At 40.9% G+C, this 72,089-nt stretch overlaps 3 protein-coding genes and 2 pseudogenes across 3 annotated transcripts; 4 read left to right on the forward strand and 1 right to left on the reverse strand.

Moving 5' to 3' along the window:
- The first annotated feature begins 1,401 nt into the window (after window positions 1-1,401).
- LOC110285989 (olfactory receptor 5AN1-like) lies at window positions 1,402-2,318 on the forward strand (annotated as a pseudogene).
- Window positions 2,319-12,596: 10,278 nt separating this feature from the next.
- On the forward strand, window positions 12,597-13,565 carry LOC110285212 (olfactory receptor 5A1-like). Its single transcript, XM_021151187.1, has one exon. It carries the CDS (start codon window positions 12,597-12,599, stop codon window positions 13,563-13,565), a length of 969 nt encoding a protein of 322 aa, XP_021006846.1.
- A 2,867-nt stretch (window positions 13,566-16,432) lies between these two features.
- On the forward strand, window positions 16,433-17,124 carry LOC110285988 (oxysterol-binding protein-related protein 2 pseudogene; annotated as a pseudogene).
- An 8,015-nt stretch (window positions 17,125-25,139) lies between these two features.
- Window positions 25,140-26,078, reverse strand: LOC110285919 (olfactory receptor 5AN1-like). The gene has a single exon (XM_021152397.1). The coding sequence runs from the start codon at window positions 26,076-26,078 to the stop codon at window positions 25,140-25,142; it is 939 nt and encodes a 312-aa protein (XP_021008056.1).
- A 36,487-nt stretch (window positions 26,079-62,565) lies between these two features.
- Window positions 62,566-63,534, forward strand: LOC110289077 (olfactory receptor 5A1-like). Its single transcript, XM_021155281.2, has one exon. It carries the CDS (start codon window positions 62,566-62,568, stop codon window positions 63,532-63,534), a length of 969 nt encoding a protein of 322 aa, XP_021010940.2.
- The last annotated feature ends 8,555 nt before the right edge of the window (window positions 63,535-72,089 follow it).

Here is a 72,089-nt window from a genome sequence, read left to right on the forward strand (position 1 = left end):
TTAGTAAGTTCTTACATAAGATTTGTGGAAGAGTTTTTCCTTTCCCTATTAATTTAAAATACTAATATTCGTATGTAGACAAATCTTACCAATATTTATATTTATTTCCAAGGTATTCCTTGGTAATTCCAAGGTATTCTTTTCCAAGGTTCCTTGGTATCTTGTCCACTATGCTGAGAATGATGAATTATCCATGACTATAGTAGCAGCATCTGAAAGTACAAGTATTTTATTCAACTTTTTTAAACATTTCGTCTATTACGATTGACCATCCTTTTCATATCAAAGTAGGGCAACTTGATCATGAGTATAGGCAGCCAGCTTTACCAATAATGCTACTGTTAATGAATACTAACTCAAGGATTATATGAAAAATTATACTTCTATGGGTTCTGGAAATGAAATATTTCCATTGAGCATTTTTCTCCACCAAAGTCAATCACATTATGATGTTGGTTTCCCTGTGATTTTTGCATGCAAAGACAAGAAAACTAATACAGAGATAATTAAGAGGGCATATGTCTTCATGACCCAAAGATACTTCACCTTCATGGATAAGACTCTTAATGGGCTGCAACATAGAAAAAGGTATGCCTCACTGTCCATGGGGCTGATAAGAGAAATCTCAATTTTTCAAAAAGAAAAATTATTAACACCAGCATTTCATTTATAGACACAGCAGTCATACAAAACAGCTCTCAAAAATGATAATCACCGTCTAGTGAAAATACCTATGAACCTGGTTGTGTGCTGCATACTGGCCTCCATTTTCAGTCAAAGTTGTCTCTATAAAATGAAGTATATTCAACTCCTTTGAAGTGCTTCCTGTGAAGGCTACTTGAACATGGTTCCACTCCAACAAAACATAGCAGAATTACACATTATAGTATTTTCCAGTTTAGAGACTTAAATATACTTGTAAAGGACTTCAGAAATTATTATAAATATGCTGAATTATTTCACTACTTTTGTCAGCAGGATAGATTTTTCTGTTCTTTTCTGTTTTTATTTGAGACAAGACTGTATTATCTAGTGTTGTTTGGCCTAGAACTCACTATGTGGACCAAGCAAGCCTCAGAGACTTGTCTGGCTTTGTCTGCTGAGTGCTGGAATTGAAGGCATGAGTATCTATGTCTGGCTCCATTTCTTATTGATTTTAGTTCTTTAAATTTTTAAAAAAATGTGCTTTGATCAGATTCTCCCTTTTTCTCCAACTCTGCTCAGTGTCTTCTTGACAATTGGAGAAGAGAACTAGGTCTTTACATTGGAAAATGAAGCATTTCGCCTTTTTCTGCAACCATAGGAAAAAGACACATAGTGTGAAAATTGTAATGCTATGATTTCACCCTGGTCAACTATGGACTTTCTTGTCTCCCTTTTGATCTTAGGACCACCAGGGCAATGATTGCCAGGAGAAACAGTACTGAGATCATCCAGTTCATCCTCCTGGGATTCACAGATTTACCCAGAATAATAATACTGCTCTTTGTCACATTTCTGCTCATCTACATTACAACTCTAACCTGGAATCTGTCCCTCATTGTGTTAATAAGAATGCATTCACACCTCCACACTCCCATGTATTTCTTTCTCTATAACCTGTCCATCATAGGTCTTTGCTATGTCACCTGCACCATCCCAAAAAAAAAAATGTTCTCAAACTTTTTCCAGGAAAACCAAACTATCAGCTTTGTGGGCTGCAATGTTCAGAATTCATCTTATTCACCATGGGGCTGAGTGAGTCTTGTCTCATGGCAGCCATGGCCTATGACAGGAATGCTGCCATTTGTAACCCTCTTCTGTATGCATCAATCATGTCACCCACTCTTTGTGTAATGATGGTGCTGGAATCCTATCTCTCTGGGATCGCTGCTTCTTTACTATAGTTGTTTGCTTTGCTTCTGTGGAACTAATGTCATCAAGCACTTCTTTTCTGGCATGCCACAGTTGTTAGTTCTGTCCTGCATAGACAATTCCTGACTGCCATATTAACAATGATCTTTGGATTTGTAAATGTGCTAGTTATCATGATATCTTATGGCTATATTGTCTTGTCCATCCTGAAGATAACTTCAGCTAAGGGCAGATCCAAGGCATTCAACACCTGTGCTCCTCACTTGACAGCTGTTTCCCTATTCCTCACCTCCAGTATCTTTGTCTGAGTTCAAGTTCTGGTGGTTCCTCTAGTTTTGACAGATTTGTGTCTGTTTTCTACACTGTGGTGATTCCCATGTTGAACACTTTGATATACAGTCTGAGGAACAGAGAAATCAAAGGTGCTATGAAGAGGTTGCCAAAAAAAGACAATCTGCAGCTAGGGGCACAGAATCTGAAATTTTTAATGTATGTGTTCTTCCACAGCTGCTGTTGCCCACAATAATATGCACATGGCTGGAATGTAACAAAAACTCATGGGCTTTTGGAGAAAAATGTTTCACTTTGAAGCAGAAAATATTCCTGCCTGAACTAACTGATTTGATGCATGGAAAGTCCTTTAATAGCCATAGAGCTATGGTTTCCATGTTACACTATGAGTGTCTCATTGTTCATTTTCCTATACACAGGCATTTAAGAAACATCAATTGTAGAAACATCATGGGAAAGACTGGAGACTGGTATCTTAATGAACAGTGCCCATAGAGAAGATTCTCCACAGAGGGTCCAAAATCCTTGCGACAACAAGTATCATAACATAGTGTCCTACAAACCGCATCATGACCATCCACTGTTCTGTGTTTCTAAACAGATGAGAAGGATGTACTAGCACTTCCTATTTATAAGAAATAAAGTTATACAATGCCTTGATTGTGTCTTCAAAAAAATAGAAATGAAATGGCTGGCTTCTTTCTAAGGAAATTGATGCTAAGAATTAGTAAGTTTGGGTATGGTCATATACCATATTCTTGCATCCATCAACCATATCCAAAGAGAAAAGGAAGTGGTTTGTTTCACGAAGAATGATGGCAAGAAATTGCTATTTACTTAGTATTTTGCCAGCTTGTTTCGGGCATCTATAAAAGGCATGGCCAATAACCATATCTGAAAAACATGAGAAACCCTGCAATTTCTTACTGTCCTACACTAAACCCAGACAGTTTGCCCTGGTTTGACATAGCCAATTGGATCAAACCATCAAATTTATTTTGATATTTCTGGCATCTGGTCAAGTTTGCTTTATGAGGATTCATTGAACTAAAAGTCACAACATAATCAATATCACAGTAATTTGCTGCACCTAAGACTCTGGACATACCTGTATATGTCTGACATTCTCCATCCTACTGATCTATATTTCTGAGCAATGGCTGAGTGATGCAATGGTTGTAGTGGACTAAAAAAAAATTTTTTTTAGACAGATGAAGTAGTTCAGTGATAAAGGCACTTGTCACCAAATGTGACAGCTTGCATTCTATCCTAGGGCTCTGCAAAGTGAAAGAAGATAACAAGCACATACCATATCACTCTGAAGGCATGAATGAACACACAGTTTTAATTACAAAAACAATGGACAAATGTAAGGCTAAACTAATTTTTAGTCAACCACACAAAGGAGTAATCATTTACTAACCGGTGTACACAGAATTGGTTTTTCGCCATGCCCCTGATGAAAAAAACTAGCAGGAGAGGCTTCCCACTTGCATATATGATGCTCTCTACACCCACATTATATGTTATAAGCAAAATCTTCCTGAGATTCACTGCTTTCATTCCAACCTCACTTTCTCATGTTTCCTGCTCCTTTTGATGCTGGAAAAGCCCATGCACAGTATTGCTGTAGTTAGAATTTTGGTTTCTTTAAAATACTGATATGTTATCTGCATATATTTTTGTTTTAATCCCAGATGTGGGCTATTAGGCTGCATCAGATTCTGCACAGCAGCTAAATAATTTGTCTCGTGCTCTGGCAAGGGTGTGATTTTGCCAGCTGAAGATAGTTTATGTTTGAAATTCTGGAGACTCCTGAAAAGATTTGAAAATACCAAAGCCTGAGAGGGGTTGGCAGCTGTGGTTCCCCTGCTGCTGCAGTTGATGGTTGCCATTGGCTGTTTGCTGTTTACAGGAGTCCCTGATTGCTGGTGGCAATATCCTGCAGATGAAGATTGAACGTGCCCCAAGAACCTCAACACCCCTAATCAGCAGGAAGCAGTTTAGCAATATTGACACCCCTTTTCCCCTCTAACGTTCTTTCTCTCCTACCTAGAGTTGGGGTTTTGGAGAAATGGAGGAGAGTGGTAGGGGAAAGAACCCAATAAAATGTATGGTTCCATACTGCTTACTGGCCCCTCTTCCCACAAGCACAGGAATAGCCACAGCAGTCACTCACAATCAGGCCTTGGAACCTTTGCAAACTGGCTGTGGAATCATCTCTCTTCAGAGCTGCCAGGCCAGATGGATAGCTGGCATTGTCTAACTGGAAGACAGGCAGACCACAGATTTTAGGACCACATTATAGAAATAAAAAAGCAACCAAGTCCTGAAATAAAACTATAATGTTAGACTCTGCATACTAAGAGTTTATAGAATAAAGTTGTCTTGTCTTGGAACACCTCCCTCCAAGTTACTGGTTAAAGGGGCCATAACATACACCAAACAGTACAAGATACTGCCTCTGCCTTTTACAGAAAACCACAGCAAAATGCCAAGGTTATTGTTATATATACCACATATTTTAGTTACCACTTCAACATCATACCTTCTCCATAAAGGACAAAATTCTCTGAAACTGCAAGACAAATAAATCCTTCCCCCAGCTTATTGTTTCGGTTAAGTGTTCTGTCATAGCAACAACACAGGTGGTTAGGAACAGTCAGAAAGAAGTGAGTGGATTATCATTGAACAACCATAGAAATTAAGGCAGCAGGAACCTGCACAGGGTGAACAAGGGCTGAAAACTGACCCTTCATTTGAAAATGTATGCAAAATAACCAGGTTGCTAGGCCTTCCACTCCTTTTGTGTTCAAACAACCTTCCCTACTACTTATCATCACTCCAGCAAAAACCACAGAGAAGCCTATAATCAAGGAAATTGTACCAGGATCATGGGCTCATGACTATGATTCACACACACACACTCACACAAAATCTAAAACAAAGTGGTAAGATCATATTTATACAATGAGTACTGAAGCCCATCCTTGCCCATACATTTATTTTACTCTATACCATTAGCTCTTGGAACACTACTTGCTGAGCTAGTGTCTCCTAGGAGACAGGAGGCTCCTATGCAGAGCCAAGCCTTCCCAACACATGCATGATTCCACAGATCAACCATAAGTCCCTGTAGGTGTAGTAGCAGAAGATGAGTCAACCACAGGCCATGACTATGAATGTCAAGTTTCAAGATTCTGTGTTTAAAAGATTGACTTTACTTTTCAAAAACAAGTCTAGTTCCATACCAAAATTGAGCTACAACACTGAGTCCAGCAAATCTTCCTGTTCTCCTCATCTATGCTTTGCCCCAACACCCTTGTCTAGTCCAGTTCCTTCACCCTGACCCAACCTACTGTGGTCTTCTTTGTCTGCTCTGCAGTCAATTTCTAGGCTTCTTTCAGGACCCTCCTTGCCTACACCCACCCAACAGGCCCCTAAAATGCTACATTCAATATTTTCTGCGTTTTGATAATTTTTTTCCATATTCCTTTCTTATCTGGTCTAGATTCTCTATTTTATTTTTACGAACAGATATTTTGACTTTTGCCTGATTCATTCTACTTATAAGGCTTTACTTTGAGTTTCTAATTGGATTAATTGTGTTTTTCAATTGCATATTCATTACAGCATAAGTCTTCTTCAACATTGCTATCTCCTGAATGAATTCAGTTCTCAAGTCTTGCACTGTATTCATGATTTCCATCTGTCTTATGTTTGTGTTTTCTCAGGCATTTATACTATTTAAGCTTTCTCCTTTATTTCACTGGACAGTTTTTTTATGACTTCTTAATACTCCTTGGATTCTTTGATGAAGTCTATGATTGTTCCTTTAAATACTGTGTCCTGAAGTTCATATAGATAATTCTCATTAACAAGGATTTCTAGAGGATTGGTAGGTTTGGGAGAGAAGATATTTAATCTTTCATGTTGTTATCTGTGGGATAATATCTGAGCATGTGGATTTTCTTTGCTAGCTCCTTGGCTAGTTAGTCTATGGATAAAGCAGTTTGGAGAAGAGGATAAGATGATGGTCTAGAGCTTAGAATGGTTTAGATGAAATGAAGTGAGGTGAACAGAGGGAACTGGGCTGATGTACAGGTTGGGCTTCCTGTTCCAAGGCAAGAATATGGAAATAGGCCTACCTAGTTGGAAAGATTGGATATGACATGAGAGAGTCCTGACATGGGAGGATGCTGACTGGCCCAAGCCTCTCTCTTTTCCAGTAAACACAAGGAAAGCTAGACCATGCTAGTGAACTGGTTGTGAAGTCCAAACCTAGTCTGCTCGGTTGCAGAAAATCTGTGAATAGGATGTCAGGGATATTTATAAGGCTGGACACTGGAAAAGAATTGGGAAGTCTGGATATTTAGTGGGAGTGATGCAGGCAACCTAGAATGAGTCTGTAGGTGGTTTTACATATGGCAGGTTCTGGCAGAAGCCTAAACATTGGCTTTGGCACTGGCAGGGGTGGTCAGACTCTAAACAATAGTTTGAATATTATTTTGTTACACATGGATAAGTAAAATATTTTAATGGATGAATTAAAATGAAATAGGCAGATTACAGCCACATAAAGAAACAATCATATCATGTATCTGAATAGACTTGATCATTCTAGAGCCTGGGTGACCACTCTTACTTCCCCTAAGAGGTTCCTCCCATGTAGTGTCCAGTGTTTTTCTGCGAGAAAAGTCAAAACCTGAGGACCAATGGACATGAACTGATATCTTGTTGGTATCTTGTTACAAAGCAAAAAGCATTTTTCTTTCTGTGCATTTGGATAGAAAAGATCACAAGATCAGGTAGAGGGAACAGGAAGAGCTCTGTCTTGGTGTGGCCTTTGGGAACTTCATATATTATTTGTCTTTTCTAATTTTTTTAAACCCATTACTACGTTAGAAACTCATTCTTACTCTTTTCCTCTTCTTCTTTGTCCTTATGCTCCTTCAGTCTTTTCCTTACTCTTTAAACCATTGAGCTACACAAGCATGAGGGGAAGGAGAGATCTATTTGTCACTTCTCAGTTCCAAATGTCTGTGACAACTTTTTTAACATGTTTCATTCATGCAGTCTCATTTAAAAGTTAAGAGAATTGGCCTAGAATATGAAAATAGAGAACTTGAGAGTCCATTAAAGGGAGTCTGACTCAGAGTTGCAGAGAGAAGTAGCAATGGTTTCTATGGAAAACTGGCATAGTGGATAGCAAGGTTAAGCATGACCTCTATATGAACTCTAAGATTCTTTAGGATGAAAGAAAGGTGTATGGACTCCAAAATGTCTCAAAAGATGAATGTTCTCCCAAGAGAGTGAAGAGTCTGAGCAGGGAAACCCCTTTCTAAAGTTGATCTCTCCTCTATAACCCAGGAGACCTGTTATTTACAGTTTGTATGGCTTTAATTGCTTACCATTTGTGTGATTTGTGCATTCAACTCTTTTTATTGCAACAAAGAAAATCCACATACACTTAAAAGGTTCTTGATCCACATCTGGCTCACTGCTGAAGGAGATGGAATACAACCTTGCAAACAATAAAACAATTGCTAAACTCAAAGTAGTAAGAAAATGAGATAGGAAAAAAAAGAAAGAAAGAAAATGAGATAGATGCTCCAGAACCTAGAAGTAGAACCATTTATTGGTCACTTCAGAATACCTGGGTGCATCACAAAGAAGGGGGAGTTAGATCACTAGAAAAGAAACCTTTGCAAAACTCTGGGGGAATCCCTTAGAGATTCTGTAACAAGGTAAGTCAAGTGGCTCAAATCCAGAGACATTTTTATAGATTTACAAATAACTTTATCTAATCATCCTTCAGCGCTAGGTTTCACTGTATTTGGTTTTGTGCAGTTTTTAACACAGCAATCAAAACTGTAGAGGGTTGATCTGAATATGTAGGCTGTGTGAATATATATTAGCATATGGGGAATGGGGACCAGATGGGTAGTCTGTAAAAAAAACCTTTCCTCCTTCAGTTGATGTTGAGGTCTGAGAACACGGACTCAGAATAAAAGCTGTGGATTGATTTTTGAGGCAATTAACCTATCTGATTTCTTTCATTGAAAAAAATTAAATTTATATAAACTGTTGTCTCCTACAGAGCAAATTTAATATATATTGATAAACATACTAGATTTGAAGTCAGAAAGCATCTCCTGCTTTGCTCTTCTTGTATAACATTGCTTTCACATGGTAGGTAGCAGTAATTTAGTGAGAATTTCAAAAGGGTGAAAGAAATTTCATTGAATATTTTCACAGTACAGAAATGATAAATACTTGAAAAATGAATATGTTTAGCCTGCTTTCAGCATTGTAAAATGCAAGATGTACAAATGAATTACATGGTCATGTAATTATTTTTTTTATGTTTCAATTACAATTTTTTAAATTCTATGCTCAAATTAGGAAGATGAAGAAGTTATAGGGTGGTTGTCATATAAGCATAAGGACCTGAGTTTGGATCATCAGCATCAATGTGATAAATCAAGTATTGTAACATGCACCTGTAATCCCAGTATTGGAAAGGCAGAGATAGGTGGATCCCTACAGTTCTCTGGCCAGTCAGTCTAGCCAAAGTGAAGAAGTCCAGACTCAGGAAAGAGACTGTCTCTCAAAAATTAAAATAGAGTAAATAAGCTAGACACCCAACATTAATCTGTGGTTTCTACATGCTTATGCACACAGATGTATATGTACACACATATTTGCATGGCCAACACTGAGTGACTTTTTCTGAGACAAGATCTCACTATGTTGTATAGATTGGTCGTAAGTATGTGAACTCAAGCAATTCGTTACCTTATCCTCGGGAGTGGTGTGGCTACTGGGATATACCACCAGATTGGGCTATGACCAACTTCTGAATATGTGACTAGGATTAGCAAAGTGAATAAAAAGAGTGGGCTAATCCATTTATCAGTGAGTGCATACTATGTGTGCTCTTTGGTGATTGAGTTACCTCACTCACAAATATATGATATTTTCTACTTCTATCCATTTGCCTAAGAACTTCATGAATTCATCATTTGTAATAGCTGAGTATTACTCCATTGTTAAATGTACCACATTATCTATATCCATTCCTCTGTTGAAGGACATCTGGATTCTTTCCAGCTTCTGGCTTTAGAAAATAAGGCTGCTATGAACATAGTGGAGCATGTGTCCTTATTACATGTTGGAGCATCTTCTGGGTATATGCCCAGGAGTGGTATAGATGGGTCCTCAGGTCCTATGTCCAATATTCTTGGGACTGCCAAACTGATTTCCAGAGTGGTTGTACCAGCTTGCAATCCCACCAGCAATGGAGGAGTGTTCCTCTTTCTACACATCCTCACCAGCATCAGCTGTCACCTGAGTTTTAGATCTTACCCATTCTGACTGGTGTGAGGTAGAATCTCAGGGTTGTTTTAATTTGCATTTCTCTGATGAGTAGAGATGTTGTACACTTCTTTAGGTGCTTCTCAGTCATTTGGTATTCCTCAGTTGAGAATTCTTTGTTTAGCTGTACTCCATTTTTTAATAGAGTTATTTCGTTCTCTGGAGTCTAACTTCTTGAGTTCTTTGTATATATCGGATTTTAGTCCTCTATCAGATGTAGGGTTGGTAAAGATCTTATCCCAATCTGTTGGTTGCCATTTTGTCCTATTTACAGTGCACTTTGACTTACAGAAGCTTTGCAATTTTATGAGGTTGAATTTGTCAATTATTGATCTTAGAGCATAAGCTATTAGTATTCTGTTAAGGAAATTTCCTCTGTGCCCATGTGCTTGAGGCTCTTCCCTTACTTACTTTTCTATTAGTTTCAATGTATCTGGTTTTATGTGGAGGTCCCCATCCATTTGGACTTGAGTTTTGTACAAGGAGATAAGAATGTATCGATTTGCATTCTTCTACATGCTAAATGACAGTTGAACTAGCACCATTTGTTGAAAATGTCTTTTTCCCACTAGATGGTTTTAGCTCCCTTGTCAAAGATCAAGTGACCATAGGTGTGTGGGTTCATTTCTGGGTCTTCAATTCTATTCCATTGATCTACCTGCCTACCTCTGTACCAATAACATGCAGTTTTTACCACAATGGCACTGTAGTACAGCTTGTTAGCCCAGAAGTTTGATATACCCAAGATACAATTCACAGACTACATGAAGCTCAAGAAGAAGAAAGACAACATTGTGGATACTTTGGTCTCATAGAAGGGGAATCAAAATATCCATGGGAGGAGAAACAGAGACAAAGTTTGGAGCAGAAACTGAAGAAAAGGCCATCCAGTGACTGTCCTACCTTTGGATCCATCCCATATACAGTTGCCAAACCCAGATACTATTGTGGGTGCCAAGAAGTGCTTGCTGACAAGAAACTGATCCTATCTCCCGAGAGGCTCTGCCTGTGCCTGACAAATGCAGAAGTAGATGCTCACCGCCATCCATTGGATTGAGCACAGGGTCCCCATTGGAGGAACTAGAGAAAGGACCCAAGGAGATGACAGGAAAGGAATAACAATATGAACTAACCAGTACCCCCAGAGCTCCCAGGGTCTAAACCACCATCCAAGGAATACACATCGAGGGACCCATGGCTTCAGCCTCATATGTAGCCTTGTGGGTCATTAATGAGAGGCAAGGCCTTTGTTCTTGTGAAGGCTGGATGTCCCCGTGTAGGGGAATGCCAGGACAGGGAAGTGGGAGTGGGAGGGTTAGTAAGTAGTCAGCAGAGGGAGGGGAAATGGGATGGAGGGAGTTAAAAGGGGAAAAGAGGAAAGGGGATAAAATTTGAAATATAAATAAAGAAAATGTCTAATGAAAAAAGAAAACTGATATAGAAACATAAAAGAAAAAGAAGACGGGAAAGTGGAAGAAAGAAGTGAAAAGACGAATCAATGCAGTACTTGGTCCTTTGAGATTAGTTCCATCTTCATCGTTCCTAATAGACAAAGTCCTTCATATTTTGTCTCTGACAATGGTTGGCTTTATCATGATTGCTTTTTCAATATCATCTAAGTAAATATTATGAAGGGCTGTCAGTCTGAAGTCTTTAAGGAAAGGAGAATATCAAGGATTTTTTTTTATGTTATCTTTCAATGTCCTTATCATTTTATTTGCTAACGACACTCAAAGGAAGGTAGAGTGAGGAAAGTATATGATACCAAAAAAAAAAAAAAAATGGTGAGAAAACCTAGGGCAAAGGAGCCAAGAAAAACTATCTGAGGACAAACAAAAGAAGAAAGATTAGGTCATTTTCATTAACAAGACAACTGGAAACAAGGCTTAGAAATAGCAATACCTAGTAGGGGGAGGAGAACAACACAAAAATATAAAAATACATCTGAGATCAGCAATATCATGTCCGGCTTAAGCCAGGCCTCTGTGTGGTTTGCCATGGCTATTTTCTTTCTTAGAGCTCAGTAGGTGCTGCTATGGAAAGCTGACTTCCAGGTTATCAATTACTACAGCCACTTTGAAAGATAATGTGTTGCCTTATAGTTTCTTCTTCTCCAAGGCGGACAATTTGCCCTCTCATTCATGGAGGGCAGGCAACAGCCCTGTTTTTATGCCCCATCCTGAGAGTTTATGTAATATGCAGAGGTTAGTATGAATGATTGTATGTGTGTGTGTGTGTGCCTGTGTGTGTATGTGAGACGTATGCATATGTTTTTGTGTATATGTGCGTGTTCATTTGAAGATATGTATAGAAGACAAATGTTAGGTATCTTTTTTGATAGCCATCCACTTTGGTGTTCATTTGTTTGATCTTTTGTTTCATAATTTTTTGACACAAATTCTCTCATTAAATATTGTCATGAATAGCTAGACTGGATAGCCAGTCAGCTGCAATATCTCCCTGCCTGCACTGCCCCCATATGCTCAGCTCTGAGGTTACAGAAGTACTCTGTGAGACCCTGACTTCTGTGTGGGTGCTGTTACCTGCATGAAGTCTCAGGTCCTCATGCTTAGTAACATGTACCAATAGAAGTGTCTTCTCAGCCCTCATTCACCTGTGGCTGACAGCATTTTCAATGACCTTCTCAATGCCCAGTTCATTTGTACAACAGTGTCTCTGAGATAAGTTCTCTAGATAAGGAGTTGTTTGAAGAGATATACTTAATTGCCACAAGTCTTTCAAGAGTCTACCTTTCTTCCTTCACATAACTGGTAAAAGCCCACAGGACTGTATCTCGTCACACTACACAGGGTTTCTTGAATATAATTATGTCTCCACAGGGATGTTTTACATCTTCCCTGGATAAAGGATATTTCATAGAATGCTTTGACTTATCAACTCACCAAAAACATTGTTTTCCATGCAACAAGTCTTCAATAAGAAAAAGCAAAGATTGATATTTTTTCTGAGAAACAATGAGACATGACACCCAACATTCTGGGGTGGAATAGGCTGAGGTGGGTGTTATGAGATAAAAAATAACATAACCTTCTTCTCTCACCTTTCCTCAGCAGATGATGCCAAGCACATCTGTGTTGGGAGATGGAAACCACACCTCTGTGGCCATGTTTGTCCTCCTGGGGCTCTTTGACCAAGCTGAGCTGCAGCTCATCCTTTTTCCTGTCTTCCTGGGGACCTACCTCATTACTCTGGTTTGGAACCTGGGCCTTATCATCCTCATCAGAATGGACTCTCACCTACAAACACCCATGTACTTTTTTCTCAGTTTCCTGTCATTTATAGATATATGGTATTCTTCTTCTATCAGCCCAAAGATGCTTTCAGACTTCCTAAAAGCAGAGAAAACAATTTCCTTCATTGCTTGTGCCACTCAGTATTTTGTTATGGCCTGGATGAGTGCATCTGAGTGCTGCTTGCTCGCTGCCATGGCCTATGACAGGTATGTGGCCATTGGTAGCCCTCTGCAGTACTCAGCCATCATGGCTCCCAGTCTTTGCTGGAGGATGGTTGCTGGTGTCTACGGGAGTGGATTCTTGAGTAGCTTTGTTCAAACAGTTGCTTGTTTTAATCTCGACTATTGTGGGCCAAATGTCATTCATCATTTCTTCTGTGACATTCCTCAGATCATTCCCTTGTCTTGCTCTGATCCCTTCATCAGCCAGCTGGTTCTTTTCCTGGCAGCTGTTTTTGTTGGGTTTGGTTCTTTCCTTGTCATTCTCTTATCCTATGTATTCATTGCAGTTTCCATCCTGAAAGTGACCTCATTCAAAGGCTGTGTCAAGGCATTCAAGACATGTGGCTCCCACCTGGCAGCAGTGACTCTCTTCTATGGGACAGGCCTCTCTGTGTACATGCACCACAGCTCTCAGCACTCCACAAAGCAAGACAAGGTGCTGTCTGTGGTCTACACCATCCTCATCCCCATGGTAAACCCTCTGATTTACAGTCTGAGGAACACAGAGATCAAGGAGGCCCTCAAGAGAGTGCTGAAGAAGGCAGCACATTTACCTCTGAAAGCATAGCATCTGAGCACGTGCCATCCTTAAGAGGAAGGCAGGAGTGAAAACATTGAGGAGACCTTCTGTAGACCTTTCAAATTAACAGATATAGTAATAACATGGTTAAGCAGACAGATAGAGTAATCACCTGGCTTACTTGGCACCTGGTATTACCTGGTATTAAAACCTAATTAGCTGTTTTTATGTGCTCTGTCTAAGACAATGATGTTGAAACTAAACAGTTTTCAAAGTTTGCTTCTCAGTGTCTTCTGGATATGACAAGATGTTTGCACTCATGAGCTTAGCATGTGTGGTTGCCTAGACAAGACCTACATAATATCAAACCAATCAACATTTTAGCATGGATACGGGAGGGGCACATGAGCCCCTAAGATGAGAAACTATTTGACAGTTGATGACTGTTATGGGATGGAACATTATTTTTAAGGGGATGGTCCCTCACAGGTGGATGACCACATACCTATGCATATATGGGCAGCTCTAATTAGACTCACTGGCTTATTTTTTAGTGGGTCTATTTACTAAGCGACTCAGGAAACTGCTAGCTTTGTGTGGAGCCTGGAACAGGAGGAGGCTCTTCAGCAGGTCTAAGCTGCTGTGCAGGCTGCTCTACCACTTGGACCACATGATCCAGCAGACCTGATGGTACTTGAGGTATCACTGACAGATAGAGATGCTGTTTGGAGCCTCTGGCAGGCCCCTGTAGGTGAATCACAGAAGAGACCTTTGACATTTTGGAGCAAAGCTCTACCATCATCTGCAGACAACTATTCTCCCTTTGAAAAACATCCCTTGGCCTGCTATTGGGCCTTAGTGGAAACTTAACTTTGGCAATAGGACACCAAGTTACTATGGGACCTGACCTACTCATCATGAGCTGGGTGCTATCAGACCCTCCAAGTCATGAAGTAAGACTAAATTCTGTGACTCTAAAGAACCCTGACTAGTACACTGAGCCAGGGGCTATTCATGAGATGTGTGTGCTGATCAGGCTGTGGCTGAAGAATCTGTTGTGATTAATAAGAAATCTGTACTATCAAAGTGAAATTTGTGCTTCTTGGGGACAAAAGGAGAATATATCACCATGATCTGCATGTAAAAACTCATACAATTGTGGTCCAAATGGGCCAAGCTACTCATAGAGCTTAAAGCAAAACTTGGAAGTAAAGAGTTGTCTACATGGTGCTGGTACTACAAGAATAAAGCAACTGTGGTTAAAAAAAAAAAAAAACAGCAAGCAAACAAACAAATATAGGCCAGGTATAGGGCCAGGGTCAGGGTGTGGTGGGACCAGGAAAGCCAGGCCTGAAGGAAGAGTTTAAATAGCCTTTATCTCACCCAACCTCCCCAGTAAATAAATAATCTGAAGCTGCTCCAAGGTGTGTATTCTTTGGCAGCAAATTCACCAAAGACCAAGATCCTCACAGCACCCACCCATGTACATCTAAACTTATCTCCCTCAGTCCAGCCTAGTTTGCAGGAAAGAGAAATATCAAAGTAACTCTCTTTGTGCAGGACCATATCCTATACACGCAGACCTGAAAACACCACCAAATACCTGATAAACACTTTCAGCAAAATAACAGGATACAAAATTAATCCCCATATATCAGTAACCATCCTATATACCAATAACACCTTGGTTTCTATCATATAACCACAGATTAAGGCTGGACTTTAACAACAACCACCAACAGAAACAACAGAAAGCCCACATACTCATGGAAACCAAAAAACTCTCTGCTCAGTGATCATTTAGTCAGGGAAGAAATTAAAGATTTTTTTCAGAATTCAATGAAAATGAAGGCACAGCATACTGAAACATATGGGACACAATGAAAGCATCACAAAGCTCATAACACTAAGTGACTCAATAAAGAAATTAGAAAATTCACATGCCAGCAATTTAAAGGTATATCTGAAAACTCTAGGGAAAAAAAAAAAAGCAAACAGAAAAGGAATGGAAGGCAAGAAATAATCAAATATAGGGCTGAAAGCAATCAATTAGAAACAAAGAAACAATACAAAGAATCAATGAAACCAAGAGCTGGTTCTTTCAGAAAATCAACAAGACAGACAAACCCTTAGCCAAACTAACCAAAAGACAGAGAGACAGTATCCAAGTAAACAAAATCAGAAATGAAATGAAAAGGGATACATAACAATAGAAACTGAGGAAATTCAAAAAATCATTAGGTCTTACTTTAAAAGCCTATACTCAACAAAACATGAAAATCCAAATGAAATGGATAACTTTCTAGACAGATACCACTTACCAAAGTTAAATCAAGACCAGGTAAACTATTTAAACAGCCCTATAACCCCTAAAGAAATAAAAGCAGTTATCAAAAATCTTACAACCAAAAAAAAAAAAAAAAAAAAAAAAAAGCCAAAAGATACATGGTTTTAGTGAAGAGTTCTACCAGACTTTCAAAGAAGAGCTAATACCAATATTCCTCAAACTATTCCACGAAATCCCAACACAGAAGGAACACTACATAATGCATTCTACGAAACCATAGTTACCCTAATACCTAAATCACACAAAGACCAAAAAAAAAAAGAAAGAGAACCAATTTTCTGCTTATAAACATTAACACAAAAAATAATGAATTTTGAGGCATGGGCCACACTTCCGCTTGGGTGTCAGAGGGTTGTTGGCCGCGGTCCTGGGCGGGGCGGCCGTGGGGTCGGCGAAGCTCCAGGGACGGCGCTCAGATTTCCAGGATCCACACAACTTCAACATAAATATAGATCAGATATGATCCAATAGGAGGACCAACCCCAGAACAGTGACAGCCTTGTCACTGAAGGCTGAACAGGGAGGAAGAATTCTTTGATGCCGTCATAGGACAGCCCTTCCTGTTCCCATGTTCACCAGAAGCGAAGAAACTGGAGATACGTGTATACTTCACTTCAAGCCTTGTGGGTTGTTTGGGAAGGAACTTCACAGAGTAGAAGGGTACATTCAAGACAAAAACAGGAAGAAGCTCTTTATAATGTATGGCAAGTGGACAGAGTGCTTGTGGGGCATAGATCCTGCTTCATACGACTCCTTTAAGAAGCAAGAGAAGAGAGGTGACCATGCCAGGAAGGCCAAGATGGATGATGGCCCCGAAAAAGCTAACGGTGATGTGCCTGACGATATGGCGGATGATGTTCCTGTGGCTCAAGAGACGGTACAAGTCATCCCTGGCAGTAAGCTACTCTGGAGGATGAACAGCTGGTCTCCCGACTCTGCTCAGATGTACTTCATCAGCTTCACTGTGAGTCTCAATGAGTTGGAGTCAGGCATGGAGAAGACTCTGCCACCCACAGACTGCCGCCTCTGTCCTGACATATGCGGCATGGAGAACGGAAACATGGATCTGGCCAGCCAGGAGAAGGAGCGGCTAGAGGAAAGGAGAGAGAGAGGCCAGAAAAGAACGTGCCAAAGAGGACGCAGAGTGGCGGACCAGGTGGTTTCTTCCCAGGCAATAACCCCTACACAGGAGCTCCTGACTGGCTCTACGCTGGCCATTACTTTGAGTGTAACTTCTCAGACTGCCCAGACATATACTAAGTAAGGCCTGTGAGCCCAGGAGCAGCATTGGAATCCTCAAATAGCATCTGAGCTTTATGGTGGCAGACACCACAAGTCGTGGAGATAGCCTCAGACATGACAGAGGCCCTCAGAGAGCCTCAGATTGCCCAGAACTTCACTATGTTGCAGCCCCTTCATGAAGCTCCAGTTGGGTCTTTCTAGTCACTGAGGCCTCATAACTCCACAGTCCTCTCCCAGGTGACAGAGTGCACAAGGCCAGCAGAGCTGGCAGCACACTCTGTTATAAAATGTGTAATGAAGGAAGACCCAGAAGGGCCTGTGTGTTCCACTCAAGGCTGTGGCGTGGGTTCTGGAAGACTTTCAAACCCAAATCCAAGAAGGACGGGAACATGAATCTTGAAAGTATCCTGTGGCCAGGGTCCACTTCTTTGTGGAAAGCACCGTGGAATGAAGTGACAAGCCTCCAGATTCTGTATTTTCTACCAATCTTGAATAAGGTAAAGATTACTTTAGAAAATATTTAAATTGAAACTACTTGAACGATCTGCTAAAGTGCAGCAAACACATAATCACCACTGTTTACTGTCCAAACAAAGTGTCCCCATGCCAGGCCAGAGTGGCAGGAACACTGTGACTTAGATGACGAACCCCCAGGGCCTCTCCAGCCTCGAAGGTCCTGCCTCAGCCACAGCACTCCACAGCTTCACTGTCACTGTGGACCACACCTGTCTCTAAGGTCATTTCTTCACTCACCTCGCCTGTGTGCCCTCCCTGCTCCCCCAAAGTCTTGTGTTTGGTTCCCCAGTGTGCATGTTTCAGTCCAGGCAAGTTACATTCGGTTGTGTGCAATAGAAAGTCAGAAGCAAGATCTACTTACCTGGTGTCAATAAAATTGTTTTAACACACACACACAAATAATAATAAATAATACCACTAATAATAATAATAATAAATTTCTCTTAATCCAAGAACACATCAAAAACATCACTCACCATTATCAAGTAGGCTTTATCCTAGGGATGCAGGAATGATTCAGTATACAAAAATCCATCAACATAATTTACTATACAAACAAATTGAAAGAAAAAAATTACATGATCATCTCATTAGATGCTGAAAACGCATTTGACAGAATTCAACACCTCTTCATGTTAAAACTATTAGAAAGATCATAGATTCAAAGCACATAACTAAACATAATCAAAACAATATACAACAAACCAGTAGCCAACATCAAACAAAATGGACAGAAACTTAATGAAATTTCACAAAAATCAGGTACAAGACAGGGCTACCCACTCTCTCCCTATCTATTCATTATAATACCTGATGTTCTAGTGAGAGCCATAAGACAACTAAAGGAGATCAAGAGGATACAAATTGAAGGAGTCAAAGTATTGCTATTTGCCAATAATATAATACTATACACAAGCAACCCTGAAAATTCTACTAGAGAACTCCTACAGCTGATAAACACCTTTAGAAAAGTGGCTGGAAATAAAATTAACTCAAACATATCAGTAGCCCTCCTTTATGAAATGATAAATGAGCCAAGAAAGAAATTAGGGAAGCAACACCCTTTAAAATAATCCAAATAACATAAAATACCTTGGTGTAACTTAACCAAGCAAGTGAAAGATCTGTGTGACAAGAACTTCAAGACCTTGAAAAAGAAAATTGAAGAAGATATCAGAAGATAGAAAGATCTCCTATGCTCATGAATAAGTAGGATGAACAAAGGGGAAAATGGCCATCATACCAAAAGCAATCTACAGATTCAATACAATCCACATCAAAATTTCCAAACAAGTTTTTGAAAGAGCAATTCTCAGCTTCATATGGAAAAACAAAAATCCCCAGGATGTCCAAAATAATCCTGAGTGATTAAAGAACTTCAGGAGGAATCACCATCCCTGACCTCAAGATGTACTACAGAACAATAGTGATATAAACTGCATGGTATTGTACAAAAATAGACACACTGATTGTGATGGTTTGTATATCCTTGGACCAGGGAGTGGCACCATCTGAAGGTGTGGCCTTGTTGGAATAGGTGTGACCTGGTTGGAATGGGTGTGTCACTGTGGGTGTGGGCATAAGATCCTCACCCTAGTTGCCTGGAAGTCAGTCTTCCACTAGCAGCCTTTGGATGAAGACATAGAACTCTCAGCTCTGCCTGTGCCATGCCTGCCTGGATACTGCCATGCTCTCACCTTGATGATAATGGACTGAACCTCTGAACCTATAAGCCAGTCCCAAGTAAATGTTGTTTTTTATAAGACTTGCCTTGGTCATGGTATCTGTTCACAGTAGTAAAACCCTAACCAAAACACTGATGAATGGAATCAAATCAAACCAAAAATAAACCCACCCACATGTGGACATTTGATTTTTGACAAATAAGGCAAAACTATACAATGGTAATACAAAAGTGTCCTCAACAAATAGTGCTGCTCTAACTAGATGTGTGCATATAGAAGAATGCAAACAGAACCATATCTATCACCCTGTGCAAAACTGAAGTCCAAGTAGATCAATAACCTCAACATAGAACCAGATACACTAAACCCCATAGAAGAGAAAGTGGTAAATACCCTTGAACACGTTGGTACAGAAGACAATTTCCTGAACAGAACACCAGTGACTCATGCTCTAAGATCAACAATTGATAAATAGGACTTCATGAAACTGAAAACCTTCTGTAAGGTGAAAGACACTGTTAGTAGGACAAAACAGAAGGCTATAGATTGGGAAAGGATCTATACCAACCCTTTATCTTTTAGAGGGCTAATATCCAAATCTGATAAAGAACTCAAGGTACATACTGTAGAACAGTGGACCATGCCAGGAAAATTGGTATGGTTGAGCGAGTTCAGAGTTCCTGGCATTTGGGCACCCACCTGAGAGAGTAGGCAGCTCCCTGCTCCCTGCTCCTTGCTGGAATCTTGGCCTGGAACACATGGCACACTTCTGTGGTCATGTAGCCACAAGACAGAGTTCTCCATGCTAATGAGGTATCTAGAGGCCCAGTAGGGTTTACCCAATATTCTTCCCTTCCCAGACATTTCTTCCTGCCAAAGATATTTAATCACTGGTTCACCCTGAGGAGTTGGTATGCATCCATTTTTCAGGATGAACTGTCAGTAAATGGTATAGATAAACATGGACTATCTCTTCCAAAAAAAAAAACACCATGAGGAGCATGGAGAAGGCCTTTACCTACAGAGCCTGAGCCTAAATCCCCTGTGGAAGGCCTCTTTGTGCTACAACAACTGCTGCCTAGCTAAGGACAATCTTTGATGAACTAAGTTAAAGTCTCCCAATTTCCTTTGCCCTAGGCTAGTCGATGTCCTCAGCCACAGGCCCCTGACTCTGCTGTTGCAGGAAATAGTAAAAAATGACCAGCAGGCTTCCCACAATACTGCCAAGCACTCTCTGTCCCAGCGTGGTCCTGTCAGGCTACTACTCTCTACCTGACAACTCTCAGGCAGGGCCAGAGCTCCCGAGTTCCCTTCCCTGCCATACTAGCCCCACACAACGACTGTTCCCCTCTCAGTCAGCCGCCACAACACCAAACAACCCAGTAGAAACAAAACTCTAGAAACTTATAATTAACAAGTCAGAGTTATATATCAATGAATTCTCAATTCACAAGATGCCAATACAATAATTTCAGAACCAATTGATAATGGTAAAAGTTGCCCAAGTAGATTAGACAAATTATTCCACTTATTCTAACCTTTATGATATCATAACTACCTGTGGCTATTTAAAGCCATGCTGGTTCAGGTTCTTCTCCTTGTCTGTCAGCCTCTATCTTGTCCTTTCTTTTTTCTCTTCTCCTGAGATGCCTCTGTTTCTGCAACTCTTCGCTCCCACTCCCTTTTCCCTGTACAATCACAGGCCTCCAGCTTCACTAATGTTTTAATGTAATTGGACAGGGAAATTCATGTCTCATTCTGCTCCCAACTCCTGGAGACTCAGCAGTGCCTGGATGTCCAGGAGTTTGAGAGCACCATGTCCCAGCCTTGCTGCAGGCCCATGGACCCCTAAACCTTTGTTCCCAACTCTGTGCAGTGCCCAAGCAGTGACTGGATACCTAGGAGTCAGGGAACCACAGCTTTAGCCTCCCACATCTGAGACTGAATCTTCCCACCCCGTGAGCAGTGTCTTGGCACTTCCCTAAAGCCCAGCACCCAATGGCAGTTGTACATGGAGATGTAATCAAGCAGCCCCTGAGTTTCACCCACCCAGCAGTATGTCCCACACCCCAGTGGTTGGGTGGAATTCAGACCCACAAGACACCAACAACCCAAATAGCCCAATTTAAAAATGGGGTACAAAGCTAAGCAGAAGTCTCAACAGAGGAATTTTGCATGGCTGACAAGCACTTAAATAAATGTTCAAAGTCCTTACTCATCAGAGAAATGTAAATCAAAACAACTCTGAGATTCCATCTTTACACCCATCAGAATGGCAAAGATCAAAAAACTAAAGAGACAGCACATGCTGGAGAGGATATGGAGCAAGGTGGTGGGAGTACAAACTTGTACAACCACTTTGGAAATCAATTTGGCAATTTCTCAGAAAACTGGGAATAATTATATAAGACTCAGTGTACCACTACTGCACATAGACCCAAAAGATGCTCTACCATCTGCCAAAGATATACTTTCAACTATGTTCATAGCAGCTTTATTCAAAATATCCAGGAACTGGAAATAACCTTGATGCCCCTTAACTGAAGAATGGATAAAGAAAATACGGTACATTTACACAATGGAATGTTATATAGCTGTTAAAAACAATGACATCATTAAATTTTCTGACAAATGAATTGAACTAGAAAATATCATCCTGAGTGAGGTAACCCAGACCCAAAAAGACAAACATGGTATGTACTCACTTATCAGTAAAACTTTGAGGTAAAGGCTAATCATGCTACAATCCGCAAAACAGAAGAGGTTAAGTAACAAGAGGGGCTTAAAATGGGATACATGGCTCTCCCTAGGAAGAAGAAATAGAATAGGTATTGTGGGTGAGCTGGGGTTGAGTGAAGACAATGGGAGTAATCAGATGGGGGAGAGGATCCAGGGAAAGAGTACTGGGCGATGGGATGACAATTGGGATGGAAGGGAAGCAATTCAGGGACAAGGAAGAAATCTAATACAGGAATCTATTAGAGTGACCCTAGAAAAGACTCCTAGTAATGGGGAATACAGAGTCTAAACCAACCATGTTCTGTAACCAGTCAGGACTTCCAGTGGGGAGTTTGGGACACCAACCCAGCCACATAACCTTTGACCAACAACTTATCCAGCCAGCATGGAAAAAAGGTGGCACAGAAATTGTGGGAGTGGCTACCCAATGATTAGTCAAACTTGAGACCCATGCCACATGAGAGAACCCACCGCTGACACTGCCTGGAGAAGGAGAAACCAGACACTGGATGGCTCAGATACCTAAGATATAACCAAACACAACTAGAAAAAAAATGTCAATAAAATGATTCCTAATGATATCCTGCTACACTCATAGATTTATGGCTAACCCAATTGTCATGAGAGACATACGTCCAGCAACTGATGGGAAAAGATGCAAGGACCCAAAGCCAAACATGAGGCAGAGTTTGGGGAATGCTGTGGAAGGGGTAAAGGAGGGTTGTAGGAGCCAGAGGGATCAAGGACACCACAAGAAAATCCACAGAATCAACAAACCTGGACTCATAAAGACTCACTGAGACTAAACACACAATCAGAGACTCTGCATGGGTCTAACTTGGGCTCTCTGCAAACATGTTACAGTTGCCTAGCTTGATGTTTTGTGCAGCTCCTAACAGAGGGAGCAGGCACTGATTTTGCTTGCTTTGGCACCCTTGTCCTCCTAATGGGTTGCCTTATCTAGCCGTAATAAGAAGGTTCCTGGACTTATTGCAACTTGATATGTCATGTTTGGTTAATATCGCTGGGAGACTGCACATTTAGAAGGGAAACACAGGAGGAGTGGATGGGAAGGGAGGAGGTGGGAGTGTTTGGAGTAGACAAGAAGCAGAGGGAGGGTGAGAGGGGAAATTCCTGTAGGGATATATGAGAGATAAATAATATAATTTTTAAAAAGATAACATGGAAATATAATGACACAGTTACCAAAACTTTTTCTCAAATCTAAGAAGAATGCTAAACCAGTGGCCACTATTGTTTACACCTCATGGTCCTCCTTTAAAACCAGAAAAATAGAACCACAAACTTATGTGTGACTTGAAATTACAGGCCAGAAAACAATGCAATTTGTATAATTATGGATAGCCTCACCTGGTTCTTTGAGCTCCTTGAATGTTGCAGAAATTTTCTTTGGAACATGTAAATAACTTACACACAATGTTCAAATAGAAAAGAGACTAACAGACTAAAGAAATGATTCCATCCAAGCCCATATTTGTGAACCAATGATTTTATTAGAGTTACTTACCAAAGAATGAATAACTCTTCACCAGCAACATTAACAATGATTACCCCTCTCCAGCATATTTAACTCAAAAGCAACTGCTTAATTGGAGAGTCCCAGCTACTAGTCAACCATGCACATCCTATATATGCCAAGAAAAAACAAATAAACAAAAGCAAAAACAACCACATGTACTATTACATGAAACTGTGAGAAAAGACTTGTGACTATCATCTCAGGTAAAGGTCTTAGGGTTCCCTGTTTCAAGAAGGGAGTTTGCTTGAATGGGTTTGTTTGTACCTTTGTTTCTTTGTTTCCATCATAGTCTCACACTGTAGCCCAAGTTAGTCTGAAGCCCTAGGAAATCCTCCAGCCCTATTAATGCTAGAATTAGAGGTGTAAATCATGAGTCTTGAATCTGGAGACGATAATAACATTCTATCATTTTCATTTCAGTGGCCATGCTTATCAATGTACTCATGTAAATATTTCATTCCCTAGGCTGTGAACCAGGTATTGTGTAAGGAAATCATTCCTGTTGCATGATGGTGAAGATTATGTGTACCTAGAGAAAACAGTTCCAATGAAATACTCGGGAAAAACCAGAGTAAACTTTTAGATATTCTACTACCACCATTACATCACTCACTTAAACCCACACAATACTAGAATTCAAGATACTGAACATGCATAGACAATAAGAAAGAACATTTCAGTCTGTCATGTGTTGGTATCTTAACAATATTTAATGTCCAGTGACTATTAGTTCATGGAAGTATTCCTTAGGTCAAATTTGAGAATCCAGAAATATCAAAATATATTTCATGGAGTGTTCTGATTGGTTCTAACAACTCAGGACAAACTTTCTGGTCTTAATGTAGACAAGAAAGAAAGATCAAGTCTCACCATCTCATGTATTTCTATTGACCCATAAGATAAGAAACCATCAGAAGTCTAAGGAAATGGCAATGAAGAAACCATGCCTTGCTCACCAGTTTTTTTCACAATTCAAACTTCCACTTTAGTGTTTGGCTTAAAACTTACTAAGTGATTTATTTTGGCAAAATCAAGCTTCCCATTAGTCATCCTAAAAGTCACAAAAAGCCAATGTGTGGCTTTGTTTCTTTCAAACAGGAAGTTTCCTTGTGATCATTCTCACCTGCTCAGGATCACAGAATAATCAATGGTGATGGCCCCGGGTCTATTACAATACATCAAAATACTGATGACACAATGGTAGACGACATGGGGATGAGAATCAATCAGAAATCTTCTGCAGAGGCTTAGCCAAGTAATTTAATAGGTCCAGGCTTTCACAATTTTCCCAACTTGATTTTTCTCAAATATTTATAGATAGATAATGGTGAGATGCCCACTTTGTAACATAGAATTAAGACCCTGCTATTCTTAAAACTAATGTGTTTCAATGATATTAAATCAAATGTTGGTTCATGTTGGCATACAGTCTGTTTGAAAGACATATTTATCTGAACTGCCATGAACTTTGTACCATTCCATCCATGTGCACGTGAGTGTGGATAGCAGTAAATCGGACATGGCATTTTGTTGAAATAATCTTATCTGCACCATTAGCTGCAGATTTTCTTTTTCTGCAACCGCTTCATGGCATCTTTGATTTCCTTGTTTCTCAGACTATAAATCAAAGGGTTCAACATGGGAATCACCACAGTATAGAAGACAGATGCAAATCTGTCAAAACTAGAGGAGCCACCAGAGCTGGATCGCAAATAGACAAAGATGCCAGTACTATAGAAGAGAGAAACAGCTGTCAGGTGAGAAGCACAGGTGTTGAAGGCCTTGGACCTGCCTTTAGCTGAAGTGATCTTTAAGATGGACAGGACGATAAAACCATAGGACAGCATGGTGGCTAAGGCATTTGCTATTCCAAAACACATTGTTAATATAGCAAGAAGGACCTGTACAAAGAAAGCATCACTACAGGATAGATTTAATAGCTGAGATATGTCACAGAAGAAATGCCTAATGACATTAGGTCCACAGAAATAGAGCTGCATCAAGGCACATATCTGAGATACAGAACCTGTGAGTCCTGCTGTGTAGCTTCCCATCACCATCTGAGCACAAAGTGTGGGAGACATGACTGATGAGTACAGAAGAGGGTTACAAATGGCAGCATACCTGTCATAGGCCATGGCTGTCATGAGGCAACATTCAGTCAGCCCCATTGTGGAAAGGATAAAGTATTGAACTATGCAGCCCACAAAGCTGATAGTTTGCTTTTCCTGGAAGAAGTTGTAAAGCATCTTGGGGGCTGTGGAAGTAACAAGGCAGATGTCTATAAAGGAGAGATTACTAAGGAAGAAATACATGGGTGTGTGAAGGTGGGAATCCATTCTTATTAAAGCAATAAGGGAAAAGTTCCAGGTTACAGCCAAAGTGTAGATCATCAAAAACATTACAAAAAGAGGTACTGTGATTCTGGGAAAATCTGAAAATCCCAGGAGGATGAACTGGGTGATCTCGGTAATATTTCTTACCCCAATCATCTCTTCAGTGCTAGTGCTCCTAAAATCAGAAAGGAAATGAGAAAATGCATTGCTGACTCCAGTGACATTAGATCATTATTTTGATGATAGATAATGACAAACATTTTAAACCTTAATGACAACTTCATAAAATATCTAAGAAATAAGTGATCACACAAACAAACATGTACAAACACACATATATACACACACACTCACAAGTCTTCATCACACTGTCACATTTGTAAGTCATGCATCTGAGGAGAAGAATACTAAGATCCTAGTAAAGTTATATTAGTCTTCTTATACAAGGGTCATATGAAGGACTTTAGAAGGAGGCAGGTAGTGCCTTGATGCCAAAGGGTCTGTCTCTTTTGTGAGAATGTTACCTCCTATAACAGACACTCAGAAGGATTTTATTGATTTCACAATTTAGTTCTGATTCTCCTTGCTGTATATTAAAATATCCCAGTGGCTTCCACACAATGACTTTGAAACCTTACCTAAAGAGAGGAAAGCAGAATTATTTGAATAGAATAGAATAGAATAGAATAGAATAGAATAGAATAGAATAGAATAGAATAGAATAGAATGGAATGGAATGGAATGGAATGGAATGGAATGGAATGGAATGGAATGGAATGGAATGGAATGGAATAGATTAGAATAGAATAGAATAGAATAGAATAGAATAGAATAGAATAGAATAGAATAGAATAGAATAGAATAGAATAGAATAGAATAGAAAGTTACTGAGATGATAGAACTAGTGACTAATGCATAGACTCAGCACACACTTGGGTACATGGTGATTGTCCATTAGATCTTGATTGTTACTGTTCATAATTGCTAACTATCATGACTGACAGCTGCATCTGGATAGAGTTGTGCAAGGTCTCCAGTGTTCCCAAGATGTCTTCACCTACCAGCAATGAGACACATTGGCTCCAGGCAGCTGTAGATTCAGAACCAGAATCCAGGCAGATCAAAATACCCAGGGACATTGAAACAACTGGGAAAAATGCTTATTCTTTGCAGATGCTTGACCATGTGTATAGAGAGTGTCTGTTAGTGAGAAACTTGAAGCAATTCCACTAAAATCAGGTACAAGACAAGTCAGACAATTCTCTCCCTATCTATTCAATATAATACTTGAAGTTCTAGCCAGAGCAATAAGACATCTAAAGTAAGGGATACAAATTGGGAAGGAAGAAGTCAAAGTATTGCTATTTTCCAGTAACATGATAGTATACATAAGCCACCCTAAAATTCTACCTAAGAATTCTGCAGTTGATAAAAAAAAATTCAACAAAGTGGTTGGATATAAATTAACACAAAGAAACCAATACCTCTCATATATACGAATAATAAATGGGCCAAGAAAGCAAAATCCTTTAAAATAGCTATGAATAATATAAAATATCTTGATGTAATTCTAATCAAACAAATAGAAGATCTGAATGACATGAACTTCAAGTTCCTAAAGAAAGAAATTGAAGAAGATATCAGCTATGGAAATATCTCCCATGCTCATATATAAGGTTAACATAGTAAAATGGTCATCTTTCCAAAAGCAATCTACAGATTAAATACAACCCTCATCAAAATTCTAAAACAATTTTTATAGATCTTGAAAGAGCAATTATCAACTTTATATGGAAAATCAAAAACTTAGAATAGCCAAAACAATCCTGAATAATAAAAAAATTCAGGAGAAATCACCATAACTGACCTCAAACTGTATGACAGAACAATAGTGATTAAAAACTTCATGATATTGGTACAGAAACAGACACCTTGATCACTGGAATTGAATCAAAGACCCAGAAATAAACCCACAATTGATCTTTGATAAAAAATACAAAACCATACAATGGAAAAGTGAAAGAATCTTCAACAAATGGTACTGGTCTAACTGGGTATCTACATGTAGAATAATGCAAATAGATCTATATTTATCACCTTGCACAAAACTCAAGGCCAAGTTGATCAAGGACCTCAACATAAAACAGGACACACTAAATCCCACAGAAGAGAAAGTGGGAAATAGCCTTGAACACATTAGTACAGGAAACAATTTCCTGAACATAACACCAATGGCTCAAGCTCTAAGATCAACAATTGATAAATGTGACCTCAGGAAACTGACAAGCTTCTGTAAGGCACAGGTCACTCTCAATAGGACAAAGCAGAAGCCTATAGATTGGGAAAGGATCTTCACCAACACTCTAGCTGATAGAGGTGCTGATATCCAAAATTTATGAAGGCCACAAGAAATTACAACTCAAAGAGCCCAATTTAAATATGGAGTACTAAGCTAAACAGAGAACTCTCAACAGAGGAATCTATAATGACTAAGAAGCTCTTAAAGAAATGTTCAAGGTCCTTACTCATCAGGGAAAGGCAAATCAAAACAACTCTAAGGTTACATCTTCCACACATCAGAATGGCTAAGGTAAGAAACCTCAAGTGATAGCACATGCTGTCGAAGATGTTGCAAAGGGAGACTCCTCCATTCCTGGTGAGAGTGCAAACTTGTACAACCACTTTGGAAATCAATTTGTCAGTTTCTCAAAACACTTGGAATAGTTCTACCTCAGAACCCCGCTATACAACTCCTGAGCATATACCCAATAGATGCCCCACCATCCCACAAAGACACTTCCTCAAGTATGTTCATAGTACCTTTATTCATAATAGCCAGGAACTAAAAACAACCTAGATATTCCTTGACAGAAGAATGGATAAAGAATATATGGTACATCTACATTAGGATACTATTTATCTATTAAAACAAAGACATCATAAATTTTGTAAGCAAATGGAAGGAACATGAGAATATCATTCAGAGTGAGGTAACCAAGGTCCAAAAAGACATTCATGGCATGTACTCACTTACAAGTGGCTATTACCAGTCCCTTCCAGTCAGCACAGGCACAGGGTCACCTGGGCGCAGAGTCCGCACACACCCCCAAGGTGCCTAGAGGACTCTCCACTCAATCTTAGGACCTCTGGTGAGTGGAACACAACTTCTGTTCCAATCCAATCACATGGGACGTGATACAGCATTAGGGAAGGAGAAAACCCGGCCTGATCAGGGTCACAAATCCCCTCCAGTCAGCGCCAGCACTGGGTCACCTTGTGCTTGGAGTCGGCAGACCCCCGCAGTCCATAGAGGACTCTCCAGCATCCTTAATCATCAGGGAAATGCAAATCAAAGCAACCCTGAGATTCTACCTCACACCAGTCAGAATGGCTAAGATCAAAAATTCAGGTGACAGCAGATGCTGGCGAAGATGTGGAGAAAGAGGAGCACTCCTCCATTGTTGGTGGGATTGCAAGCTTGTACAACCACTCTGGAAATCAGTCTGGCGGTTCCTCAGAAAATTGGACATAGTACTACCGGAGGATCCTGCAATACCTCTCCTGGGCATATATCCAGATGTTCCAACAGGTAGGAAGGACACATGTTCCACTATGTTCATAGCAGCCTTATTTATAATAGCCAGAAGCTGGGAAGAACCCAGATGCCCCTCAACAGAGGAATGGGTACAGAAAATGTGGTACATTTACACAATGGAGTACTACTCAGCTATTAAAAAAATGAATTTATGAAATTCCTAGGCAAATGGATGGATCTGGAGGGCATCATCCTGAGTGAGGTAACCCAATCACAAAAGAATTCACATGATATGTACTCACTGATAAGAGGATATTAGCCCAGAAACTTAGAATACCCAAGATACAAGATACAATTTGCAAAACACATGGAACTCAAGAACAAAGACCAGTATGGACACTTTGCCCCTTCTTAGAATTGGGAACAAAACACCCAAGGAAGCAGTTACAAAGTTTGGAGCTGAGACAAAAGGATAGACCATCTAGAGACTGCCATATCCGGGGATCCATACCATAATCAGACTCCAAATGCTGACACCGTTGCATACACTAGCAAGATTTCGCTGAAAGGACACAGATATAGCTGTCTCCTGTGAGGCTATGCCGGGGCCTAGCAAACACAGAAGTGGATGCTCACAGTCAACTATTGGATGGATCACAGGGTCCCCAATGGAGGAGCTAGAGAAAGTACCCAAGGACCTAAAGGGGTCTGCAACCCTATAGGTGGAACAACAATATGAATTAATCAGTCCCCCCCCCCAGAGCTCGTGTCTCTAGATGCATATGTAGCAGAAAATGGACTAGTTGGCCATCATTGGAAAGAGAGGCCCATTGGTCTTGCAAACTTTGTATGCCTCAGTACAGGCAAACACTGGGGCCAAGAAGTGGGAGTGGGTGGGTAGTGGAGGGGGGGCATGGGGGACTTTTGGGATAGCATTGGAAATGTAAATGGAGAAAATACCTAATAAATAAATAAAAAAAAAAAAAAACAAGTGGCTATTAGCCATAAAATACAGCATACCCATGCTACACTTCACAGACCCAAAGAAAGTAAAGCAGAAGGATGGCACAAGCAAGGATATTTTAATCTCGCATAGAATGGGGAATAAAATAGTCATGAGAGGCAGATGGAGGGAGGTAACTGGGTGGGAGAAGGGATATGGAGTAGATTGGAGGATTCAGGATTCAGGCACCTAAAGGGAAAGATAGGTGAGATGGCCAGAAGACCATGAGAATGAATGGAAATCTGCACCCACTGAAAGGGGTGGGGAGGTGAGGGACATCTAGAGGCTGTAACAGAGACTTGTGATAAAGGAAGCCCCCAAGAATAAATGGGGATGACCTTATCTGTGACTCATAACACTGGGGATAGAACCTAAAAAGGCTACCTCCTATAGACAGGCAGGAACCCCAATGGAGGTATAGGGACACCAACCCACCCACAAAATTTTTGACCCAAAATTTATCTTCTCTAGAAGAAATTCAGGGACAGGGGAAAGAACAGAGACTGAGGGGATGGCCACCAATAACCAGCCCAACTTGAGACCGAATCAATGGGCAAGCACCAATCCCTAACATTATTAGTCATACTATGTTATGCTTGCAGAAAGGAGTCTAGCATGGCTGTCCTCTGAGGCTCTACCCAACAGCTGACCCAAAAGAGATGGAGGGACCTACAGCCAAGCACTACATGGGACTTAGGCAGTCTAATAGAAGAGTTTGGGGAAGGATTGATGTATCTGAAGAGGACAGGGATTCTACAGGAAGAGCAACAAAGTCAACTAACCTGAACCCCTGGGGCCTCCCAGAGACTGAACCACCAAACAAAGAGTGAGCATGAACTGGACCTAGACCCATTGCACATATGTATCAGATGTGGACCTTGATCTTCATGAAAGTCTCCAAACAACTGGAGTAGTGGCTGGCCGTGGGTGTGTTGCCTGCCTGTGGCTCTTGTTCCCCTAATTGGGCTGTCTTGCCTGGCCTCTGTGAGAGAGGATGTACCTATGTGCCTAGTCCTGCAATGACTGATTTGCAAAGGGGAGGGGTTGTTGATACCCAGGGGGCATCCACCTTCTCAGAAAAGAAGAGGGGGGATATGGGGGAAGGAGCAGCAAAAGGTCAATTGAGAGATGGGGGAGTAACATTGGGATGTAAAGTGCATTAGTTATTTAATTAGTTTTTAAATATATAAAAATTAAGATAAATAAATGTTTGTAATGTAGTTTACCTTTGACCTTACAGCTGCTACCAATATGTGTCCAAGATATAAAACATTTCAACTCTAGAAAGAAAGGAAGGAAGGAAGGAAGGAAGGAAGGAAGGAAGGAAGGAAGGAAAAGAAAGAAAGAAAGAAAGAAAGAAAGAAAGAAAGAAAGAAAGAAAGAAAGAAAGAAAGAAAGAAAGAAAGAAAGAAAGAAAGAAAGAAAGAAAGAGGGGAAGGGAAGGGAAGGGAAGGGAAGGGAAGGGAAGGGAAGGGAAGGGAAGGGAAGGGAAGGGAAGGGAAGGGAAGGGAAGGGAAGGGAAGGGAAGGGAAGGGAAGGGAAGGGAAGGGAAGGGAAGGGAAGGGAAGGGAAGGGAAGGGAAGGGAAGGGAAGGGAAGGGAAGGGAAGGGAAGGGAAGGGAAGGGAAGGGAAGGGAAGGGAAGGGAAGGGAAGGGAAGGGAAGGGAAGGGAAGGGAAGGGAAGGGAAGGGAAGGGAAAGAAAAAAGGAAAGGAAAGGAAAGGAAAGGAAAGGAAAGGAAAGGAAAGGAAAGGAAAGGAAAGGGAAGGGAAGGGAAGGGAAGGGAAGGGAAGGGAAGGGAAGGGAAGGGAAGGGAAGGGAAGGGAAGGGAAGGGAAGGGAAGGGAAGGGAAGGGAAGGGAAGGGAAGGGAAGGGAAGGGAAGGGAAGGGAAGGGAAGGGAAGGGAAGGGAAGGGAAGGGAAGGGAAGGGAAGGGAAGGGAAGGGAAGGGAAGGGAAGGGAAGGGAAGGGAAGGGAAGGGAAGGGAAGGGAAGGGAAGGGAAGGGAAAGAAAAAAGGAAAGGAAAGGAAAGGAAAGGAAAGGAAAGGAAAGGAAAGGAAAGGAAAGGAAAGGAAAGGAAAGGAAAGGAAAGGAAAGGAAAGGAAAGGAAAGGAAAGGAAAGGAAAGGGAAAAAAAGAAAAGAAAAGAAAAGAAAAGAAAAGAAAAGAAAAGAAAAGAAAAGAAAAGAAAAGAAAAGAAAAATGAAAGGTTAATAGTAAAAAACTATACACAGGACAATACCTTCTACGTGATATTATATCTTCTATATCAACAAGGAATGAGCACCCATACATAGCTTTTAGGAACGTAAGGAATGCTCTCCTAATCTTGTATAAGTTTGCCTTCAATAATAACTCTCATGAATGGAATTTTTTTTTGCGCCATAAAAACTTTTTTACTCTTTAAGCCATTAAATTTATACAGTTTGACACAATGTCAGTAAGAAATTAATATAGCTTCCATCCAAAATAATTTTCTTGCACACTTCACCACTACGTTTTCATATATATTTACCAACTGATTTTGCGAAGCTGTTTTCAGGTGATACACATTTTGTTTTTTGTTTTTGTGTTTTTTTAATTATGTATTTTCTTCATTTACATTTCCAATGCTATCCCAAAAGTCCCCCATGCCCTCCCCCACTCCCCTACCCACCCACTAATTATTAAAACCAAATAAAAGACAAATTTTAAAAAGAAAGTGTAGGAAGGAAGGACCATCCAGAGACTGCCACACCCAGGGATCCATTCCGTAAACAACCACCAAACCCAGACACTATTGCATATGCCAGCAAGATTTTGATGACAGGACCCTGATATATTTGGCTCTCGTGAGGCTATGCCAGTGCCTGGCAAATACAGAAGTGGATGCTCACAGTCATCTATTAGATGGAACACAGGGCACCCAATGAAGGAGCTAGAGAAAGTACCCAAGGAGCTAGAGGGGTCTGCAACCCTATAGGAGGAACAACAATATGAAATAACCAGTACCACCCCCCCCCCGAGAGCTTTTGTGTATAGTTGAATATGTAGCAGAGGAGAGCCAAGTAGGCTATCAATGGGAGAAGAGGCCCTTGGTCTTGAGAAGATTATATGCCCCAGTACAGGGGTATGCGAGGGCCAGGAAACAGGAGTAGGTGGGTTGGGGAGCAGGTCGGGGGGAGGGAATAGGGGACATTCAGGATAGCATTTGAAATATAAATGAAGAAAATATCTAATAAAAAAAGAAAAGATGGTACTGTGATTTTTATTTTCATTTTTATACTTACCTGAGTTTCTACCATATTGTAGAGCTACTATATCTCAATAATAATTTACTGTATAGCCAGACAGTGGTAGTGCACGCCTTTAATCCCAGCACTTGAGAGGCAGAGGCAGGCAGATTTCTGAGTTCCAGGACAGCCAGAGCTACACAGAGAAACCCTGTCTCAAAAAACAAAACAAACAAAAAATTACTGTATATACTATGACAACACAGGTAGAGAGAAGGGAATCTGGCATTCACTTGCTGGTTGTGCATCCCCTCATCATGCTAACTTCACTCAGCCTCAGTAGTCTCATGTATAAATGGAGATGATGAAATTGCCCATCCTACAGAACTGCTCAAGAGACCAAAAGATATAAAGGGGATAACATAGCAGAGCTCCATTAATGTTAGCAATTATTCTGGCTGTCACCACCTCCCTCTGTAAAAAGAAGTTATTGTACAACAAAGATGAGATATCAAGGGTCCTTTGACAAACTAGGTCCTACAAACATTGTTTGAACTAGGTTTTAATAACAGTATTAAGAAATAGTTATGAGAATATAGATTTCTGTATCATATCATTATTCTAACTCCCATTATACTGCAGAACGGCATTGCTGCATTTGTTTTCCTCTACCAGGTGCCATCTAGAAGACAGCACTGAGGATGAGGGACTGGGCGAAGGCTTTCTTCTGAGTGTTAAGTGTTGTGTTCACTAACATGGCATCCATCCACAAATATAGGTTGAATGTATTATCAACTGGTCCTATTCAAATTTGCACTTAAAACTCAAAATCTTAGTCTTGCTGAATTTCCCTTATGGATTTATGAGCTTGCTAGACTTTCTGATTATTTTGAAAGAAAACTGAAAGAGTTAATTACTGGACACCTGAACTCTCCATGAACTCTTCAGCTCAGAGTTCTCTTACCCCTCCCATCCAGAGATAGTTCCCGGAGCACTCCTGAACTTTTTACCCCAAGGTACCCCCTCCCAATTGGAAACTGCTCCAGGAACATTTTTTAGATAAGGGGTCTCCTGGAAAAAACCTAGTCCTACCCCTCCCAACTGAAGACTATGCCAAGAACATTTTTGAGATAGGGGCCTCCTGGTACTGTCCCAGAATGTTCCAATAGATCGAGTACATTGCCAAAATATAGGACACGACCCCTTGGTTATGTAAAGCCCCTTGGCAGAACACCTTGGTGACGTAAAACTTGTACTTTTTACCTGGCTATTTCCTATAAAAGCTTGTGAAAAGTTTGGGCTAATTGCCGAATCTCCTCTGCACCTTGCAGGCTGCATGAGATCCGACCCCAGATATCTGGTATATGTGCTTTCTGTCTGCTTTATTGTCGTTGCTATATTAAATCTTACTCTCTATACATCTTAAGTTCGGTCTCAGTGTCTTCTTGGGTGCGCGGCTGACCCGAGGCTTGAGTAAGTGCCTCCCTTTGGGAGTTTTGGAGTCTTTCATTTGGTGCATTGGCCGGGAATCAGCGCGTTTACCCAGAAGTCCTGGACCCACTCAGAAGTAAGATTTACTGTTCTGCTTTGGTCTGGTGTCTGTGTTCTGTTAATTTCTGAGAGGCCAGGAAGGCCATTCTGTATGAGCGATCGCTGTTCTGGTTTTGCGTGACGCTCTGTGCTCAGTAGGAGCACCAGAGATCGCACTCCGGGAGGGAATGCGAAGTGGGTAAGGAGCAGACGTGCCCAGGTGCCCACCGTCCGATCTGCCCCTGGGAGACGTCCCAGGTGAGATAGGGGAGGACTAAGGACGCTTAGTGGACCCCTCTGTGCGAGATCGTGGGTTCGAGTCCCACCTCGTGCTTCAGGTCGCGAGATCGTGGGTTCGAGTCCCACCTCGTGCTTTGGTTTTTTCTTTTTGTCTCAGTCTCGTGTCTGCTTTTGTCGTGTCCACTCTTGTTGTGTCTGCTATTAATCTAGAAATGGGACAATCTGCTGGGTGTGTAGGTGTGGAACTGCTGCATTTGTGTATTCTGAGATTGTGGGTTTATTCTGGCAGTGGCTGTGAGAGGACGACTGTCTATGGCCTCACGGTCGGCACCCCAAAAGAGATGTTCCAAGGGAGACCCTGGAAGGAGTGCCCAGGGTACAGAACAGTCAAAAAGACCTGGCTGTTGCCTGGCAGAGTGAAAAAGAGAGAGAATGTTCTCTCTGCCAGAGCGAGAGTCAATGTGAAATCCGACCCCGTCAGAAAAAAGTGTTTGGCTGGTTGTGTAAGTCCAGGCGTGGACGAGTGTGCTTGTTTGTGGCCACATGACAAGACTGTGTGTGTGTGTGTGTGTGTTAACCCTTTGTCGACTGTAGACTTGGACTGACGTCAGGACAGAATTAGTCAGCAATGGTTTTAAAAAGGAAAAAAAAAAAAAAAAGGAGAAAAAGAACCATCAGGCCGGCCTTGCTGCGGGGCCATCGTGGGGCAAGACCGGCTGCCACCGGCCGACAGGGGCAGCGCACGGTCCGCACTCGGCTGGGGAGCCCCAGGCTGTTCAAAAGAGAATCTAGATGCAAAGCCGGCTTTGGCGGCGCAGTTATGCTGGTGGTGAGTGCGGCCGCCTGCCGGTCCCGGAGTGGCCGTGAAGCCTGCCACAGCTGGGGAGGGGCCGACTACAGCCGCCGTCCCTCCTTTGGCCCCCCCAGAGTCTACCCGCACTCCCTTGTGCCTGCCTGACTGCGTGCTCCCTCCCCAAAGACAGTGCAGAGAGCACAGGGCGTCTATCAGGTAGTTAAATAGTTAAATTGCTGCCTCTGCCTGCCTGCCAGCGTTTGTTTGCCACTCCCAGGAGTTTACACCGCATTCCGGCGCGCAGCGGAGACTCCGCTCTGGGCTCTTCGCATAAAAGGGTTTGTTTTCAGCCTTTGCCTGCCTCTTGGGTGGGAGAAAGGCTCATTCTCCTGCCCCCTGTATCCTGTCTCTTGTAAACAGAAAAAATTGTGTTCATTTTGAAATATCAGTGGTCTGATGTGAAAACTGCACTCCCTTCTCTGCCCCATGTGTTTTCTCTTCTCAGGCACTGCCCTGAGCTGTGTGAGTTTGTTCTAAGCTCCGGTGAGGGAGACATACAAGGTAAGGAGCACCTGACTGCCAGGCTCTGTTGAGGGTCTCATGTCTGTGGGACTAGAAAATGTCCCATTAATCTGACCCAGGTTATGAAAAGTAACAAAAGTTAAGAGAAAGATAGAGGTCTGCAAAGAAGAATTGAGAGCAAAGCTTCAGCAGACTCAAAAGAAATAGGTTAACAGTAAAAAGAGGTAAACTATGAAAAAGTTAAGTGACAGAATATAGATGTAATAATTAGATCCATTGCAGTTAAGAAACAGGAGCAAAGAGAGATAAATGACAAAGATTAGAACTTAGCACAGTGATACTTGCTAATAATACTAGCACTTAGAGATGATCTGTAGGAAATAGGGAGCCAGAAAATTTTCAAAAAAGATAAGAGAAATGAAATGCTGGTCACAAAAGTCAGGGAGACTAGAAAACTTAGTACCTGGCAACAAAAAAAAAAGAAGAAAGCTTTTGGCTAAAGATCAAAGTGTTTACTGTCCTAACAAAAAGAAGAAGAGCCCCCCCTCAAGACAAAACCCTTCACCTGTTTGTGGCTGAAAGTAAAGAGATAGCAGAAGGGGTGCTAACACAGAAGCTGAGTCCTTAAAAGAGACTGTGTTTTCATATTCCTCCACTAACCAATGCAAAGCAAGTTTAAAAGGTTCCTGGACACTACAGGTCCTTGCAAACTGTGGATTCCAGGTTTTGCTGCATTAAAAAGATAAACAGCCCCTCGTATAAGAAATAAAGAACAACCTTGGATGGCCTTGGATGCTATTGAGACTGCCCTAATGTTGTCCCCAACTTTGGGACTCCTAAATGTGACTGAGAACAAAAGTATTGCCAAAGAGGTTCTTACTCAGAAATTGGGACCCTAAAAGACCAGTGGCACTTGAAAAATTAGACCTGGTGACTGAGGGATGGCCTGCTTGTCTGCATATAGTGGCTTCTGGTCAGGGACACATGATTCAATTGTTTCCCTGGCTGATGGACACATTATTAGAGCTTTTTTGACAGAACAAGTGACTTTTGCTTCCCCTGCTAACCTGCTGAGTCTTCACCTACTCATCGAAGGAACTTTGGCTCAGAAGGCTGAACTCCTGGCGCTAACCCAAGCCCTGCGGTTGGCTGAAGGCAGAGACATCAAAGACAAAGAAAAAATTCTGGCCCTCCTAGAAGCTCCTGAATGAACTGGGTGAGTTGGGATATCGGGTATCGGCTAAGAAAGCTCAGCTATGTCGTACCGAGGTGCCGACGACGGAAAGCGGTGGCTCACCAAAGCCAAGGAAAAGGCTGTGATGCTGATCCCAACCCCCACCACCCCGCGCCACGTGAGTTTCTGGGAACGGTGGGCTTTTGCAGATTCTGGACTAAAGAAAAAGTCCCATTCACCTGGACTGAGGAACACCAAAAAGCCTTTGACAGCATAAAGGCAGCCTTGCTTGCAGCCCCCGCTCTGGCTTTGCCAGATCTGACTAAGCCTTTTACCCTACACGGATGGCAGTAGCCTCATGGTTAAAGGTAAGCGGAAGGCGGGGACAGCAGTGCAGCAGTGGACAAAAAGCAGGTGATCTAGGCCAGCAGCTTCCCTAAAGAGACTTCAGCCCAAAAAGCTGAACTTGTGGTTTTGATACAAGCTTTATAAATGACACTGACAGCGGGTATGCTTTTGCCACTGTATGGAACAATATGCAGACAAAGAAAGCTGTTGACATCTGCAGAAAAAGACGTTCTCAATATGGATAAATGATACTGCTCACATAGTCATCAAGAAGACTATTAAAGAAAATTTTTTTCCAAGGTTCAGAGTGCCAAAAGCAATAGTTGCCCAGGTAAGTCAGGGTGTGGCCAAGCATTTAGAGGTCAAATAAAAATTACATTGTGTGTATAGACCTCAGAGCTCAGGATAGATAAAAATTAGTTTAAAACTCTAAGACGGACCTTGACAAAATTAATCGTGGAGACTGGCATGGACTTGGTGTTCCTTCCCTATGCCCTATCTCTTGATTCAGTTTTACTCTGTTTAAGATCCTTTATGAAACTCCTATGCCCATCATAGTCTCAAATGATGTGTTTAAACCTATGTTGTTAATAATGCTCTGTATGCTAAGTTAAAAGGGCTTGCAGGTGATACAGAAAAAAGTCTGGTCACAACTGGTTACAGTGAACGAGCTGGATATCCCAAGGACATCTCACCAGTTCCAGCCAGAGATCTGATCTACGTGCACCTGCGTCATGCCCAGACCCTAACTAAATTAGTTATTGAGACTGGCGGTAAAGACTGGGTGACCCTCCTTCCCTTTGTGCTTCTCAGAGTCCGAAACACACCTGGACGTTTTACTTCTTTGACTGAGTCTAGCAGGATATTGGATCCCTGTGTTGACTCTTTCTCACCCTCTGCTCTGTTTACCCATTTAAAGGCCTTGGAGGTTGTCAGAACACAGATCTGGGACCAGATCAAAGAAGCTCATGCACCTGAGACTACAGCAGTTCGGTCCTTGTCAGATGACATCGCACCGGCACTCTTGAGCCTCGGTGGAAAGGACCATATCTGATACTGTTAACAACTCCACGCCTCCCACGTCAAGAAGGCTCCTAGCCAGGGTAGAGGCAACCATGAAGACAACTGGACGGTGGCAACTACTGACAATCCTCTTAAACTTCGCTTGTGTCGTGGGGGCCACCCTAAGCCTAGGGAACGACAACCCTCTTGCCCCGATTCAACAGTCATGGGAAGTGCTTAATGGGGAGGGAAACATTGTATGGGCAATCACTGCAGCACATCCCCCTTGGACTTGGTGGCCTGATCTCACACCTGACATTTGTAAGTTAGTAGCAGGATCTCCCAATTGGGACCTCCCTGACCATACTGATCTTAGTAACCCACCCCCTGAACAGCGGTGTGTTTCAGGTGGAATAGGGAACATGTATGGGTGTTCAGGGCAGTTCTACCGGGCTAATCTTAGAGCTGCACAGTTTTATGTTTGCCCTGGTCAGGGTCAAAACAAAGAGCTTCAACAAAAATGTGGGGGGGCATCAGATTACTTCTGTGGCAAATGGACATGTGAAACGACAGGGGATGCCTACTGGAAGCCTTCCTCTGACTGGGATCTAATCACGGTAAAACGAGGTAGTGGTTATGATAAGCCATATCAAGGAGAAAGAGATCCCCATAAATATCCAAACTATGGCGACCTCCATCCAGATGAGGCCGCCATAGGAGCTTATGGGTGTGCTACTGAAAACAGCCCCCCAGGACCATGCAAAGGTAAATACTGCAACCCCCTACTTATAAAATTCACTGAAAAAGGAAAACAAAATCGTTTAAGTTGGCTTAAAGGAAATAAGTGGGGTTGGCGTGTATCCAGTCCACCGAGAGACCCTGGGTTCATTTTTACAATCAGGCTGACTGTGACAGAACAGGGTCCCCCAATAGTACCAGCTCCCCCACAAGTCCCGGCTGTACCAGCTCCACCAACTCCACAGCCCAGAACAGTGAGACCTTCCCTATCGACCTTAGTTTCCCCACCGCCCCTAGATACAAAAAGCCGTCTGGTCAGTCTAGTTCAAGGAGCTTTTTTGGCGTTGAATAGGACTAATTCTAATATGACTCAATCATGTTGGTTATGCTATGACTCTAGGCCCCCTTATTATGAAGGAATTGCTCAGATCAGGACTTATAATACTACTTCAGATCATTCTCAATGCCTTTGGGGAGAAAACAGAAAGCTGACTCTGGAAGCAGTTTCAGGAAGTGGACTCTGTTTAGGCCAGGCACCTCAGGATAAACGGCACCTTTGTAATCAGACCCAGAACATTCAGCCTGGCAAAAGTGGTCAGTATCTGGTGCCTCCCATAGACACAGTATGGGCTTGCAATACCGGTCTCACTCCTTGTGTATCTCTATCTGTTTTTAATAGTTCCAAAGACTTCTGCATTTTAGTTCAGCTTATTCCTAGACTCCTGTATCATGATGATAGCTCCTTTTTAGATAAGTTTGATCATCGGGTCCGTTGGAGAAGAGAGCCCATTACCTTAACCCTGGCAGTACTTTTGGGATTGGGAGTAGCAGCAGGAGTAGGTACAGGGACCGCTGCCTTAATTCAGACCCCCCAATACTATGAAGAATTACGTACAGCTATGGACATTGATATTAGAACTATAGAACAGTCTATAACTAAATTAGAAGAATCTTTAACTTCCCTGTCTGAAGTAGTGCTGCAAAATAGGAGGGGATTAGACTTATTGTTCCTTAAAGAAGGAGGACTTTGTGCTGCCCTAAAAGAAGAATGTTGTTTTTATGTTGATCATTCAGGAGTAATCAAAGACTCTATGGCCAGACTTAGAGAACGCCTAGATATGCGTAAAAGAGAGAGAGAAAGCCAACAAGGATGGTTCGAAAGCTGGTTTAATAAGTCCCCTTGGCTTACCACTCTCCTCTCCTCCATAGCAGGACCCTTAATTATACTTATGCTTTTGCTCACTCTCGGCCCCTGCATTCTTAATAAGTTAGTGGCTTTTGTCAGAGAAAGAATAAATACAGTGCAAGTTATGGTATTAAGGCAACAATATCGGGTCCTTCAGGAAGCCGGTACCCAGCTCTAAGATTAGAGCTTGTCCCTAAAAGAAGGGGGGAATGAAAGAGTTAATTACTGGACACCTGAACTCTCCATGAACTCTTCAGCTCAGAGTTCTCTTACCCCTCCCATCCAGAGATAGTTCCCGGAGCACTCCTGAACTTTTTACCCCAAGGTACCCCCTCCCAATTGGAAACTGCTCCAGGAACATTTTTTAGATAAGGGGTCTCCTGGAAAAAACCTAGTCCTACCCCTCCCAACTGAAGACTATGCCAAGAACATTTTTGAGATAGGGGCCTCCTGGTACTGTCCCAGAATGTTCCAATAGATCGAGTACATTGCCAAAATATAGGACACGACCCCTTGGTTATGTAAAGCCCCTTGGCAGAACACCTTGGTGACGTAAAACTTGTACTTTTTACCTGGCTATTTCCTATAAAAGCTTGTGAAAAGTTTGGGCTAATTGCCGAATCTCCTCTGCACCTTGCAGGCTGCATGAGATCCGACCCCAGATATCTGGTATATGTGCTTTCTGTCTGCTTTCTTGTCGTTGCTATATTAAATCTTACTCTCTATACATCTTAAGTTCGGTCTCAGTGTCTTCTTGGGTGCGCGGCTGACCCGAGGCTTGAGTAAGTGCCTCCCTTTGGGAGTTTTGGAGTCTTTCAAAACAATATCGTTTCTCAGCTCATCCAAGCTCAGTTAAGATGAAAGAAACATTTTGAAATTAAGAACTCATGTGGGTAACATTCTTAAACACAAATTTAATTGGTCAATTCAATAAAAATGAGTGAAACCATGCTCCACTATGTTCATAGCAGCCTTATTTATAATAGCCAGAAGCTGGGAAGAACCCAGATGCCCCTCACAGAGGAATGGATACAGAAAATGTGGTACATTTACACAATGGAGTACTACTCAGCTATTAAAAAGAATGAATTTATGAAATTCCTAGGCAAATAGATGGATCTAGAGGGTATCATCCTGAGTGAGGTAACCCAGTCACAAAAGAACTCACATGATATGTACTCACTGATAACTGGATATTAGCCCAGAAACTAGGAATACCCAAGTTACAAGTTGCAAAACACATGAAACTCAAGAAGAACGAAGACCAAAGTGTGGACACTTTGCCCCTTCTTAGAATTGGGAACAAAACACCCATGGAAGGAGTTACAGAGACAAAGTTTGGAGCTGAGACAAAAGGATGGACCATCTAGAGACTGCCGCACCTGGGGATCTATCCCATAATCAGCCTCCAAACGCAGACACCATGGCATATGCCAGCAAGATTTTGCTGAAAGGACTCTGATATAGCTGTCTCTTGTAAAGCTATGCCAGGGCCTGGCAAACACAGAAGTGAATGCTCACAGTCAGCTATTGGATGGAACACAGGACCCCCAATGGAAGAGCTAGAGAAAGTACCCAAGGAGCTAAAAGGGTCTGCAACCCTATAGGTGTAACAACAATATGAACTAACCAGTACAACCAGAGCTCATGTCTCTAGCTGCATATGTAGCAGAAGATAGCCTAGTCAGCCATCATTGGGAAGAGAGGCCCCTTGGTATTGCAAACTTTATATTCCTCAGTACAGGGGAACCCCAGGGCCAAGAAGTGGGAGTGGGTGGGTAGGGGAGCTGGGGGGGGGGAGGGTAGGGGGGGAATTTTAGGTTAGCATTTGAAATGTAAATGAAGAAAATACCTAATGAAAAAATATTTTTAAAAAAGGCTCCTTTTAAAATAAAGGAATCACAGTTGAACACAGAAAAAAAAAAAAAAAAAAGAGTGAAACACCCAAGATGGTAGAAATTTAGGTGAATATCTCACAGCATTCTGGTGGGACGGGCAGGCACATTTAGGCATATTCTATATAGCCCACTATTCCCAGGAAAGAATGAAAACTTGCAGCCTGCTATTATTACACTTATTTATTTTTCAAATTAATTTATTTAAATGAATAACAGAGAAAATACATAAACATACTCATTCTTGTTGTTAATATTCTGTGTGTGTTCACTATCTCCCAAAACAGTTCAAAGTAGAAAAATATTTAATATTTATCTGAGCACATAGAGCTTACCAATGCTAATGTAATAAAAATGTGCTCAGTTTAATGAAATGCACTGGGAATAATAAGTTAAATGCAGGTTGCTGAGTAAGGAAAATCTGAGCAGGAGAAACTTAAAGGGCACTTAGACCAGCACTACTGTGCCTGAGTGAACACCTAGACCAGCACTACCTGTGACTTGAGTAGGCATCTCTACCTGTACTGCTAAATCTGGTCTCTCTAGGGACACTAAAGGTGACAGTGGAGAGGTATTTGAAGATGGTGAACAGTCTGGTGGAACTGTGCATGAGTACTCTGTCATATTATAAGGCTTGGTTCATCTCTTACAACTGAAAGTCATGAACCAAAGCTGTGCATCTGAATAAAATATAATTCCTATTATTTCAGAGACATAGCCCTGGTGAGCAATGATGGAATAAAGTGTTCCAGGGAAGGGAAGAGTGTAGATTTGTAGACAAGCAGGCTTTGATCTTAGGAAATCTGAAACTCAGCCAACTCTTACTGTTGATCCAGATCTCAACTTCTGGCTTTTCACATCACCTAGACTTTACAGATAATTAATCTCCTTTGGCCCCAGCTGACCTGATTCTCCCCATTTTAACACATAGAAGACAGAAAATAAGAGAATCCAAGGTACATACTTAAGAAGTCAACAAGAACCTCTCATCCCAGAAACTGACCTGAAAATTTAAATAAAAGATATATTCTTTCTCTGAACATCCAATCATTTGGGTAAGTACAAAGAGAAACTGAGGAGAAATTGTGCAGGATATGGAAGTTAGGAGAGGGGCTGGGAAAAAATGGGGGAGGTTACTCCCCATAAATCTTACTAGTCCTCCTGTAAAAATGAAGGACCTTGATTCTAACTGCAAGGCTTACCTCTGACTTTCATCCAGACACTGCAGGAAGACAGAGTTTGTGCCAAACATTGAAACTGCCAATATTTCAAGTAATTTTCCAGGAGGGGTACTAGTATATTCCTAACGGATGCTTTTGGCCATTAACCTGGCTGTCTGCTCACAGCAAGTGAGACAACAACACTGGGGAATACCCTAAGCATGCTGTTGAGAGCCAAAATGGAAAGAAAAGGCCAATTAAAGAAAATATACTACAGACACTTGTTCTTTGGCATCATGGTTGTCACGGGGATTTTTCTAATAATTAAAGGCCTAGTTTGCCATGTGCATCAATTCATAACTTCCCCTGTGATCCTATTATGACTTTATATGCCCCAGTACAGGGGAACACCAGGGCCAAAAAGTGGGAGTGGGTGGGTAGGGATATGGGGGGGAGGGTATGGGGGACTTTTGGGATAGCATTGGAAATGTAAATGAGGAAAATACCTAATTAAAAAAAAAAAATAAATATGCATACATAGTTTCTCAATTGTCTATTTTGAATCAATCAATACAGCAGCTCTAATAGACCTGCCATGTTTAGTATCAATAAGTGAAGAAATCAAGGCAGCAAGGTATCCATCAAGTTATAAAAAGAAACTGAAATTCAGGAAAAGCATGGTTTATCCTAATGACAAGCTTGGGTATTGTTATCATAAAATAAAATATGTGTTGAGGACTAACTGGCAAGATTCTTCATTCAGTAGGGTACTTGTATCAAGCTTATGGCATTAGCTTCTGGGCTCACATGGTGTACAGAAAGAGCTGAATCCCAAAGTCAGCCCTCTCCAACACAGACACACACACACAATTAAATGCAAATTGTACAAGTTTTGGTGGTGGATTTCTGTCTCGTCTATGTATTGATTTTGTCCTTGTATACATTTCCCCGAACCACAGTGTTTCCATCTGTTAAACAGCAATAAGAGTAATACATGAGACATAAAGTTTCTCTGAAAAGAAGAAAACATTATAAAAACTTTAAATTCATATTATACATCATAACTTCTCCTACTAATGAAATGTACATATGTGATTTAGAAATCTTTCTAACACTTGCTAAGTCTAACCCTTCATAAGAATTCTTCATGAAAACACTTTCACTAAATAGATAATAAGAAGTGAGAGGAGGGAGAGCATAGGGGATTTTAGGAGGGGAAACTAGGAAAGGGGATAACATTTGAAATATAAATAAAGAAAATATCTAATAAAAAATAGGTCATAAGAGCCAGGAGCAATGAGTGATTACAGCCAGACAGGGGCTTCCAGACACAGCAGAGCAATTGCACATGACACTCACAGGCAGTCATGACTATAGGCACAAAACCTTTACCAGATCAAGCCAGACAAAATCTCATCAAGTACTGGGAGGTACTAAGGAGTTCCCACCCCTAGATGAGGACCTATTGGAAAGGGAGAGTTAGTTGATTTTTCAAGTATGAGGCCCCTGAGAGGCTACCCAGGCTCCAGTAGGAGGCTCTACACCCATGTCTGTACTGGCATCACAAAGTGCACTCAGCAGGTTTCAAAAGGAATACATGAAATGTTAGAGAATGGTAGTGGAGGAGGTAAGGGACAAATTGGAGAGGAAGGAATAAAGAGTGATCCTCATCAAAATACTATATATATATATATATATATATATATATATATATATATATTCTCAGACAATAGACTTAAGAGTGCAGAGACCACAGAGAGCTATGCACCTCCCTAGGTAGCATCACCCTCCCTTAAAGGCCCCAGACACCCAAGGACCTCATAAAGCCCTGTGCATCTCACACAGGTTTCTGAGGGATTTGCATCAAGAGCCTGCTAACTCTACACAGGCTTTGTTACTGTTTTCAGAAGGTGTACCTAACCATAGCTGAGCCAGGACTGCCTGCTGGCCCTGGTGGTGTGGGCTCAGGAGAGCTTGTGGGCTGAACAGCACAGCCATCATCTAGGCCCAGATCCAGGGCTTCAAATTGGCCCACTCCAACATCTACCCCATCTATGAACTTCAGGAGTGCATGACAGGACCATTCTGCAGATCCAAAGTTGTAGAATCTTTATGAAACAGGGCAACAACAGGATTTCTGAGAAGAGTCCCTGTGCGGATTGATAGTGTAGCAGAAGCCAGAGGCCATGAATGATGCTTTGCAATTAACATTTGCCAGTAATGTTGTTTGGTTAAAAGGATATATTCTGTGACACACTGCAACACACTGAAACTTCCACAGCAATATTTTTGTTTGTTTGTTTGTTTGTTTGTTTGTTTGTTTGTTTTAACTTTTTATTGATTTTTTTTGTGAATTTCACATCATGCTCTCCAATCCCACTCAACTCTGGTCCCTTCATATCCATCCTGGCAATCTCTGCCCCCAAAAGAAAACAAAAAATATGAACAAACAAACAAACATGACCAGGAACCAGATAGCCCAGAAACTAGGATGGAACCAAACATGACTGGCAGGAAAAAAAAAATCAATGAATAATTCCCAATGACAGATCAGTGCTAGTCCAGTTGTCATCAAAGATGCTGCCTCCAGCAGCTAAGGCAGTGAATGTAAAGACCTACAGCCAAACATTAGAGAGATCCCAGGTTTAAAGTCTCCATCAGGTCCCTCCCCTCAGAGCTTGGGGAATCCCATGGAAGGGGAGATGTAGCCAGACTTCTGGCAAATTTATTGGATTCTTTTATCTTTCTCCCTTACAACGCTATTCCACCTTTCCAACTCCTCAACACTAGGTAGGAGACAAAGAAGATAAAAGGGGAAAAGGGCATTGATCATTTTAGACTACTTCCTGCTAGTTACGGCCATTAAGTTCCTTGGGGACAGTCTGATCTTCCTTGTCAAGATATCTCCAACCAGCAATCCAGCAATCATCCAACAATCTAGCAGTCCAGCAAACAACAGCAGCTGCTGCTGCCACCATGCCTCTCAGGGCTCTAGCATTTTTATACCCTCTGATGAGTCCCTAGAACTCCAAACATAAACTATCTTCAGCTGGCAATATTACACCCTTGCCAGAGCATGACACAAATCATAGTCACCTGCTGCAAAGCAGCTCTATATCCCACACCTAAAAATATTTGGAAAAGTCATATTGAAAACTATCATAGAAGCCTAATAAAATCTGCACATATACACATATAGTTTAATGGAGCTGCCAAGTATTGAGGGCACAGTGCCTCCCCCGCAGTGTCTAGCTTACCTTTCCACTGATTGTTTCCTTTCCTGTGCCAAAGCATGTTAGACCCACAGACTATGCCCTCCTTTTCTTGTCCTGTGACAAAGTTCTCCACACAAGCAACTTAGGGAGGGAAAGGTTCCCTTTAAATCATAGTTTCAGCACGTTGTGGTAGAGAAGACATGACAGACAGAGCATGAGCTCAGGTCACATGACAGTGAGATCCAGAGATTACCAGATGGCGAAACGCTGACACCATTGCATACACTAGCAAGATTTTGCTGAAAGGACCCAGATATAGCTGTCTCTTGTGAGACAATGCCGGGGCCTAGCAAACACAGAAGTGGATGATCACAGTCAGCTATTGAATGGATCACAGGGCCCCCCAATGGAGGAGCTAGAGAAAGTATGCAAGGAGCTAAAGGGAACTGCAACCCTATAGGTGGAACAACATTATGAACTAAACAGTACCCCAGAGCTCTTGACTCTAGCTGCATATGTATCAAAAGATGTCCTAGTAGGTCATCACTGGAAAAAGAGGCCCATAGGACTTGCAAACTTTATATGCCCCAGTACAGGGGAATGCCAGGGCCAAAATGTGGGAGTGGGTGGGTAGGGGAGTGGGGGGGAGTGTATTGGGGACTTTTTGGATAGCATTGGAAATGTAAATGAGGAAAATACCTAATAAAAAAATTAATTTAAAAAAAAAACAGTGCCGGGCGTGGTGGCGCACGCCTTTAATCCCAGCACTTGGGAGGCAGAGGCAGGCGGATTTCTGAGTTCGAGGCCAGCCTGGTCTACAGAGTGAGTTCCAGGACAGCCAGGGCTATACAGAGAAACCCTGTCTCGAAAAACCAAAATAAAATAAAATAAAATAAAATAAAATAAAATAAAATAAAATAAAACAGTTATTTGCTAAATTTCAAGGGAATATCAAAAGATCAAAACATATTTGTCTCTGTTTCCCAATTTCCGCTACCCAAAGGACACTTTTAATGTTTGTCCTTGGGGATTTTGCTTTGGAAATCATAGTAATTTCATTTCCACTTAAATAAAGAACCTTGGTTCATGACTACTGAAAACAAGAGACAAAATTGATCCATGATGAGATGGCAGAGTGCTCATACACATGTCAATTAGCCCTGTTGGAATACTGCAAACAGCCCCTGTTGTTCCAGCCCCAGAGTCTAGGACATAAGCCTTAGTAACTCCTGGAAGATGATGTAGGTAACCCAGGCATGGTAGATGCTCAGCCCTGGCAGATGGAACTGGTCTGGTAGTCCCTTTGAAGCTTTTTTGGTTTGAATTCTCACTGAACAGCAGCACCAGTTTTGCCTCACTGCAGCTGAACAGGTTTTTATTAGAAAAATGATTGAGAGTCTGCACAGGTGAGAGTGTAGACTACAGAAGCTAACAGCTTCTGGGACAGGCGGGAGCCATAGAGCTTCTGAGGCAGCCCCCTTTTCAGGCTACAGACATCCCGGAACCTTCCCGGCCAGAGGATAGGTGTCTGCCCAGCCGTGGAGGACTTTCACTTAAAATCAGCGAGAGACATCTTGGTTCAGAGACTCCTCCGAAAGTAATCTGCACAGGTGAGAGTGTGGACTACAGAAGCTAACAGCTTCTGTGACAGGCCAAAGCAACACAGCTTCTGGGACAGGTCCTGTTTTGGGCCTTCATCTTCGGCCAGGAGGGAGGTCCCAATGCCAGATATCTATGCACCTTCCCTGTAAGAGGAGAGCTTACCTTCAGAGAGTGCTCTGACCACTGAAACTCAGAGGAGAGAGCTAGTCTCCCAGGTCTGCTGATAGAGACTAACATAATTAATTGAGGAACAAGCTCTAACCAGAGACAACTATAACAACTAACTCCAGAGATTACCAGATGGCAAAAGGCAAACGTAAGAATCTTACTAACAGAGACCAAGACCACTCACCATAATCAGAACACAGCAATCCCACCCCACCCAGTCCTGGGTACCCTAACACACCTGAAAAGATAGACCAGGATTTAAAAGCATATCTCATGATGATGGTAGAGGACATCAAGAAGGACGTTAATAAGTCACTTAAAGAAATACAAGAGAGCATGGAACATCTAGAGACTGTCATATACACGGATCCATCCCATAATCAGCTTCCTAACACTGACACCATTGCATACACTAGCAAGATTTTGCTGAAAGGACCCAGATATAGCTATCTCTTGAGAGACTATGCCGGGGCCTAGCAAACACAGAAGTTGATGCTCACAGTCAGCTATTGGATGGATCACAGGACCCACAATGGAGGAGCTAGAGAAAGTATGCAAGGAGCTAAAGGGAACTGCAACCCTATAGGTGGAACAACATTATGAACTAAACAGTACCCCGGAGCTCTTGACTCTAGCTGCATATGTATCAAAAGATGGCCTAGTCGGCCATCACTGGAAAGAAAGGACCATTGGAACTTGCAAACTTTATATGCCTCAGTACAGGGGAATGCCTGGGCCAAAAAGTGGAAGTGGGTGGGTAGCAGAGTGGGGGTGGGGGAGGGTATGGGGAACTTTTGGGATAGCATTGGAAATGTAAATGAGGAAAATTCCTAATTAAAAAAAAAAAAAGAAATACAGGAGAACACTGCAAAACAAGTAGAAGACCTTAAAGAGGAAGCACAAAAAAAAAACTTAAGGAATTGCAGGAAAACACGACCAAACAGGTGATGGAATTGAATAAAACCATCAAAGGCCTAAAAACGGAAATCGACAAAATAAAGAAAACACAAAGTGAGGCAACGCTGGAGATAGAAACCCTAGGAAAGAAACCTGGAACCATAGATCGAGCATGAGCAACAGAATACAAGAGATGGAAGAGAGAATCTCAGGTGCAGAAGATTCCATAGAGAACATCGGCACAACAATCAAAGAAAATACAAAATGCAAAAAGATCCTAACTCAAAACATCCAGAAAATACAGGACACAATGAGAAGACCAAACCTACAGATAATAGGAGTAGTGAATGAAGATTTTCGACTTAAAGGGCCAGCAAATATCTTCAACAAAATTATAGAAGAAAACTTCCCAAACCTAAACAATGACATGCCCATGAACATACAAGAAGCTTACAGAACTCCAAATAGACTGGACCAGAAAAGAAATTCAACCCGACACATAATAATCAGAACAACAAATCCACTAAATAAATATAGAATACAAAAAGCAGTAAGGGAGAAAGGTCAAGTAACATATAAAGGCAGGCCTATCAGAATTACACCGGACTTTTCACCAGAGACTATGAAAGCCAGAAGATCCTGAACAGATGTTATAAAGACACTAAGAGAACACAAATACCATCCCAGGCTACTATAAACAGCCCAACTCTCAATTACCATAGATGGAGAAACCAAGTTAAATTTAAAGACAAAATTAAATTCACACATTATCTTTCCATGAATCCAGCCCTTCAAAGGATAATAACAGAAAAAAACCAATACAAGGACAGAAACCACGCCCTAGAAAGAGCAAGAAAGTAATCCTTCAACAAACCAAAAAGAAGACAGCCACAAGAACAGAATGCCAACGCCAACAACAAAAATAAGGGAAGATCAAGTGACCATAGGTGTGTGGGTTCATTTCTAGGTGTTCAATTCTATTCCATTGGTCTACCTCTCTGTCGATGTACCAGTATCATACAGTTTTTTTTTTTTTAAATCACAAATGCTCTGTAGTACAGCTTTAGGTCAGGCATGGTGATTCCACCAGAGGTTCTTTTATCCTTGAGAAGAGTTTTTACTATCCAAGGTTTTTTGGTTATTCCAGATGAATTTGCAAATTGCCCTTTCTAATTCTTTCAAGAATTGAGTTGGAATTTTGATGGGGATTGCATTGAATCTGTAGATTGCTTTTGGCAAGATAGCCATTTTTACAATGTTGATCCTGCCAATCCATGAGCATGGGAGATCTTTCCATCTTCTGAGATCTTCTTTAATTTCTTTCTTCAGAGACTTGACGTCCTTATCATACAGATCTTTCACTTCCCTAGTTAGAGTCACGCCAAGGTATTTTATATTATTTGTGACTATTGAGAAGGGTGTTGTTTCTCTAATTTCGTTCTCAGCCTGTTTATCCTTTGTGTAGAGAAAGGCCATTGACTTGTTTGAGTTAATTTTATATCCAGGTACTTCAATGAAGCTGTTTATCAGGCTTAGGAGTTCTCTGGTGGAATTTTTAGGGTCATTTATATATACTAACATATCTTCTGCAAAAAGTGATATTTTAACTTAATCTTTTCCAATTTTTTAACCCTTGATCTCCTGTTGTTGTCGAATTGCTCTGGCTAGGACTTCAAGTACAATGTTGAATAGGTATGGAGAGAGTGGACAGCCTTGTCTAGTCCCTCATTTTAGGGGGATTGCTTCCAGCTTCTAACCATTTACTTTGATGTTGGCTACTGGTTTGCTGTAGATTGCTTTTATAATGTTTAGGTATGGGCCTTGAATTCCTGATCTTTCCAAGATTTTTATCATGAATGGGTGTTGGATTTTGTTGAATGCTTTTTCCTCATCAAACGAGATGATCATGTGGTTTTTCTCTTTGAGTTTGTTTATATAATGGATTACGTTGATGGATTTCCATATATTAAACCATCCCTGCATCCCTGGAATAAAACCTACTTGGTCAGGATGGATGATTGCTTTAATGTGTTCTTGGATTTGGTTAGCAAGAATTTTATTGAGTATTTTTGAATCTATATTCATAAGGGAAATTGGTCTGAAGTATTCTATCTTTGTAGGATCTTTCTGTGGTTTAGGTATCAGAGTAATTGTGGCTTCATATAATGAGTTGGGTAGAGTGCTTTCTACTTTTATTTTGTGGAATAGTTTGTGCAGAACTGGAATTAGATCTTCTTTGAAGGTCTGGTAAAACTCTGCACTAAATCCATCTGGTCCTGGGCTTTGTTTGGCTGGGAGACTAGGAATGACTGCTTCTATTTCTTTAGGGGATATGGGAGTGTTTAGATCGTTAACTTGATCCTGATTTAACTTTGGTACCTGGTATCTGTCTAGAAATTTGTGCATTTCATCGAGGTTTTCCAGTTTTGTTGAGTATAGCCTTTTGTAGAAGGATCTGATGGTGTTTTGGATTTCTTCAGGATCTGTTGTTATGTCTCCCTTTTCATTTCTGATTTTGTTAATTAGGATGTTGTCCATGTGCCCTCTAGTGAGTCTAGCTAAGGGTTTATCTATCTTGTTGATTTTCTCAAAGAACCAGCTCCTCTTTGGTTAATTCTTTGAATAGTTCTTCTTGTTTCATTTGATTGATTTCACCCCTGAGTTTGATTATTTCCTACTCCTCTTGGGTGAATTTTCTTCCTTTTTTTCTAGAGCTTTTAGATGTGTTGTCAAGCTGCTAATGTGTGCTCTCTCCAGTTTCTTTTTGGAGGCACTCAGAGCTATGAGTTTTCCTCTTAGAAATGCTTTCATTGTGTCCCATAGGTTTGGGTATGTTGTGGCTTCATTTTCATTAAACTCTAAAAAGTCCTTAATTTCTTTCTTTATTCCTTCCATGACCAAGGTATCATTGAGAAGAGTGTTGTTCAGTGTCCAAGTGAATGTTGGCTTTCCATTATTTATGTAGTTATTGAAGATCAGCCTTAGTCCATGGTGGTCTGATAGGATGCGTGGGACAATTTCAATATTTTTGTATCTGTTGAGGCCTGTTCTGTTACCAAATATATGGTCAATTTTGGAGAAGGTCCGGTGAGGTGCTGAGAAGAAGGTATATCCTTTTGTTTTAGGATAAAATGTTCTGTAGATATCTGTTAAGTCCATTTGTTTCATAACTTCTGTTATTTTCACTGTGTCTTTGTTTAGTTTCTGTTTCCACAATCTGTCCATTGATGAAAGTGGTGTGTTGAAGTCTCCCACTATTATTGTGTGAGGTGCAATGTGTGCTTTGAGCTTTCCTAAAGTGTCTTTAATGAATGTGGCTGCCCTTGTATTTAGAGCATAGATATTCAGAATTGAGAGTTCCTCTTGGAGGATTTTACCTTTGATGAGTATGAAGTGTCCCTCCTTGTCTTTTTTGATAACTTTGGGTTGGAAGTCGATTTTATTCGATATTAGAATTGCTACTCCAGCTTGTTTCTTCAGACCATTTGCTTGGAAAATTGTTTTCCAGCCTTTCACTCTGAGGTGGTGTCTGAGTTTTTTCCCCTGAGATGGGTTTCCTGTAAGCAGCAGAATGTTGGGTCCTGTTTGTGTAGCCAGTCTGTTAGTCTATGTCTTTTTATTGGGGAATTGAGTCCCTTGATATTAAGAGATATTAAGGAAAAGTAAGTGTTGCTTCCTTTCATTTTTGTTGTTAGAGTTGACATTCTGTTCTTGTGGCTGTCTTCTTTTTGGTTTGTTGAGGGATTACTTTCTTGCTTTTTCTAGGGCATGATTTCTGTCCTTGTATTGTTTTTTTTTTTTTTCTTTCTGTTATTATCCTTTGAAGGGCTGGATTCGTGGAGAGATAATGTGTGAATTTGGTTTTGTCGTGGAATACTTTGGTTTCTCCATCTATGGTAATTGAGAGTTTGGCCGGGTATAGTAGCCTGGGCTGGCATTTGTGTTCTCTTAGTGTCTGTATAACATCTGTCCAGGCTCTTCTGGCTTTCACAGATTCTGGTGAAAAGTCTGGTGTAATTCTGATAGGCCTGCCTTTATATGTTACTAGAACTTTCTCCCTTACTGCTTTTAATATTCTATCTTTATTTAGTGCATTTGTTGTTCTGATTATTATGTGTCGGGAGGAATTTCTTTTCTGGTCCAGTCTATTTGGAATTCTGTAGGCTTCTTGTATGTTCATGGGCATGTCATTCTTTAGGTTTGGGAAGTTTTCTTCTATAATTTTGTTGAATATTTTTGCTGGCCTTTTGAGTTGAAAATCTTCATTCTCATCAACTCCTATCATCTGTAGGTTTGGTCTTCTCATTGTGTCCTGGATTTCCTGGATGTTTTGAATTAGGATCCTTTTGCGTTTTGTATTTTCTTTGATTGTTGTGCCGATGTTCTCTATGGAATCTTCTGCACCTGAGATTCTCTCTTCCATCTCTTGTATTCTGTTGCTGATGCTCGCATCTATGGTTCCAGATTTCTTTCCTAGGGTTTCTATCTCCAGCGTTGCCTCACTTTGGGTTTTCTTTATTGTATCTACTTCCCTTTTTAGGTCTAGTATGGTTTTGTTCATTTCCATCACCTGTTTGGATGTGTTTTCGTTTTTCTTTAAGGACTTGTAACTCTTTAGCAGTGTTCTGTATTTCTTTAAGTGAGTTATTAAAGTCCTTCTTGATGTCCTCTACCATCATCATGAGATATGCTTTTAAATCTGGGTCTAGCTTTTCGGTTGTTATTGGGGTGCCCAAGACTAGGTTTGGTGGGAGTGCTGCGTTCTGATGATGGTGAGTGGTCTTGATTTCTGTTAGTAGGATTTTTACGTTTACCTTTCGCCATCTGGTAATCTCTGGAGCTAGTTGTTATAGTTGTCTCTCATTAGAGCTTGTTCCTCAGGTGATTATGTTAGCCTCTATCAGCAGACCTGGGAGACTAGCTTTCTCCTTAGTTTCAGTGGTCAGAGTACTCTGTGCAGGCAAGCTCTCCTCTTGCAGGGAAGGTGCCCAGATATCTGGTATTCAAACCTGCCTCCTGGAAGAAGTTGTGTTCCACTCCCAGAGGTCTTAGGATCCCGTGGAGGATCCTGTGTGGGTCCTTGTGAGTGTCCAGAGACTCCCCGGGCCAGGAACCCCAGTGCTGCAGTGGACCGGAAGGGACTTGTGCTCCTGATCAGGCCGGGATATCTGCTTCCCTGGTTAATGCAGCCTCCTATCCTGAGCGATTGGATTAGAGCAGATGCTGTGTTCCACTCACCAAAGGTCTTGGGATCCCGTGGGGGATGCTGTGTCGGTCCTTGCGGGTGTCCAGAGACTCCCCGGGCCAGGAACCCCAGTGCTGCAGTGGACGGGAAGGGCTAATTGTGTTTTTCAATTCCATATTCATTACAGCATAAGTCTTCTTCAAAATTGCTATCTCCTGAATGAATTCAGTTCTCAAGTCTTGCACTGTCTTCGTCATTTCCATCTGCCTTATGCTTCTGTTTTCTCAGGCATTTATACTACTTAAGCTTTCTCCTGGATTTCACTGGATTGTTTCTTTATGACTTCTTTTTTTTTTAAGTTTTTTTTTAAGATGTATTTATTTATTATATGTAAGTACACTGTAGCTATCTTCAGACACACCAGAAGAGGGAGTCAGATCTTGTTACAGATGGTTGTAAGCCACCATGTGGTTGCTGGGATTTGAACTCAGGACATTCGGAAGAGCAGTCGGGTGCTCTTATCTGCTGAGCCATATCACCAGCCCTCTTTATGACTTCTTAATACTTCTTGGATTCTTTGATGAAGTCTATGATTGTTCCTTTAAATACTGTGTCCTGAAGTTCATATAGATAATTCTCATTAACAAGGATTTCTAGAGCATTGGTAGGTTTGGGAGAGAAGATACATAATCTTTCATGTTGTTATCTGTGGGATAATATCTGAGCATGTGGATTTTCTTTGCTAGCTCCTTGGCTAGTTAGTCTATGGATAAAGTAGTTTGGAGAAGAGGATAAGATGATGGTCTAGAGATTAGAATGGTTTAGATGAAATGAAGTGAGGTAAACAGAGGGAACTGGGCTCATGTACAGGTTGGGCTTCCTGTTCCAAGGCAAGAATATGGAAATAGGCCTACCTAGTTGGAATGATTAGATATGACATGGGAGAGTCCTGACATGGGAAGTTACTGACTGGCCCAAGCCTCTCTCTTTTCCAGTAAACACAAGGAAAGCTAGACCATGCTAGTGAACTGGTTGTGAAGTCCAAACCTAGTCTGCAGGGTTGCAGAAAATCTGTGAATAGGATGTCAGGGATATTTATAAGGCTGGACCATGGAGAAGAATTGGGAAGTCTGTATATTTACTGGGAGTGATGTGGGCAACCTAGAATGAGTCTGTAGGTGGTTTTACATATGGCAGGTTTCTGGCAGAAGCCTAAACATTGGCTTTGGCACTGGCAGGGGTGGTCAGACTCTAAACAATAGTTTAAATATTATTTTGTTACACATAGATAAGTAAAATATTTTAATGGATGAATTAAAATAAAATAGGCAGAATACAGTCACATAGAGAAACAATCATATCATTTATCTGAATAGACTTGATCATGCTATAGCCTGGGTGATCACTCTTACTTCCCTAAGAGGTTCCTCCCATGTAGTGTCCAGTGTTTTCCTGCGGGAAAAGTCAAAACCTGAGGACCAACAGACATGAACTTATATCTTGTTGGTATCTTGTTACAAAGCAAAAAGCATTTTTTCTTTCTGTGCATTTGGATAGAAAAGATCACAAGATCAGGTAGAGGGAACAGGAAGAGCTCTGTCTTGGTGTGGGCTTTGGGAAATTCTTGTATTATTTGTCTTTTCTAATTTTTTTAAACCCATTACTAGGTTAGAAACTCATTCTTACTCTTTTCCTCTTCTTCTTTGTCCTTATGCTCCTTCAGTCTTTTCCTTACTCTTTAAACCATTGAGCTACACAAGCATGAGGGGAAGGAGAGATCTATTTATCACTTCTCAGTTCCAAATGTCTGTGACAACTTTTTAAACATGTTCCATTCATGCAGTCTCATGTAAAAGTTAAGAGAATTGGCCTAGAATATGAAAATAGAGAACTTGAGAGTCCATTACAGGGAGTCTGACTCAGAGTTGCAGAGAGAAGTAGCAATGGTTTCTATGGAAAACTGGCATAGTGGATAGCAAGGTTAACTGTGACCTCTATATGAACTCTAAGATTCTTTCTAAATGAAAGAAAGGTTTATTGACTCCAAAATGTCTCAAAAGATGAATGTTCTCCCAAGAGGGTGAAGAGTCTGAGCAGGGAACCCCTTTCTAAAGTTGCTCTCTCCTCTATAACCCAGGAGACCTGTTATTTACAGTTTGTATGGCTTTAATTGCTTATCATTTGTGTGATTTGTGCATTCAACTCTTTTTACTTGCAACAGAGAAAATCCACATGCACTTAAAAGGTTCTTGCTCCACATCTGGCTCACTGCTGAAGGAGCTGGAGTACAACCTTGCAAACAATAAAACAATTGCTAAACTCAAAGTAGTAAGAAAATGAGATAGAAGAAAAGAAAGAGAAAAAGAAAGAAAATGAGATAGATGATCCAGAGCCTAGAAGTAGAACCATTTATTGGTCACTTCAGAATACCTGAGTGCACCACAAAGAAGAAGGAGTTGGATCACTAGAAAAGAAACCTTTTCAAAGCTCTGGGGGAATCCCTTAGAGATTCTGTAACAAGGTAAGTCAAGTGGCTCAGATCCAGAGACAATTTTATAGATTTACAGATAACTTTCTCTAATCATCCTTCACTGCTAGGTTTCACTGTATAATTGGTTTTGTGCAGTTTTTAACACAGCAATCAAATCTGTAGAGGGTTGTTCTGAATATGTAGGCTGTGTGAATATACATTAGCATATGGGGAATGGGGACCAGATGGGTGGTCTGTAAAAGCCTTTCCTCCTTCAGTTGATGTTGAGATCTGAGAACCCGGACTCAGAATAAAAGCTGTGAATTGATTTTTGAGGCACATAACCTATCTGATTTATTTCATTGAAAAAAAAGTTAAATTTATAAAAACTATTGTCTCCTACAGAGCAAAATCTAGTATATTTTGATAAACATATTAGATTTGAAGTCAGAAAGCATCACCTGCTTTGCTCTTTTTGTATAACATTGCTTTCACATGGTAGGTAGCAGTAATTTAGTGAGAATTTCAAAAGGTTGAAAGAAATTGGCATTTAATATTTTCACAGTACAGAAATGATAAATACTTGAAAAATAAATATGTTGAGCCTGCTTTCAGCATTGTAAAATGCAAGATGTACAAACGAATTACATGGTCATGTAATTATTTTTTTATGTTTCAATTACAATTTTTTTAATTCTATGCTCAAATTAGGAAGATGAAGAAGTTATAGGGTAGTTGTCATATAAGCATAAGGACCTGGGTTTGGATCATCAGCATCAATGTGATAAATCAAGTATTGTAACATGCACCTGTAATCCCAGTGTTGGAAAGGCAGAGATAAGTGGATCCCTGCAGCTCTCTGGCCAGCCAGTCTAGCCAAAATGAAGAAGTCCAGACTCAGGAAAGAGACTGTCTCTCAAAAATTAAAATAGAGTAAATAAGCTAGACACCCAACATTAATCTGTGATTTCTACATGCTTATGCACACAGATGTATATGTACACACACATTTGCATGGCCAACACTAAGTGACTTTTTCTGAAACAAGATCTCACTATGTTGTATAGATTGGTCATAAGTATGTGAACTCAAGCAATTCTTTACCTTATCCTCATGAGTGGTGTAGCTACTGGAATACACCACCAGATCTGGCTATGAGCAACTTCTGAATTTGTGACTAGGATTAGCAAAGTGAATAAGAAGAGTGGGCTAATCCACTTATCAGTGAGTGCATACTATATTTGCTCTTTGGTGATTGAGTTACCTCACTCACAAATATATGATATTTTCTACTTCTATCCATTTGCCTAAGAACTTCATGAATTCATCATTTGTAATAGCTGAGTATTACTCCATTGTTAAATATACCAAATTATCTATATCCATTCCTGTGTTGAAGGACATCTGGATTCTTTCCAGCTTCTGGCTATTATAAATAAGGCTGCTCTGAACATAGTGGAACATGTGCCCTTATTACATGTTGGAGCACCTTCTGGCTATATGCCAAGGATTGGTATAGCTGGGTTCTCAAGTCCTATGTCCAACTTTCTGGGGACTGCCAAACTGATTTCCAGAGTGGTTGTACCAGCTTGCAATCCCACCAGCAATGGAGGAGTGTTCCTCTTACTACACATCCTTGCCAGCATCTGCTGTCACTTGAGTTTTAGATCTTACCCATTCTGATTGGTGTGAGGTAGAAACTCAGGGTTACCTTAATTTGCATTTCTCTGATGAGTAGAGATGTTGAACACTTCTTTAGGTGCTTCTCAGCCATTCGGTATTCCTCAGTTGAGAATTCTTTGTTTAGCTGTACGCCATTTTTAATAGGGTTATTTCATTCTCTGGAGTCTAACTTCTTGAGTTCTTTGTATATATTGGATTTTACTCCTCTATCAGATGTAGGGTTGGTAAACATCTTATCCCAATCTGTTGGTTGCCATTTTGTCCTATTTACAGTGTCCTTTGCCTTACAGAAGCTTTGCAATTTTATGAGGTTGCATTTGTCAATTGTTGATCTTGGAGCATAAGCTATTAGTGTTCTTTTAAGGAAATTTCCCCTGTGCCCATGTGCTTGAGGCTCTTCCCCCACTTACTTTTCTATTAGTTTCAATGTATCTGGTTTTATGTGGAGGTCTCTGATCCATTTGGACTTGAGCTTTGTACAAGGAGATAAGAATGTATCGATTTGCATTCTTCTACATGCTAATTGACAGTTGAACTAGCACCATTTGTTGAAAATGTTGTCTTTTTCCCACTAGATGGTTTTAGCTCCCTTGTCAAAGATCAAGTGACCATAGGTGTGTGAGTTCATTTCTGGTCTTCAATTCTATTCCATTGATCTACCTGCCTATCTCTGTACCAATAACATGCAGTTTTTACAATGGCTCTGTAGTACAGCTTGTTAGCCCGGAAGTTTGAAATACCCAAGATACAATTCACAGACTACATGAAGCTCAAGAAGAAGAAAGACAACATTGTGGATACTTCAATCTTTCATAGTAGGGGAATCAAAATATCCATGGGAGGAGAAACAGAGACAAAGTTTGGAACAGAAACTGAAGAAAAGGCCATCCAGTGACTGTTCCACCTTTGGATCCATCCCATATACAGTTGCCAAACCCAGATACTATTGTGGGTGCCAAGAAGTGCTTGCTGACAAGAAGCTGATATAGCTATCTCCCGAGAGGCTCTGCCTGTGCCTGACAAATGCAGAAGTAGATGCTCACCGCCATCCATTGGATTGAGCACAGGGTCCCCAGTGGAGGAGCAAGAGAAAGGACTCAAGGAGATGACACGGAAAGAATAACAATATGAACTAACCAGTACCCCCAGAGGTCCCAGGATCTAAACCACCATCCAAGGAATACACATGGAGGGACCCATGGCTTCAGCCTCATATGTAGCCTTGTGGGTCATCAATGAGAGGCAAGGCCTTTGTTCTTGTGAAGGCTGGATGTCCCCGTGTAGGGGAATGCCAGGACAGGGAAGTGGGAGTGGGTGGGTTAGTGGGTAGTCAGCAGGGGGAGGGAAAATGGGATGGGGGGAGTTCAAAGAAGAAATTAGGAAAGGGGATAAAATTTGAAATATAAATAAAGAAAGTATCTAATGAAAAAAGAAAACTCATATAGAAACATAAAAAGAAAAAGAAGAGGGGAAAGTGGAAGAAAGAAGTGAAAAGACGAATCAATGCAGTACTTGGTCCTTTGAGATTAGTTCCATCTTCATCGTTCCTAATAGACAAAGTTCTTCATATTTTGTCTCTGACAATGGTTGGCTTAATCATAATTGCTTTTTCAATATCATCTAAGTAAATATTATGAAGGGCTGTCAGTCCAAAGTCTTAAAGGAAAGGAGAATATCAAGGATTTTTTTACGTTATCTTTCAATGTCCTTTTCGTTTTATTTGCTAAGTAAGCTCAAAGGAAGGTAGAGTGAGGAAAGTATATGATACCAAAAAAAAAAAAAAAATGGTGAGAAAACCTAGAGGAAAGGAGCCAAGAAAAACTTTCTGAGGACAAACAAAAGAAGAAAGATTAGGTCTTTTTCATTAACAAGACAACTGGAAACAAGGCTTAGAAATAGCAATACCTAGTGGGGGTAGAAAAACACAAAAATATAACAATACCTCTGAGATGAGCAATATCATGTCCGGGTTAATCCAGCCCTCTGTGTGGTTTGCCATGGCTGTTTTCTTTCTTGGAGCTCAGTAGGTGCTGCTATGGAAAGCTGACTTCCAGGTTATCAATTATTACAGCCACTTTGAAAGATAATGTGTTGCCTTATAGTTTCTTCTTCTCCAAGGAGGACAATTTACCCTCCCATTCATGGAGAGGAGGCAACAGCCCTGTTTTTATGTCCCATCCTGAGAGTTTATGTAAAAGGCACAGGTTAGTATAATGAGTGTGAGTGCGTGTGTGTGTGTGTGTGTGTGTGTGTGCCTGTGTGTGTATGTGAGACATATGCATATGTTTTTGTGTATATGTGCATGTTCATTTGAAAGTGTGTATAGAAGACAAATGTTAGGTATCTTTTTTGATAGCCATCCACTTTGGTGTTCATTTGTTTGATCTTTTGTTTCATAATTTTTTTGACACAAATTCTCTCACTAAATATTGTCATGAATGGCTAGACTGGAAAGCCAGTCAGCTGCAATATCTCCCTGTCTGGACTGCCCCCATATGCTCAGCTCTGAGATTACAGAAGTACTCTGTGAGACCCTGACTTCTGTGTGGGTGCTGTTACCTGCATGAAGTCTCAGGTCCTCATGCTTAGTAATTTGAACCAATAGAAGCGTCTTCTCAGCCCTCATTCACCTGTGACTGACAGCCCTTTCAATGACGTTCTCATAGCCCAGTTCATTTGCACAACAGTGTCTCTGAGATAAGTTCTCTAGATAAGGAGTTGTTTGAAGAGATATTCTTAATTGCCACAAGTCTTTCAAGAGTCTACCTTTCTTCCTTCACATAGCTGGTAAAAGCCCACAGGACTGTATCTCTTCACACTACACAGGGTTTCTTGAATATAATTACGTCTCCACAGGGATGTTTTACATCTTACCCGGATAAAGGATTTTTCATAGAATGCTTTGACTTATCAACTCACCAAAAACATCGTTTTCCATGCGACTAGTCTTTAATAAGGAAAAGCAAAGATTGATATCTTTTTCTGAGAAACAATGAGACATGACACCCAACATTCTGGGGTGGAATAGGCTGAGGTGGGTGTTATGAGATAAAAAAATAACATAACCTTCTCTCACCTTTCCTCAGCAGATGATGCCAAGCACATCTGTGTTGGGAGATGGAAACCACACCTCTGTGGCCATGTTTGTCCTCCTGGGGCTCTTTGACCAAGCTGAGCTGCAGCTCATCCTTTTTCCTGTCTTCCTGGGGACCTACCTCATTACTCTGACTTGGAACCTGGGCCTTATCATCCTCATCAGAATGGACTCTCACCTACAAACACCCATGTACTTTTTTCTCAGTTTCCTGTCATTTATAGATATATGCTATTCTTCTTCTATCACCCCAAGGACGCTTTCAGACTTCTTAAAAGCAGAGAAAACAATTTCCTTCATTGCTTGTGCCACTCAGTATTTTGTTATGGCCTGGATGGGTGCATCTGAGTGCTGCTTGCTCGCTGCCATGGCCTATGACAGGTATGTGGCCATTGGTAGCCCTCTGCAGTACTCAGCCATCATGGCTCCCAGTCTTTGCTGGAGGATGGTTGCTGGTGTCTATGGGAGTGGATTCTTGAGTAGCTTTGTTCAAACAGTTGCTTGTTTTAATCTCTACTATTGTGGGCCAAATGTCATTCGTCATTTCTTCTGTGACATTCCTCAGATCATTCCCTTGTCTTGCTCTGATCCCTTCATCAGCCAGCTGGTTCTTTTCCTGGCAGCTGTTTTTGTTGGGTTTGGTTCTTTCCTTGTTATTCTCTTATCCTATGTATTCATTGCAGTTTCCATCCTGAAAGTGGCCTCATTCAAAGGCCGGTTCAAAGCATTCAAGACATGTGGCTCCCACCTGGCAACAGTGACTCTCTTCTATGGAACCGGCCTCTCTGTGTACATGCACCACAGCTCTCAGCACTCCACAAAGCCAGACAAGGTGCTGTCTGTGGTCTACACCATCCTCGTCCCCATGGTAAACCCTCTGATCTACAGTCTGAGGAACACAGAGATCAAGGAGGCCCTCAAGAGAGTGCTGAAGAAGGCAGCACATTTACCTGAGAAAGCATAGCATCTGGACAGGTGCCATCCTTAAGAGGAAGGCAGGAATGAAAACATTGAGGAGACCTTCTGTAGACCTTTCAAATTAACAGATGTAGTAATAACATGGTGAAGCAGACAGATATAGTAATCACCTGGCTTACTTGGTACCTGGTATTACTTTGTTAGCTCTTTGTATGTGGTCTGTCTAAGACAATGATGTTTAAACTGAACACAGTTTTCAAAGTTTGCTTCTCAGTGTCTTCTAGATGTGACAAAATAATTACACTCATGAGCTTAGCACCTGTGGTTGCCTACACAAGACCTACATAATATCAAGCCAATCAACATGTTAGCATGGATAGGAGAGAGGCACATGAGCCCTCAACACTAAGATGAGGAACTATTTGACAGTTGACTGTTATGGGATGGAGCATTATTTTTAATGGGATGGTCCCTCACAGGTGGATGACCATATACCTATGCAGCACTAATCGGACTCAGTGGCTTAATTGTTTTTAATGGAGGACATGGAATTTAAAAAAGGAATGTGATGATGACAGGAAAGTTTTGAAGGACATGGGAGGTGGATATGAGCAAAACACACCATATGTATTGTCAGGAGCCATACATAATAGGACAAGCTAATAACTAGCAGGTGATCATCCTGAAGCTGCCTCGGATTACTAAATAATCTGCAAAAGGTAAGCCCTCATTAAGCAAGGCTGTAGGGGACTCATTTTAGGAAAGATTCCTGCTATTAATATGCTTTTCCTGTTGTTATTAAACATACATAACTAACACTAAGTAATATCATACCCCTTTGATGCAGATCTCTGCAGATCCACAAAGCTGTACTATCGTGGAGTGATGCTATATAATCAAATAGATGACTTAAATATTAATGATTATCCTATAAGAATTCCTAAAATTATATCTGTGATTATTAAGCTCTTTTATACTGGGACTGCTATTAGCTCCTTTTCTGATAATCAAAGGTGCAATGAGAACTCTGCCAGTCTCTCAGATGTCACCAGTTAATTGCTCTTAGATGGTAACCAGATTTTCTCCTACTCAGAGCACATTCCAAGAGGTTGTAAACCGGGCAGTGGTGGCGCATGCCTTTAATCCCTTGGGAGGCAGAGGCAGGCAGATATCTGAGCTTGAGGCCAGCCTGGTCTACAGAGTGCATTCCAGGACAGCCATGGCTATACAGAGAAACCCCCCTCTAGAAAAAAAAGAAAAGAAAAGAAAAAAACAACCAAGAGGTTGTAAAACAATTTACCAAAGGTCATAAAAAGGAAACTAATGACTTATTATAGGTGTTAGGACAGAAGATAAAATATCAACTGAGTTTATCTATACAAAACTTCACTAATAACATAGTTATGGTTTTAAACCTTCAATGAACCTGTGGAGCTGAGACAGGTGATGGATATTTAGCTAGATAATTATTCCTAATGGATATGCATGTAAACATTCCCTGTTGTAAACTTCAATTTAAATTTATGATTTGATTTTTTGTGTGAAGTTGTGATGAACCTTGTAACGTGTGATCATGTATTCTGAAAAAATGTATAAGTATTGAGGGCAAAGAGATGAACAGGATCAATAGAGGAGACTTTTTTGCCTTTCCCCACTTAGACTAACATTTTCCTTTTCCCCACTTAGAGAATTTTTCCCTTTCCCTGGTTACAACTAGTAATAAACTTTCCCTTTCCCTTTTTACAACTAGTAATAAACTCTATAATCACTTCTCTAGTGTCTTCTCTTCCTGTGACTACCAACTAGCTTGCTGAAAGTTTGAGCCCAGGAGTTCCTGCTGAGATAGGACAAAGGCTATTTACTTAATCCTTTGTGGCTTGAGGAAGAGGGGCTAAGTGCCAGAAACTGCAGTTTCCCACCTCAGAGAATCACAGAAGGCAGGTCAGCTACAATAGCATAGTAACTTAGACTTAGATAAGTAAACTTTTTATTATACAGCAGCCCTAAATTTTTTGTAAGACAAAGTCATACCCTCTGCCTACTCTCTTCCCCCTCCACTGCCTCAAGAAGAATGGACAAGAAAGAAGAGCCCCACACTGGGACTGCCTCCCCCCCAGCAATGTATATATGAAATTCTCAAAAACTAAAAAAAAGAAAGAAAGAAAAAGACACTAGTATTTGTGGTTAAATTCCAGAAAGATAAAACCTAAATATCACAATGATGTTTTTATAACATGCGTTTGAGAGCTAATGAACAGAGAGATGGCAAGAACTAGGAGTGGACACAGCTTTTCACTTCTTCAGATTGTAGTGATTTCAGTTAAGTGATTTTACATAATACTAAACAGAAAGCTGTATGATGCATAAATAAATGTATGAAAATTGAAAATGAGTTAAAATAAATATTTTATAATTTTAGGCCCCATCAGAAACACAGAATGAGAATAAATGAATAGTAAAAACAGAAGAAGGGGAAGAGAGAGAGAAAGGAAGGAATGGGGAGAAAGAGGGGAATAAGAGGAAGAGGAAAAGAAGGAATAGAGGAGAAGAGGTCAAGAGGTGGAATGGGAGAGAAAGGGAACAGAAGGGTGAAGAGAGAAGGGAAAAATTAGATGAGAAGAGGAAAAAGGAAAATAGGAGAAGAGAGGAGACAGAGTGGGAACATACAATATTGAGTTACTCCTCAAATAAATGTCTTTTCCCTCCTAGCTTTGTTGAAGCAGCAAGATCAAGAGTTCAAGGTCATCCTCACCTATTTAGTGAGTTGTAGGTCAGCCTAGATACATGATATCATAAATAAGCAGATAGACAGATGATAGATAGATAGATATTGATATATGATAGATAAGACATGATTGGTGTGTGTAATTTTAAATTTTTTCTAGCTCTTTCTCAAGAGCTCTGCCTGAGCTACCTCAACGTCTGAGTCCTGGCTCCACCAAGCCATCAAAGACTGCTCCCCAACCCCTGCCTGTGTCCTTTTGCCTGAGTTGCTGAGAATGGAAAACACTAGACAATTTTGATATTTTAAAACTAGCCAGATAACTCAATGGCTGGGCAAAGAACATCCTGCCCCATCCTCCTTGTCCACCCATGGTGGAGGCCACAAACTATATGTGCCCAGAAACCTATAAGTCGGCTGTTTTCTCTGCTCCACCACCTGCTCTGACTCCTCCCTCTCCTCCCCTTCTCTTCCTCCTGGGACCCGGAAATTTCACCTTTTTCCTTTCACTCAGCAATTGGCTTCTGCCATCTTTATTGACACAATCGAGAACCAATTAGGGAATCTACACCTCCACCTACACATAATCATGTTTATATTTGAAATCCTTTTAAAAAGAGAAAAAGATCAAATACAGAGAGATTTTTAAAAATGAATATGGGTGTGGAGTACACAGAGGAAGGATATCAATTAAAGATTGAACTCAAAGTAGAAAATAAGATGAAGCAAATCCTAAAATCTAATACACATCATGGAGATGTGATTATAAGTAATGTGTTGCATTAAGGGTGCAAATGCGGATGCATAATTTCCTCATCCATGTGATGTGATTGAACAATAAACCCTGCAAAGCAGATGGGGGATCATTTCCCATATGCATATGGGGAAAACAAGACACCAAGGAACACAATGGAACTTACTCAAGACAGAGCCATAACTTGTGATTCAAACTGAGAGCTTATAGTGGGGTTAAATTCTGACTCTGGCACTTAAAGCTTAATGACTCTAACCAAATCATTTCTCCAACTCTAAGTATTCTTACCTAATGTGTGGCTAACAAACTAATTAGCAGAATAACTCTTTAGTAGGAATTAACTTGGATAAAAATTACTAAGCCATAAATTAGACTACAAAGATGTAGTAATCAAAACAGTACAATAGTTACAAAAGCAGATGTAAACCTGTGAAACATGATACAGAGTCTCGTATTAGAGCCTGACAGCCTGACATAGGTGATCATCTGATGTGCAGCAAGAGCCCCAGGAAGACATAAGCAGATGATCATCTCTTCAATACAGAGCACTGGGAAATCCAATAAATGAGGTCCCCTCTCTTAAGAGACACCAAAAGTATATATATATATATATATATATATATATATATATATATATATATACACACACACACACACAATTCCAACTCCTAGACAATGACTTCTTGAAATTTTCATTAAAGTTCAGGTTCAAAAAAACAAAAATAAATAAATAAAAGTACTCTTTATAATTGAATCTAAACACACACCCCAATCATCACTTGTTTGAATTTTTTATTTATTTGTTTTGAGACAGTACCCACTGTAGACCAGGATGATCTGGAACTCGTTATGTAGACAAGGCTGCCCTTGAACTCACAGGGGTCTACCTGCCTGTGCCTTCAACTCCCAAGTACTGGTATTACAGTCTGCACAACCATGTCCAGCTATGCTTATGGGATTGAACACCTGTTTCAGCTTGTAGTGCTGTTTTGAAAGGTCATGGAACCTTTGGGACAGAGTGACATGCTGGCATATGTTAAACAATAGATAGTCCTTGAAGGCTATATCTGGGTCCTTCCTATTTCAGTCTAGCCTTCCACTCAAAGGCTTATCAGTCACTATGATGTGACCTGTGACCTGTACACCTGCTGACGTGCCTTCTCCACCATGATGCCTTGAAATCATCATCCAAAATAAAATCTCTTCCTTTACGTTGCTTCTGTTGGGTATTTTAGCACAGGGACAAAAAAAGCAGCTAATATACATCAACTGAAAAACACTTGCACAGAGAAGGAAACAGCAAAATGTAAGGCTAGATAGAGGCAGGGAACAAATATTTGCAAATTGCATATCAGTTACTGGATTAATAGCTAATTCCTGTAAAGAGTCTATTCAGCTCAAAAGCAAGAAAACATATAACGCAGTTAAAAGTGAACAGAAGTTGTTAGTAGGTTAGACGTTCATTCAAGGTAACTTTACAGTGACCAGCAGATTATGAGAAGGACATGAGCATCATGAGCTTGGATGAAAATGAAAAGAGCCTGAGATACCACCTTTTATCTCTTTGAATAGCTGTGATCAAACAAAACAAGAGACTGCAAGTGTGGGCAACTGAGTGGAAAAAATAGAATGGTATAAGAGGTTATACCATTGGGGAACACTATGGAGACTCCTTCAAAAACTAACAGAATTATCAAGTTATCCAGCTATCCTCCTTGTGTGCATATGAACAGGGGAAGTGAAACCAACACCTCCAAAAGACAGCTCACCAGCATGTTCAGTGCAACATCCTTCAAGTAGCCAAGAGGCAGAAACCATAGAGCTGTCCTTCAGCGGATGAGTAGATAAACACACACACACACACACACACACACACACACACACACATACACTCCACAAATTCAAACAAAAGAGATCATTAGAGAGTGTTAACTGATTGGCTTAAAACAATTGGGGTTTACCTCTGTGCCTTTATTTAAACCAATCCTATTTAAACAGTAATTCCTGAGAACAGAAAAGAAATCTCTCCCTTCCCCTACTTCTCCTCAGAAGATAGATCATTATGAAAGCTAGGCAACAATTACATGATTTCATGTTTTTGTAATTTAACGCTCAATATAATAAAAAATCAATTATATTCAATTCTAACAATCCAGTCATTTTGATACTTATAAAGAGAATAGAGTGCTGGTTCCATTGCCATATACATGTACACCTGCTGCTATCTTTAATTTAATTTCTATAAAGTAAAAAGAAGAGTAATATTCATGCTGGTGAGAGGGCTCAGGAGGTAAAGCTGCTTCCCAGCAGAGCTAATAACCTCAGCTCTACCCCTGGGGCCCACAAGAATCTCACCTCCACACACATGCCTTGAGAAGCCCTCTGATGCACACACAAGTGAAAAAATGTAAGTTATATTAATTTCTCTTTCAGCATCCCTACTATAATACGCTACACCAGAAGATCTGGACATTGTGTATTAAGACATATTGCTAAAAATACTTTGCACAAACTTCTAGATATGAACATTTTTATCAATAGTGAAGGTGTTCCATACTGTAGACAGATTGTCACTTACACTGAAAATTCATTAGAAAGCTTAACTGAGAAAAGGAAAATAAGCCATTCATGGTGTCTCAACTTCATATTATAATATTTGGGAGTCTGAGACGAAAGGATTGCTGTAAATTCAAGGGCATCCTCAACTATATAATGAGTTCTAAGTCAGCCTGAGCCATGTAGCAAAACTCATGTCAAAGAAATACAAGTAAAAAAGAATTCATAACTGCAATATCAAAGTAAAATGCTAAATACAGAAGAATCTTGAGGAACTTAGTCTGCACAGGTGAGAGTGTGCACCACAGAGGCAGACAGCTTCTGGGACAGGCGGGAGCCACAGAGCTGCTGAGGCAGCACCCTTTTGGGGCTGCAGACATCCGGCACCCTCCCAGCCAGAGGACAGAGGCCCCGCCCTGCACGGGAGCCCTCTGCCTCAAGAGCAGGAAGCACCATCTTGGATCCAGGACTCCGCCAAACTTAGGGACTTAGTCTGCACAGGTGAGAGTGTGCACCACAGAAGCTGATAGCTTCTGTGACCTGCCAAAGCAACACAGCATCTGGGAAAGGTCCTGTTTTGGGCCTTCTTCTTCGGCCAGGAGGAGGTCCAAACACCAGATATCTGTGCACCTTCCCTGTAAGAGGAGAGCTTGTCAGCAGAGAGTGCTCTAACCACTGAAACTCAGAGGAGAGAGCCTGTCTCCCAGGTCTGCTGATAGACAGTAATCAGAATCACCAGAAGAACAATCTCTAAACAGAGACAACTATAACAACTCCAGAGATTACCAGATGGCAAAAGGTAAACGTAAGAATCTTACTAACAGAAACCAAGACCACTCACCATCATCAGAACCAAGCACTCCCACTTGGCCCAGTCCAGGGAACCCCAACACACCTGAAAAGCTAGACCTGGATTTAAAAGCATATCTCATAATGATGGTAGAGGACATCAAGAAGGACTTTAATAACTCACTTAAAGAATTACAGGAGAACATTGCTAAAGAGTTACAAGTCCTTAAAGAAAAGCAGGATAACACAATCAAACAGGTAGAAGTCCTTAAAGAAAAACAGGAAAACACATCCAAACAGATGATGGAAATGAACAAAACCATACTAGACCTAAAAAGGAAGTAGACACAATTTTAAAAAAACCAAAATGAGGCAACACTGGAGATAGAAACCCTAGGAAAGAAATCTGGAACCATAGATGCGAGCATCAGCAACAGAATACAAGAGATGGAAGAGAGAATCTCAGGTGCAGAAGATTCCATAGAGAACATCGGCACAACAATCAAAGAAAATGGAAAATGCAAAAAGATCCTAACTCAAAACATCCAGGAAATCCAGGACACAATGAGAAGACCAAACCTACGGATAATAGGAGTGGATGAGAATGAAGATTTTCAACTCAAAGGACCAGCAAACATCTTCAACAAAATTATAGAAGAAAACTTCCCAAATCTAAAGAAAGAGATGCCCATGAACATACAAGAAGCCTACAGAACTCCAAAAAGACTGGAACAGAAAGAAATGCCTCCCGACACATAATAATCAGAACAACAAATGCACTAAATAAAGATAGAATACTAAAAGCAATAAGAGGAAAAGGCCAAGTAACATATAAAGGCAAGCCTATCAGAATTACACCAGATTTTTCACCAGAGACTATGAAAGCCAGAAGATCCTGGACAGATGTTATACAGACACTAAAAGAACACAAATTCCAGCCCAGGCTACTATACCCAGCCAAACTCTCAATTAACATAGATGGAGAAACCAAAGTATTCCACAACAAAACCAAATTCACACATTATCTCCCCACGAATCCAGCCCTTCAAAGGATAATAAGAGAAAAAAAACAAGGACGGGAACCACACCCTAGAAAAAAACAAGAAGGTAATCTTTCAACAAACCTAAAAGAAGACAGCCACAAGATCAGAATGCCAACTTTAACAACAAAAATAACAGAAAGCAACAGTTACTTTTCCTTAATATCTCTTAATATCAATGGACTCAACTCCCCAATAAAAAGACATAGACTAACAAACTGGCTACAAAAACAAGACCCAACATTTTGCTGCTTACAGGAAACTCATCTCAGAGAAAAAGATAGACACTACCTCAGAATGAAAGGCTGGAAAGCAATTTTCCAAGCAAATGGTATGAAGAAACAAGCTGGAATAGCCATTCTAATATCTGATAAAATTGACTTCCAACCCAAAATCATCAAAAAAGACAGGGAGGGGCACTTCATACTCATCAAAAGTAAAATCCTCCAAGAGGAACTATCAATTCTGAATATCTATGCTCCAAATACAAAGGCAGCCACATTCATTAAAGAAACTTTAGTAAATCTCAAAGCACACATTGCACCTCATACAATAATAGTGGGAGACTTCAACACACCACTTTCACCTATGGACAGATCATGGAAACAGAAACTAAACAGGGACACAGTGAAAATAACAGAAGTTATGAATCAAATGGGACTGGCAGATATCTACAGAACATTCTATCCTAAAACAAAAGGATATACCTTCTTCTCAGCACCTCATGGCACCTTCTCCAA

This window comes from Mus caroli, unplaced genomic scaffold, assembly GCF_978045245.1.
Source record: "Mus caroli unplaced genomic scaffold, Mus_caroli_1 scaffold_20, whole genome shotgun sequence".
In the NCBI taxonomy this organism is placed as follows: domain Eukaryota; kingdom Metazoa; phylum Chordata; class Mammalia; order Rodentia; family Muridae; genus Mus; species Mus caroli.

Excerpts from the sequence above, each read along its gene's own strand:
- LOC110285212 (XM_021151187.1), top strand. The coding sequence starts at position 12,597 with ATGATGCCAAGCACATCTGTGTTGGGAGATGGAAACCACACCTCTGTG.
- LOC110285919 (XM_021152397.1), bottom strand. The coding sequence starts at position 26,078 with ATGATTGGGGTAAGAAATATTACCGAGATCACCCAGTTCATCCTCCTG.
- LOC110289077 (XM_021155281.2), top strand. The coding sequence starts at position 62,566 with ATGATGCCAAGCACATCTGTGTTGGGAGATGGAAACCACACCTCTGTG.